This window comes from Fundulus heteroclitus, unplaced genomic scaffold (assembly GCF_011125445.2).
Source record: "Fundulus heteroclitus isolate FHET01 unplaced genomic scaffold, MU-UCD_Fhet_4.1 scaffold_239, whole genome shotgun sequence".
Taxonomy (NCBI): Eukaryota; Metazoa; Chordata; class Actinopteri; order Cyprinodontiformes; family Fundulidae; genus Fundulus; species Fundulus heteroclitus.
This window is the reverse complement of record NW_023396650.1, coordinates 168,418-239,866: the sequence shown is the minus strand read 5'-3', so window position 1 is coordinate 239,866 and position 71,449 is coordinate 168,418. Positions and strand designations below refer to the sequence as shown.

General features: G+C 40.6%; 3 protein-coding genes across 7 annotated transcripts; 1 reads left to right on the top strand and 2 right to left on the bottom strand.

Annotated features, from left to right (window-relative positions):
- Positions 1–678: 678 nt before the first annotated feature.
- LOC118559147 (fibroblast growth factor 18-like) lies at positions 679–7,101 on the top strand. 2 transcript variants are annotated; one of them, XM_036129858.1, is made up of 4 exons: positions 679–886; positions 1,025–1,202; positions 5,278–5,384; positions 5,500–7,101. In XM_036129858.1, exons 1-4 carry the CDS (start codon positions 857–859, stop codon positions 5,770–5,772), a joined length of 588 nt encoding a protein of 195 aa, XP_035985751.1. In that variant the 5' UTR covers positions 679–856; the 3' UTR covers positions 5,773–7,101. The 2 variants fall into 2 exon arrangements, with proteins under 2 accessions (XP_035985751.1, XP_035985750.1); XM_036129857.1 differs by having other exon boundaries at positions 680–886; positions 1,022–1,202.
- A 5,143-nt stretch (positions 7,102–12,244) lies between these two features.
- Positions 12,245–33,098, bottom strand: fbxw11a (F-box and WD repeat domain containing 11a). 2 transcript variants are annotated; one of them, XM_036129859.1, is made up of 14 exons: positions 32,936–33,098; positions 30,586–30,690; positions 25,121–25,189; positions 23,710–23,926; positions 23,279–23,465; positions 22,920–23,010; positions 21,381–21,518; positions 20,460–20,578; positions 16,558–16,807; positions 16,331–16,449; positions 15,315–15,425; positions 15,152–15,230; positions 14,825–14,989; positions 12,245–13,543 (listed from the first exon to the last, which is right to left on the bottom strand). In XM_036129859.1, exons 1-13 carry the CDS (start codon positions 32,972–32,974, stop codon positions 14,828–14,830), a joined length of 1,686 nt encoding a protein of 561 aa, XP_035985752.1. In that variant the 5' UTR covers positions 32,975–33,098; the 3' UTR covers positions 12,245–13,543; positions 14,825–14,827. The 2 variants fall into 2 exon arrangements, with proteins under 2 accessions (XP_035985752.1, XP_012737613.3); XM_012882159.3 differs by lacking the exon at positions 30,586–30,690 and having other exon boundaries at positions 32,936–33,096.
- A 1,367-nt stretch (positions 33,099–34,465) lies between these two features.
- etf1a (eukaryotic translation termination factor 1a) lies at positions 34,466–40,616 on the bottom strand. 3 transcript variants are annotated; one of them, XM_012882160.2, is made up of 11 exons: positions 40,472–40,616; positions 39,978–40,088; positions 38,460–38,635; positions 37,233–37,372; positions 36,939–37,077; positions 36,620–36,810; positions 36,323–36,452; positions 36,057–36,230; positions 35,897–35,961; positions 35,666–35,813; positions 34,466–35,223 (listed from the first exon to the last, which is right to left on the bottom strand). In XM_012882160.2, the coding sequence occupies exons 2-11, from the start codon at positions 40,061–40,063 to the stop codon at positions 35,141–35,143; spliced, it is 1,332 nt and encodes a 443-aa protein (XP_012737614.1). In that variant the 5' UTR covers positions 40,064–40,088; positions 40,472–40,616; the 3' UTR covers positions 34,466–35,140. The 3 variants fall into 3 exon arrangements, with proteins under 3 accessions (XP_012737614.1, XP_012737616.1, XP_012737615.1); XM_012882162.3 differs by having other exon boundaries at positions 40,476–40,605; XM_012882161.3 differs by lacking the exon at positions 40,472–40,616 and adding an exon at positions 40,264–40,350.
- Between the last annotated feature and the right edge of the window lie 30,833 nt (positions 40,617–71,449).

Sequence of the window (71,449 nt, the reverse complement as noted above, 5' to 3'; positions counted from 1 at the left end):
CACTCGGTTCTGAACTCCATCAAGGGTTCGGCCACTATTTCAGAGCTGCCCAAGGACTGCCAAAGAAGATTTTGCAATCCAATCACTCCCTTCACAAAAGCCGTAAATAACGTGTGATACATTCAAGGTCAAGGTCTACATGTCAATTAGGCAATGCAAGAAAGTGAGAAGAATTTTAATTAGAAGTGTAACCAGCTGTCTCTCCTGGACGGTATCAGAAACTTTAACCAGACGGACAACTAATGGGTTTCATGTAGACAAAACTAACATTTTCGTACCATGCCACCATAAATCATTTTCCACATGTCTTGGTAGCGCTTGTTCACACATATTCCAAGCATCTCCAAACGTAACCACAATCCGCCGCTCTTAAAAGCCACATCACAGCTGAATGAACACCTGTAGTCCAGCGCAGCTGTCTACATACACAGAGCGGCCAAATGAGCCAGCCCGTTTCCTTAGATGTCCGAACCAAAAACCTTCTCTACTCGTCTCGGCATGTTTGCCATTTCGGTTGTTGGTCCAGCCGGGTCATTTGTAGGCCAGATTTTTTTGGAAGGGCAAAAGTCACAGACGGGTCAGAAAGTGGGTTCGGACAGGAGGCTGTAGCGTTACCGTAAACACCGCTCTGGTGTTGTCTGGCTTTCGATTCCTGGACAATCTGCCGTTCCGTATGTCAAGTCGCTGTGCCTGCCTCACGCCCAGGAGTGTGACTAATCACCCGAGAAGGAAATGAGATGTCGAACAGAGAGAACAGAGGAAAAGAAAGGAATGGAAATGATGGTGTCATGCCCAGCTCTTCCAAAATTTTATATTTCTTAACTCATCTGTTTCTGCTTTTTCCAGATGTATCCAGATGTTACTGGTGATGTGCAATCCCTTGCAGGTGAGAGACGGCATGCATCAGAAGAGAGCGCGGTGTGGCGTGAATGACGTGTTGTATATTTGATTTTATGCACAGTTCTTCAAAAGGTCTTCGCAATCCTCTGCCAAACTGCGGATGTGCTTGTGGGTGTTCCAGCAGGTACTTGGCGTGGATGGAGTCAACTTCAGCGTGCACGTGGAGAACCAGACGCAGGTGCGAGACACCATGAGCCGGAGACACCACCGAGTCTACCAGCTCTACAGCCGTACCAGTGGCAAGCACGTCCAGGTGCTGGGACGCAGAATCAGCGCCAAGGGAGAGGACGGAGACAAATATGGTAAGACACACAAACACACATGTATAGGGAAAAAGCTTAGCTGCTGAAATGTGCTCAAGCCGTGTTTGCACATGCATGGAGGGCTTTGCAAAATTATTCATACCTCATACTTTTTTGTATTTTGTTTTTCCACATCAAAACCCAACATTTTTACATATTTTATTGGGATTTTATGTGCCAAAATCAACACATATTACAAAAAAAAAAAGGTTTTTCTTCTTTTTCAGAGATCTGTAGTAGATCAATAAAAAACAGACAGTATCATGAAAACCAAGAAAACACTTTTGAAAGGTTAAAGATAAAGCTGTGGACATTTTTAAAGCAGGATTAGGACATAAAATGATATCTTCATATTCAAACATCTCACAGAGCACCATTCAATGCATCAGATAGTCGTGAAAGAAAACTCTGCAGGCGGCTGCAGAAGACTTGAGACTAGGTTCAGTTTCCCACAGGACAACGACCCTAGACAGAAAGCCAGGGCTGCAGTTGAATGGCTCAGATCAAAGCATATTCATGTGTTAGAGTAAACTTGGAAGTTGCTGTTTGAAAAAGCTGTTCACACAATCTCACTGGGTTTAATGAAGTCTCTAGTTGTGCAAAGCCGGTAGACTTGACGATGTATTTGGAGCTAAAGGTACAGACTGCAGAGGCAGAATGCAGATGCATGCCACACAGTTATATTTTGAAAAATCTCTGAAAGCTATGTATCATTTCCCTCTACTTTCATTCACAGCGATGCACAAGTCTGTGTTTGTCTACTGCATGGAATCCTATCAAATACAGTGTAGTTTGTGTTTTGCAGTGTATCAAAATGTGAAAACGTTCAAGGGCTGTGAAGACTTTGGGGAGTCACTGTAAGAAGACAAAGACCTTAAAAGTTGACCAGATGCATGCATCAGTGGAGATGCACATAAAAGCGCACATACAGGCCTTCCATGGCTTTGACAAAGGGGCAGTGAAGCTTGTCTTGGGAGTACAAGACCACATTGACTGGCTGCAGACTCAATGATTCACAAGAGAGAAGACATAGAGAGAAAAGGTGTCACTAAAGAAAAAAAAAGAAGTGTGAGTTAAAGGAAGAAGCCTCACAGATAGAGCATCAGTACCGAGTGTTAGAAACTCATCTCTTTCATCGATCCGACCATTGATTTTTCATCCTTCCTGTTGTCTCCTCTGGATTTTAAACAGCAGGCTTCCTTTCCCTGCCTCCATCTATCGTCTGACCCTCTCTCCGTCCATCCCCCAACAACCTTCTCAACCTCCTGCTACATGTGTAACGATGGTTAAACCGTTCTTAAACAGCACAGACTCAATTAAGTATTGCCATATTCATATTTGTCTGCTGGCACATGCTTTTCATTGATGTCAGGTAGATTTCATGTCCCTTTCAGGCACAGCGTGTTACCACCTGAGCAGAGATGCCCCTGTTTTTATATGACTGTTTGAATTATCATGAATTTACTAAAAACAGCCCAACAATTAAACCAATCATGTCTGTGTTGGGCACAGAAGCAGAGATAATAAATCTGAAACAAGTGCATGGCAGCATAAAGATGAAGAGTACGAGCAGAAGGGAGAAGATGAGACAGTTGGGGGAAGAGAGATGAAGGAGGGGGGGGGGCAAGAGGGAGGGAGGTATTGATTTCTGCTGACCCCTTTGTTGACTAAGGTCATGTAGGAACCGTTTTAGGATTTATTTTTAAACAGGCACAAACACTCTCCAACGGGTGTGCAGTTTAGTGATGCGCCGGACGAGCTGCCTGGAAGGTTGAACGCACATCGCGCACCTGCACACACGCCTCTCTCACACAAACACACGGGGGGGCACGGGAGCACATGTGCACGCCTTGAAACAACACGATCACAGGCGCTCAGGCCGCGTGTTTTCTGGCTCCCCTTGGCTGCCTCGTTTCTCCCGGCTGTTATCTTTTTATCCTTCCCGAGGCCCATGTGCGGCCAGAGTCTTCGCATCCAGGTGTGCCATCAGCCTCCTTTAACTGCCCTCTGATATTTACACCTGCCTGGCATTTATTAGCACAGGTAACAGGAGCTATGAGTTTTCCAGGCTGCCAATCAGTGACAATGCCTTGGCTGGTACAAATTTAATATTAACTGCAAAAGTATTCACACCCTTTTCAAACTTTTTTTTTTCCCCACACAGTGACCACAAACTTTATATTTTCGTGAGATTTTTATGGCATGAATTAGTGCATGACAGCACATAATTGGAAACTGGAAAGAAAAAGAACAAAGGGTTTTCAAAACATTGCAAATGAAGATCTGAAAAGTGTGGAACGGTTCAGCCCCTTTTGCTCGGATACCTCCAAATAAAATCTAGTGTAGCCGATTGCCTTCAGAATTCACTTACCCTGCAAGCAGAGTTTACCTGCGTCTGCATGTTCGACCGTGGCTCTGTGGGTAGAACAGTGGTCGTACAACGGGGAGGTTGTGGGTTTGATTCCAGCTTCACATGTCGTTGTCTTCCTAGCAAGGCACTTAACGCCGAGTCGCCTACCAATCTGTGTATCGGTGTATGAATGTGTGCGTGTTAATGAGTGTGATTAGGTGAATGTGGCTACAGTATAAAGTGCTTTTGAGTGGACTAGAAAAGGCCTTAAGTCAATTTACCGGTGTGTAACTTAAAATCACAGGCTGCTTTCAACAAGAAATTGAAAGCAGAAAAGCAGCTATGAGACCCATGGTAACTCTGGAGGATCTGCAGTGATCCACTGCTCAGGCGAGAGAATATGTTGGCCGGATAACTATTAGTTGCGAACGCCACAAATCTGGCTTATGTGGAGGAGAGGCAAAAAGAAAGCTGTTGCTGAAGCCAGGCCATTAGAAGTTCCAGTTCATGTTTCTCAGCCTAACAGGGCAAACATGTTGAAAAAGCTACTCTTGCAAAATGAGCCCAAAGTATTTTTTTTATGGATTTATTTCTTGCCTGTGTGGAAAAACAAGATTTGTGGCAGGAAACTGCTGGTCTCCCTTAACACACAATCACAACAACAAAACACGGTGGTGGCAGCATCATGCTTTGGCGAGGCCTTTCTTGTGAAGGCACTAGGTAAAAAGGTCAGATTATGTGGAAATGGCTTTGCTGAAAGAAAGCCTTTCAGACGCTGCAGAAGCCTTTAGACTGGAGGTCCAGGACCAGCACGACAACAACCCCATACATACAGGCATGGCTGATACCGAATGGTTTAGAATGGCTTCAGACCTAAATCAGATTGAGAATCTGAGGCAGCACTTGAAGATTTATGTTCACAGATGTTCTCCCTTTTATCTGAGTTACTTTGCTAAGAATGTGGGGCACAAATGTCAATCTCTACATGCGCAAAGCTGATAGAGAGACACCCTAAACGATTTAAGGCTGAAATACAGTGAAAGGTGGTTCTACTGGCCCTGTGATAGACTGGCGACCTGTCCAGCGTGTACCCTGCCTCTCACCCATTGACAGCTGGAGAAAGGCACCAGCACCCCTCGCGACCCCATAAGGGATAGACATGTTAGAAAATGGATGGATGGATGGATGGATGGATGGATGGTGGTTCTACTGAAGATCAGAATGCAAGAAACCTTTTGGATGACCTTGAAGAAACAGGAGAAGTCTAGTTGCTTTATACTTATGCACTTAAGATGGTTTCACAATGTACTCGCCCAAGGGGGTTCAACACTCATACACAAATGTTCATACTAGTCAATTACATGGTAGTCTATTATATAAAATCCTAATAAAGTACATAAAGTTAAGGCTGTGGTTGTAATGTGGAAGAAAAAAAGTTAAAACGTTCCAGCTGTATGGAAACTGCAATCTGCAAGACTTATTAGGTTTTGAAACAATTTTACATTGAATTTGGCAGTGAAAGTATTGCTTTTTCCTGTTACCATAGACCACAGGAAGCCTTAAACAAAAAGGGCATCAAAGGTTTTGGTTTCTAAATATTTGTCCTGTTAAATACAAGAGCCTTTGATAAGTTTAAGCTATGAAAATAAAAGACGACCGTGCGGCACTTTTCCGCACACTTGCATCTCTAATGTCTGTCTGTTTCTCTGTCTGTCCCTTAATAAGCCCAGCTTGTAGTGGAGGCAGACACCTTTGGTAGCCAGGTGAGAATCCGAGGCAAAGAAACCAACTTCTACCTGTGCATGAACCGCCGCGGGAAGCTGGTGGGAAAGGTGAGACTTTTTTTCTTACTGGGAAGCGTTAATGAAACAATATCACAAAGCCTCCTGACGGCCCTCTCTTACGCCTTTGTATATAGACCTGCGGTTTTTGTGCTCTCTCTCCCAGAAGGCCAGTAACCGAAGCGCTGACTGCGTCTTTGTGGAAATGGTCCTGGAAAACCACTACACGGCTCTGATGTCGGCGCGCTACTCGGGCTGGTATGTCGGCTTCACCAAACGGGGGCGTCCTCGCAGGGGGCCCCACACGCTCCCCAACCAGCAGGACGTACACTTTATGAAACGCTTCCCACCGGGGGAACAGCCTGACCTCACCACACCCTTCCGCTTCACAACCATCAGCAAGCGGGTCAAAAGGGTCCGCGCCACCGGGACACGCTAGCAGCGGCTAACCCTGGCACCCGCTGTCTTGACGAGCAAAAGCCTCACCCTGAGCCTCCAAATGGCTAACCCAGTCATCTCTTCTGTTGCACTCGACTGAACGTCCATCCCTTTGTTGTGACAAATATTGACCAGAGAAGCGATGAATCATTAATGGGGTTCAGCTCTAAGAATCCTAATTAAACACTCCAAGCCCCCGGTTAGGCATCATTTCTCTAACTTTTTGTTCCCTTTACTGGACCAACTGGACTGTATCTCCAGTAATGCTGGAAACTCAGAAGGAGCGAAAGAGAGCCTTCAGGTCGGTCAAGAGTCCGAGGCAGGACAGCCTTGATTCCGCCATCACATAACCCCACCAAACCCGTCTGCTGTCAATCGTGGGATTTTAACTGGACCATACAGAGAGAGCATGGCTGGGAAAAGACTTGCCGAACAAGACAATGAGCGCTTAGCCGACTGACAAAGGGAACATCAGAACATGAAAAACGTCCCAGCGGACAAAGAGACAGAGCGATCCGCACGGATCCAGAGGACATACAATGGACTGCTGACATGTGATGCACTTATCTGTCTCACCACCGAACTCGCGGGGACCTGCGAGACTGTTGGACGGGACGGCAGGACGCTAACCAGAAGGATGAATGGGGAAATATTAGAGTGACTGACATTGAATATATGCATGTTGTTGAGAGGATGACAAGAAAACGTGTATCGCATGAGTGCTTGGAGATCAAGTCACAAGGGGTTCTGTGCGGTCCCTGCACGAACCGGGACGACTCAACGCAAGGGACCGAAGCTTTACGAACAGGAATGTACTAAATAGACCAAGCCGCACCAAATCCTGCCAACAAAGCACTGCAAACCAAACCAACTGCGACCAAAGACAACTGGGGACCTTCTTTATGATTCCTCCTCTTTCTATGCCCCTCCCCCCCCCGAGGACACTACATCCACAGCTTTAAGGTGCAGAAGGTGATGAGTGCTTGGCTAAGCCCAGTGGGGAGGGCGCCTTCTCCAATAGCATTGCTATAGAAACGACCCAGGGGGACGATGCTCCTGTGAGATACCGTTGATACAGAGTGCTGCTACCAGGACATTCAGTGGAACAACCCAAAGTCTCATGCATACACACAGGGAAAGAAGAATTAAAGGGAACAATTTATTGAAAGTATAAATATATATATATTATATATTAAAGAAAGACAGAAACGTAAATAAGCAATCTTACTATGATGGTTACTATAATTATTACGATAAAATTATTTCATTTATTTATTTCAGCTCTGTGTGCAGCGGTCTTTCTTGACTCAGTAAACCTTTCAGAAACATCTCAAGCGTCTCGCGACCTCTTTTAAACGGTTTCGTCACTTCCTCTTTTCATGCTAACACTTAATTTAAGTTTGCAGATTGTTTCGTTTGCCAAGTTGCAGACATTGCACACCATTGTCTAGCTTCTTTCAGTAAATTATTGTTGGTGCGGTCACTTTTCTAGCTTTTAGATATCTTTTTTTGGTAGAGTCTTTTGATGGGGGAGTGGGGGGGGGGTGACTAGCACAGTTCTTCCTTTTTCAGCCTCAAGTCACAAATTCAAAACTATAACGATAGAATGGCAACATAATGAGCAAAATGCTAGTGTGGTTAATATTTTGATCATTTTGAGCATCATCTTATACTCATTTTGAACCTTTTGCAATGTATTTCAACTTTTTTTCATGGTAATTTGGCAACGTACAGCTTTAGTGATTCTTAAAAAACAAGAATTGGGTGAAAAGGCCTGAAATCTATGGATTTAGAGGAATACATACATACACTGCTACTAGTATTTGATAAAATGCCCCTAATGCTTTTTGTAGCAGGAACTCAGGCTGATTGTTCCTCTTATGGATGAGGTTAGGCCCATTCAAGAAGCTTAAGGGTAGCCTACTTTATCCACTCTAGAACCAGTTCTGTTGCGTTAGGATCATTTTCCTTTTGGAAACTCGACTGTAGCCATGTTTCAACCAGCTGAACTCAACTGTTACCCCCAGTTTAAATAAAATTGGACCCAGGAACCAAAGGGCTGGTGCCTGTCATAAAAGTGAAGGTGCTGAAACACCGGAGTCACTGTCCAACATGTCGGCCAAAAAAGAAGTGCCTGCACCAAACTTGAAACTATCAAATATGACTAAGATTACCAGCCACTCAGATAGACGAGCAGATTGCCTTACAAGGCAAGTGTTGTAAAACAGGTGGGTCACAATGACAAGACATATGTTTGGAGGAAATGAGTCTTGTCTTCCAAACCTAGGAAGAGTTTATCCACTTCCAAGCATGGTGGTGGTTGCATCAAGCATAGGGTCCATTTCCCTGCCAGTGATGTTTGTACACAGTGCACAAAGTGGGCTGAAAACGAAAGACGACTACCACCAAATTCTTCAATATCACCTCAAATCAACAGAGATGGTTAAAAATTTGACAATTTGGTGTTCCAATAGGAAAATGATCCCAAACAAACATCTTGGAAAGTATGCATGCCTTGATTAAGCTTCTGTAAATGGCCCCGACCTCAATACTTAAATCTTTTTAAAGGCCGGGTCTCTGCATTTTAATTTATGAAGAATGGCCGAATGTTCAACCAGGATGCTATGACCTTTAGTCAGGGACATGTATCCAAATGTTATTGAAGGTACATTTGATATTTGCGCTTATGTTAGATTTGACTATAAATTTGCGTTTTTTAATCCTTTAGTTTATTGTATGGCCATTCCACTCCCTCAACCTATACAGCCCAAATGAACCATTCATAGTCCAATATATAGGGACGATTATAACAATCAGAGCATGTTAACTTCTGACTGCAGGCCTCCCAACAACAGTGTACGAAACTAAATATTTATCTCTTAATTTTCTCTGTTTTAAATAGATAAACAGCGTGCGGGGAAAGTGGTGAATCTAGGAGCAGAAAGGTTTAATGGTAATGCAGTGTTTGCAGTATTCCACTTCATTCCTGCTAATGACAATCGCTTTTGTGCTCCCGCCTAATAAATCAGGGCGAGTGGTCAATGCGGAAGCCACGAGCCTACGGTGGATTAAACCGGAGAGTCGCAGCATCTTTGCCGCTCCAACCAACAGGGGCGCTTTTATGAAATTCGACAGCAAGCTACTGTGTGACCTAAAAGCTGCTTTTCAACTGAAGCCCAAGTTCAAGCCGTTGAAAGCTACAGCGTAATAGACGTCTTCTGCCAGTAAACACACCAACTAAGACTTTAAAAAAAAGTGTGCGGAAAATATAAAGTGAACATTTACCAAACTCCCAGAGGAACCAGAGCTTGCTGAAACGCACCTTGAATTCCTTTTTCTATTTACCGTACATGATGAAAAAGAAGAGCATATAAGAAGACCTCACAGTGGTGAGAAGTTGTCTAGCTGTTTTTTTTTGTCCCTCCCTCTCATCCTCCATCCCCTTCCCTGTCCTAGCAGGAGGTCACTGAGGAGATGTCACTGCCAAATGACCCATTTGCTTCGGCAGACACAAACAGCTGACTCAGGGGGATAAAGATTGCACCAGATGATACGTATTGCAAGGCAACAGGACTCTGCGCAGCATGATGGGGGGAAGGGGGGGGGGGGGGGGGGGGTTGGTATAAGGAGGAGACGGTGAGGTGGAGAAGAAATGGGTGTGGGATCGAGAAGAGAGAGTAAGGGAGTAAAGAAAGAGGTGGGGGGGTTTGCTGGTGTAAGTTGTTCATTTCTGGAACGTTGCTTCAGTTCCACTCGGGAATGATGGAAATATTCCGCGTAGCCAAACCCAGAGTGGAAGGTGTATGGTAATCATGTCGGGGAAGGAATGCCAAATATGTGCGTGAGAACGGAGCTGTGACCCGAGAGCTGCAGGAATTATGGGCCGAAATCCCACAGACCCAGAGGAAGCACGCACGCCCATATCCCATCCAACACATACACACATCATATATTAACGGTGCTCCGCCAAGTGCAAAACGTATGACCCGCATAACTTATAGTCAGAATTTCAAACATTCGGCTGTACGGACTGGGAAACCATGCCCTAGCCTAGACCACCCCCTTTCATACAGGAGGAGATGCACTGAATGAGTGGACAAACCTACAGGGGGGGGAAAACTCAACATGCAGACTGCTGTAAAAATGTTCCGCATTTCAGATCTCGCTCTCTCAAACTGACAGCGTTTACAAGATGTGGTATGTGAGCCTCTGTAACAGGTTGTTTAGACTCCTAACCCAACTCGGCCACCCCACTGTCAAGAGCCAAAGCCTTAAAAAAAAAAACAGACTGTGCTGCGGCGGGGAAAATGAGTATATACTCCCATCTGGTGGTAACGGTCAGAAAATACTCGGAATATAATCTTTACTTGGAAAATGTTTTCTCCAAGGCCTCAAGGTTTACAGAGAAGAGAATGTTTTTCGTTAATCCCCAAGTCGAACTGGCCTGTAGATCAGGTTTCGTTTTGAGTCCGATCTGATGCAACCCTGCTTCCTACTTAAATCACCGGTGAGGTAAGAGGCCTTAAACAGAAAAACAAAAAAAACAGTCACAAATCTGTAAGTTTGTTTTTTTTTTTTTTAGCAAAACCTGCATCCCATTATCTGCCGCCTGTCCGAGATCTGGTTGCGCTGACGTTACACATCCCGGGAGGGAAAAGCAAACATCCCTCGACCCAGCGAACCCGTCCACCTCATTCTGGTAAATCCTGACGCATGCCCATGCCAGAAGGGATGTGCAACTCCTCCACTTGTTTCTGGGCCTGCCAAGTAGGCTCCTTCCAGCGGGACTTCCTTGGAAGACCTCTAGAGGGAGGCATCCAGGACCAATCTGGATCAGATGCCTGAACCACCTAGGACTACCTTTGCTGATGGAGCTCCTCACCCTCGCTCTGAGGCCAAGTCCAGCCTCCCAAAAGAGGAAGCTCATTTCAGCCCCTTGGATCTGGGATCCGCATCTTACGGTCACAGGTGAGGTTCAGAACATTGACAGACCAGTAAACAGACGTTGGCTTTTTCGGCTTCCTTGACCGCAACCGACTGAAGCAGTGCGAGGCCCCAATTAGTTATGTTCCACCCCGCCATCATTCCTGGGCGCGACTTCAAGATAGTTGAATTCCTCCAATTGAACAACCTGTGTGTAGGAACGCTTGAGAACATCATAACACACAGATGAGCATTAGAGGAACCCTCCCCGTTACGATTACACCTCAAAGTGTTGTCCATGAAAACTGCACTGCAAAAACGGAACTAAACATAAGTGCATAAATATATGAAATTAATATATTTGTCCTTGATTTGAGCTGGTAAATAAGATGATCTGCCAGTGGAATGAGTATTTTGACCCCTAAAATAATTAGATACACTGCCCTATAAATAAAACGAGTTGTTCCTATTTTAAGTGCAAAAACCTTATTCCATTGGCAAATCATCTTATTTACATGCTCAAACCAAGAACAAATACACCAATTTCAAGAAAATGTGGCTTATTTTTAGTTTCGTTTTCGCAGTGTGACGAGAGGATCAGGACCAAGGAGCAGCCCTAAAGTCAGCGCTTGCACAACGTTTAAGCCTTAGCCAATGCCCACAACTTTCAGAAGCAGACAATGAAGACTGGGTGGGGCTTTTTTTTTTTTAAAGAAGCAGTCACTACTTAAGGTCTGTCAACATGGACTAAAACACTTGACACTGGAGGATCTTCCTAGTTACACCAACTATTCAAACACAGCTCATACAAATTGTGACGGAAAATTGTAAATCTTCAACATCTGTAATTTATAAAAGATTCTTTAAACAGAAAATGATTTTTCCCGCCTTAGGAACAACACAGAATGTCACATAAAATAAATGGCAAAGATTAAATAGGGCTAAGGACAAAAATGTTCCCATTTTGGACAGAGAAGACAGATGGTTTGAGCAGGGGTGGAGGAAGCCATTTACGTAAAGCGAGAAAAAAAACAACCTTAAAACAGAGGAGGGCTCATGCTTCAACTGTCAAAAACTTACAACACAGCCATAAAGGTTTGATTCCTGCCAAGTTTCACCCCAATTCACACCTCCATGCATGTGACCACATTCCTCCAGTGAGCCAGGCAAACGATGAGCCCAACATCCCCATCATTGGTCGATATACATGCGAATCTAAGCTCTAACGAGGCCTCGTCTGCAGGTCTACAAAGCTTGGAACTCCACACTACTACAGATATTTTGAACTTGGTAAGCTTCCTGGATGAGAAGTGAAATGTCTTCAATTTCAGAGGTCCAGTTGTCTCATTTTTTAACCTTTTTTTTGGATTGATCATGACCTGGATGACTCAGAACCTTTAATGACGAAAGCTAAACCTTTGCATCAAGTTGCACGGAGAGGCAGAATAACCCAAATCCACTCATAACACACACACACGCACACACACACACGAGGACAGACACTCATTCAGGGTTACAGTCGGGCTCAGCACTCCACCACTGTCAAGTACTTTATTCACAATAAGGTCAATTTATTCTTTAAAAAATCATTTTAATATACAACACAATTTTTGACAAGACAACTCCGTTTACAGCTAAATTTTGAGCTCTTGAATTCCAGCTTCTCTCATTACCAAAGCAAGCACTTAGGATGATGGGAGAGAGAAAGATGGCGTGAAGAAGGACAGATAAACACTGGGGGGGGGGGGGGGGGGGGGGGGTGGGGGTTGGTTGGTGGGGGTAAGTAGAAAGAATGAGGAGAAAGGCAGGGGAAGGAAGAGAAAGGACTACGCTTAGTATGATTTTCTTTGTACTAAGAACCAAAATACTCAAATAAAATTAGAAAACAACAGTGATAAAAAAAAAAAAACAGTAACAAAGTAAGAATTAAAGAGGAAAAAAAAAAAAAAAAAAAGCAGAGGTGTACCGGGATGCTGTATCCAAGGCAACCTCACATGCATGTCTGACGCTTCTGTTCTGCCGTTTTCACAAGTCCACATACACATAAAACACACACACACGCTCAGAGTGTGTGTGTGAGTGTGCCCCCTTAGTCCGAGCCAATGTGCACCTCGTAGGAGGGGCTGTGAAAGGGAGGCTAAGCGGCGGGGATAGGGAGAGAGCGGGGGGGTGCAGAGAGAGAAAGAGAGAGAGAGAGTCAAGGAGGAGCAGAACTTCTTGAGAAGGCGCAGGGAAGCCTTCGCCAACACGTTTCTCCCTCTTTCAGCCCCTCGATCTCCCGTCCTTCCCTTCTTCCTTAAGAGCCGAGCAGAGTCTCTGTCTCCCGCATCACAGCTCCAGTCAACTTCTGTCCAACTGTGCCACTGTGTTTGTCTGTGTAATATATATAAATATATATCTATAAGCAAATCCACATCTGCGGAAAACCTGTTTTTGGCAGGGGTTAAAATCTGAGGAGCAGAAGCGGCTTTAAGTTTGCTTCAAGGGGACCAAAAAAAGAAAAAAAAAAGTTGTGGGTTTTTGCCAGGTCTATGTTAATACTGTCATTAGTGTACTTTACAAAACATAAATTAGTAGCAGAACGTCTTGGGAGAGTTGCGTCGGTTCTGCAGTGGGGAGTCCTCAGTGTTGGCCTGTATGCGTGTCGCTGAACTGGCAGGCGATGGGCACAAGCTTTAAGGGTCCGTCAGAACGGGCAGGAGGGGGGGGCTGAGTGGGAGATGGACAGAGAGATGACCAGGAGGAAGAGGAGGGGGAAAAAAAGACGCGCTCCTTTTTGCGACAGATGCACCCATCAGCCAATCAGCCCTGGATTTCCTCCTATAAAAAGGCGAGTTGTATGGCGCCACCTATGGGGAGGGAGCACAAATAACGGGACGCTTGTGAACACAGTCTGGAGGAATATCAGTGAAAAGTTCATTTATTTCAGTAAATCAACTCTAAACGGGATATACTTCACAACATTTTCTCATTGTTCATTCGGATGCTTATGGCTTTTACCTAATGAAGTCCAAGAACAGTTTTTAGAAACTTTTGCCAAAAATAAAAATTATTTTTGACAGAAATGTAGGTCTGCCTTATTGCCATCTCTGTGTTTTGTCAAAAGCCTGCAGGGGTGAGAGGGGGGGGGGGGGGGGTAGTAGACACCGCTGTTACGATCGACTCGCCAAAAGCAGTCACAGCCCTGCGTCGGCTGATTTCTGTACGGGCCCAACTACAGTGACACGACCGTCAACAGACCAGATCTTAGTACCAGTCAGGTGTATCTCTGACTCAGGGGTGACCCAGAATGCACCAGTCGTAACCCCATGTTCTGGAGATACAGGGGTGGAGGTTTATTAAAGCACTGATTCCAACCATTGTCCACACTAAGTGAAATTGCCATAAACTCTTGAATGGGCTATGCTAACCAATCCTCTCAAGGCTGTGGTTATCCCTGCAGTTTCTGCCCCCTTTCCTCAAAGTTTTTCCTTCCACCAAACTTTCTATGCGAGTTCACCTCTGCATACTACTTTAAAGCAAATGTAGTAAAACTGTGGAATAATTTGAGGAGGAGTTGGGAAAAAAAAGGCTCTGTTTTACTATAAAATCGATAAAAAAAAAAACCTTATAAAGAAAACAATAACCATAAATTCCTATGTACTTCAGAGTTAATAATGAGGAATTCTATATTGTTTGCAACTTATACTGCAAGTTAATTTAAAGTATCTGGCCACGACATCTACTTTGCAATAATTGAGAACAAGATTTTTTCGTCTTCCTGCTCCTTTTCCACTTGTGTACAGTGAGTAATGTAAGAGAAGGTTTGTGACTTAATGACCACATTTGCTAAATCGAGTGAATAAACTGCTTGACTGATCTGCCGAGATACAGAGCGCTGAACAGCCAACTTCTATAGAAATGACCTTTTGAGGGCGTCTATGACTATTTGCAGAACCACTGTCGCGTCAGCAGTCTTCTCAATGTAATATTCTAAGCCATAATCATCAAATTCAACATAGTACAAAATGCTATCCCTTGGTGTAATGAAGCTACAGGGAATCACAATTAAGAGTTTTTTTTTTTTTTTTTAATCGAAATTCAGGCAGTTAAACTAGCAGGGAGGCTTGACGGCGACGCTTTCAGGATACCTGCTATCTAGAAATGTACGTGTAGGTACGGGAAGGAGACCGCCCCTCTGACTGGCCGTTGGGCGAGACGTTCAGGAAATCCCAGATCAGAATGGTGTCGTCGTGAGAACTGCTGATGATCTGGAACTCGTCAAACTGCAGGCGGAAAACCCGGCCAGAGTGCTCCTACAAAGACGGGGCGTGAGAGAACCATTAGAGCAGGAGCAAACAGGAAGGACTCAATTAACCTGAGTTATAGTAAAGGTGCGTTTAAAGGCACGCGTCCTTTGGCTTCATTTATTACGCCATTATTCAAAGAAGTAACAACAAAAAAAAACAGCAACTCACCACTAGAGTGCGCAGACATAATGTGCTAGCGGGGGCCCGAGGGTCAAGCGCCGCCTGCAGGTCCCACACTTTTATTTTGCTGCAGAAACAAAGCATGTGAGGAATGTCTACCAACAATCCCCGCCTCGGCTCAAAGAAAGCGTTTAGACCGATGAAGCCTCACCCATCGTAGGCGCCGCTGACGATCCTTTTGTTGTCGAAGCGAATGCAGCGCACCAGCTCCTCGTGACCTTCCAGCACTCGCAAACACGCCCCGCACTCAATGTCCCATAACCTGCCGCAGGAAAAGACCAAGATGAGCCTTACTTCAGCTTTTTTTTATCCATTTTCATCGTTCATTTTGTTCAGCGCGTAGGCTGTGCTTGCTGTATTTGAAGTGCTTTTGCAATAAAGCGGGCTTGGCTTCAGCTGTCTTGGTCAAAGTGTTAGTTCTCTGCCTTTGATCATCTAGTTGCCTTTTCATTGCTCTTGGCGTACGTGTGGTTGATCTTTACGGGGTTCCCACAGGGTTTCTGCTTCAAACTTCAGACTGTTCCCAGACTTGAGGTTTAATCAAATTCTACAAACCCGAAAACCAACACAGCACTGAATTTGGCCTCCAATTCAGCAACGTGGTAAAGGACAATTTCACTTTTTTTTTTTTCCCCCCCGGCAAATGAATCAAGAACAGCTACATTTCAGAAATGATGAAACCTTAACTTATCAAACCCGGATCAAATTATTCTACACAAAACACTATGTTTGAAACTTTAATCCCATGAACCATACCATAAGTTTAAAAAAATAGCTCTAACTAGGCCTAAAGGGTAAAAAAAGGCTGAATTCATGACTGCAGTTGTTTACTGATTCTCTAAGTAAACCAACAGTAAAAGGATCAATCCCAAGATGTGATTTGTCAAATTAGAGATCAAGGATGACTTTTAAATATATAAATCAATAAAAAAAACTTTTATTTTCTTTTACATTTAATTTAAATCCCCCATAGATGATGCAGTAATTTGCATTTTGAGTTGTTACGAACAAGTTTGTAGTAATATCATGAAAGCCATTATTCTCAGCATTGTGTTTTGTAAATAATGCAAATCAATGTGCAGCAAAAGACTTAACATTGGCATAAAGGGAACTACGGCAAACAAAATGGGCCAATTTCAGACAGAGCTGTTAAAACGTCGCACATACCGGATTGTGTTGTCAGATGAGCCGCTGACTACCAGACGATCTCTGTACTGTAAACAGGCAATCCCCCGCTTATGACCATTTAGAGTGCGGACAAACTCACAGGTGCTGGTGCTCCACACCTACATGAGGAAAAAGGCATTTTGCATTTATGAGCAGTGGTGAAAATCTGGACTGAAACAGAACAAACCGTGTGAATAAAGCCAGTGACAAAAAAAGCGGGAGCCCACCTTGATGGTGCGGTCCCCTGAGGCGGACACGATATATTTGTCGTCGAAGTCGACGACGTTGACGGCGGCGCGGTGTCCCACGAGGACGCGCCGCAGGCTGATGTCGGTGGGCGAGGCCATGTCCCATACTGCGATGGAGCGGTCCTTGGAGCAGGTGACCATGAGACCATTCGCGAACCGCAGGTGGAGGACGGCCTCGTTGTGGTGGATCAGTGTGTTCAGTACCTCCCCCGTCGTAACTTCCCAGACCCTGCGGAGAAGAACGGAGGGGGACAGAAGGTTACGACTGGTGGTCTCAATCCTAGAAAGAAAAAAAAAAAAGTTACTTCTTTTTAAACTGATCATGTCTTAATGGTCGTCCATTTTTAGTTCTGGTTGTTTTGCATTTGATTTTTTAAAATATTTTTTAAAGCTGCCAGCCATGGGATGTTTTATGCTAACCGTGTGGAAACTTGCACCTGCCAGGTGGACATTAACGCCGTATTTGACAACCAACGGTGTAAAGTAATCTATATTTTACTGGAATCATTTCTTCTTCATGACAGAAAAAAAAAATAGTGCAGCAGCTTATTGAAAGTTGTTGTCTTTTACTTAGCATCTTTATCATTTTAGGAATTGTTAGCGTCAGAGTTTAAGCGCAAGTAGTATCAATGTAATCTTCAGGTGAAGCTTTTAGCATTACTGCCCCCTTCTGTTAGCAGCACCTCATTGCAGTCTTTTGCCCTCCAACTCTGAATGTTTAATGCATTTAAAAATCAGTGCCGACTTCTAAAAAAAGGACAGGATCAAATGGAATAGGGGGTAAAAAAAAAAATGAGTCGAGTGTGAAAAGACGTGAGAAAGAGCAAAAGAGAAGAAATTAAAGCGGTGGGAAATAAGAATAATGGGAGGAGGTCTAAGTAGAAAGAGAATAAGATGAGGCACCAGAAAAAAAAAAAAAAAAAAAAAAAAACGTAGGGAAAACGATCAGAAGAAAACATGCAAGGGGAAGACATGAAACAGAAAACCTAAACTGGAGATGTGTGTGAAAGAAGCAAGTAGTTTGGTTTCACTAAGCGGAAAAGCTCGGCTTACATAGAACTGCGGCGCGTTTGCATGTGCGGACAACACAGCTGCTTGTTCCTGAACCTGCACCGCCGGGCACTGGGAATCGAATGCAAAACACACTGGAAAAGCTGACTGCTAAAGCGCCAAACAAAGTGCCCGTCAAGCTGTTGCTAAGGAAGTGAGGTCACATTTTCCCTTAACCATCATCCAGCGAGCACGGCTGGAGCGTGAAGTAATACGAATTAATATTGAGCTTCTGTGTGCAGTAGCCAAGCATGTGTCAACATATAAACCCCCACCAAGCCGATAAATACCTGCACTAAAACATTTACAGAAACCTTTAGGAACAGCGGCGAGCCGCACTCGCAGGAACGAGCAAACCTTGATGTTCGTATTGTTCCTTCTCAATTATATACATATGTGGTTGTTTGCAGGCTATTAATTAGGAATACATCAACAGTTTCCTAATCCGCCGGTTTTCTGATAATGTAAAATAAAAAAGCTGAACATTATTGCGTTTCTTTTTGAAAATCGAACACATTTTCCATCCGACTCAGCAACGAGGCTTCAGGGAATCGCTTTCATGCACTTTTGTCGTGCAATGCACCTCTGCTAGAAAAGCAGAAAACAAAAATTTCCCATCTGTGGTTTTCCAGCTGCATTTGCTCTTTAAACGTGGTCATATTGTGCTCGCTGCAACCACAAACACCCCCGTCATTTAAACAGTTAACAGCTTACATCTGACGTTTTTGGGCACTTTTAGCTCGTTTCAGCGTTTTCCCGGAAGGCCGGTTTGTTTTGTACCAAGATGTACAAAAGAAATGACACGTTAAAAGTTAAACTAAGAACTGGTAAAAAAAAAAAAAGTGTCAAATACAGAAACAGAAAATGTCAGAACAGAAAAAAAAATGGTTTTGATCTTCTGTTTTAAGATCAGTACCATTAAACTAAAGGAATCCAATCCCAGCTTGGATAGATTAATTAAGTGAATAGTAGCAGGTGCTTTAAAAAATTAAGGCACTGCATGAAGAAGAATGTTAGGAATAGTAATTTATACCGACATTAAGATCCCACTGCTTAATGTGGTGGTTTTGCAACAAAAACATGAGGGAATGAGGGAATGAAAGACTTTGGAGGGTGTGCTGACGAGTTCTGGTGTTGCACAATTTAGAGGAGGTGAATAGTGGAAGGGATCACTTCAACATGGAATATTGTTGAATTAGGGTGACTAATCAAATCCCTGCTTTATAATGCTACTTTTTTTTTAAAGAAAAATTTTAATTTAAATTTTAAAATTTTATTCAAACAGCTTTATAAACACAATGATGTATTCAATTAAATTGATTACTAAAAAGAAACCCCACCCAGACATATTTGGAAACTGTAGAAAATTAATGTATGAGCTGGATTATGCTTACTTGAAAAATAATAATTTGGGAGAAAACTGTAACGCATTTTATAGACCCCACAGCGGTGCCGTCTAACCCCACCTTGTATCTGGACAGTTTAGGAGCCAGGTGAACACACGCGAGGCGCTCTTTGCAGACGGGGGTCCCTGCAGTCCTGCTGGAGGAGGAATGTTGCCATGCGGGGATGTAACCGCGCAGCAAACATGCTTAGGTCAGTGACAAATGTCTAACCTCAGTGGCAACGCTGGGTGGAAGACTTCTTAGAAAAGTGGGCCGTAAACAAGACACGCAGCGTCGGTCACCTTGGATGATGACTTTATATAAAAGAAATCATAGGATGCCTCTACATAATAACTACAGTTGCTCAAAAGAGGAAAAACTAAACATTTTCAGGCTTTGGCGCCAGCTTACGGTGTTTGACGTGAATTAAACAAACCAAAGTGTTTTTGTTTCTACGTACCATGAGGTCGTGGTAAGTGTTTATACACATTTCTAAAACTAAACAAAAAAAGCCAGAAGAAATCAAGTTTTACGCTTTTCAGTTTAAAAGTGCTGTGGGTTTACGAAAGGTTATGGTTCCAAAGCCCCGACAACTCTCCTCTATTCAGTTCCACTGGTTTAAAGTGCTGTCAATAAGATGCCAGAGAGAGGTGTGGGGGTGACGGGCATTTCCTCCAGCTGTATGGGGCAAAGCTGCTGCGTCCTCCCCCCTCCCTCACACGTTTCTGCTTCCTGCCAGATACTCTTACAGATTTCTCCCTCAAAAACGACAAAGTCAGGTGTTTGAAAGGTCGCTGGAGTCGAACTAGCCGAGCGTCGGCCATTGTTTTTTATTAAGGCAACGTTCTAAAGCTGGGAGCGAGTTCTTGCAAAGCGGCGGACGGTAAGCTGGCGTCCCAAACCGGCCGATACCAGATCATTAGAAAAAGAAAAGAAAATAAAGAAAATCAGCAGAAGAGGTTAATATTTTGTGCAATGAGCACATTTATTATAAACGACACCTACATTTGTCCGGTATTCATTTCTAATTCTCTCACTGCTTTAAAAAAAGATTTAATATTTTAAAGCTCCGACTGTTTTAGCTGAAACTTGCTGGTAATGGCTGCAGCAGAATGTAATCTTGATTTTTATATCTGAAGCTGAAAGAAACAGTTTTCAAGCCCTTGTCATGAAAAGGGACCCCTCCTTTAAACTGTGACTATCAACACACTCACCTGTGTTTCCTCACCTACCACATGTAGGTATGCGCATCGAAATAAACAGAAATAAATGAAGGGGAATGTGTGTTGGTGAGTCCATTATATAGACTCAAAGGAAATGTTATACTTATGAATTTTAAAGAAGCCATTACTTTAACTGTTAATACTAAAAGATAATAATTTTATATGCATTTAGGATTTTTTTGATGCGTTACGGTGACTAAAATAAAATGAAGTGTAAAAATACCTGACAGTCGAGTCAGAAGACCCAGTGACGATGACCCTCTCATCATACTGGAGACACAATACTGAGCCTGTGTGGCCGGTCAGTACCTTCAGACATTCCAGTGTTTGTTTATCCCAGATCTACAAAGCCAAAAAAAAGGAAGAGGATGAGTGTGGGAAAGGCGGATTCTGGCACGGAAGGACGCTGCGAAACAGAGAGAATATGCCATTTTGCAAACGGTGCAGACACGGGTCATGGCAAGAATGGCCCATTCTTACAGCGATGTCCGTGCACGGTGGGTGCCCCCCATTTCTCCACTGCAAGAATGCCCAACTGCTCTGGACAATACATTAGGCTTCGTTTACTGGCGGTACCAAACAAAGCTACTGGGATCAATGCATCAGCGTGACCCAGTGAGAGGGACAGAAACATGTCAGCGATGTGTTTAAACGTCTCGGATGAAGGAAACGGGTTAGGAAGCCTACAATCACTCCTCACAGCTATACCAGTCAGTATATAATCTGGTGGTGAGCTCTAGCTGCCGATACACTTTAACTTCCACCCTGAGGGACAATAAAAGGTTTATTCTGTTCTATTTCAGACCAACAGGTCTCATATTAAAAAGCAGAAACTGACAATAACAGTTTTTACCCCTTTGAACAACTTAAATGTGGTTCCATTTATGAGCTGTAACACGACTCCTATGTGTATAGTAGAGATATATACACATACACATTTTATTTACTCTTTTAATCACCAGTTTTGCTGTGATAAACAAGCATGAGTCATTCTAGACAATAAAGTTTTTCTTTAATAAACCCAGTTCTATGAACAATGACAACTGCTGCAACTAAAAAGCAAATACTGGGTTTATGTAGTGTCCTGAGATGGATAAAAACTGTACATTAAACAGATTATCGGTCATCAATAAAACTAATGTACCTTGATGGAGTTGTCCCTAAGGCCACTGATGATCTTCTCGTCATCGTACTGGAGACAATAAACACCTTTACTGTTTTCCGAGCGACACTGAATCCTTTGCAAGTTGTGTCTGCCGCATCGCCAATTCGCCTCAATTGTCTGCCAAGGAGAAGGAAACAAGGAAGGAAATCCTTTAAACATCCACGAAACAGAACTGATTTTACAATATAGGCATTTACATCCCTGCTTTTTCTGAGATTTTTTCCTCCACGTCTTGTTGTGTTAGAATTTCTAATGTAAAGATATACATATGTTCTTCTTTGAATGACCTATTCAGCTGCACTTTCATTTTTTAAGCATACCATTTGATTAACTAATAACTACACACTTTTTATGTAGTAAATCTTACCTGACTGTACAGTGCATTACTCTTATATTTCTTACTTATTTGTGTGTATTTGCATTTTTCACTCCTGGGACACCTGAATTTCCCCGCTGTGGGACAATAAAGGTTATTTCTATTCTATTCTACAGAAAAGGTGCTAAATAATCTCAAGCTGTTTGACCTAAAGGAAATCCAGCAACTTGAAAAGGTTTTCTGCATTTAACATTCCCACCAGCTGAAAATGAAACATTTTATTAATCCATTGATTTAAGCATCAGCGAAGTCCCTTAGAGAACGTGCAATATGAAGAGAAGCAGATAAATAAAATGGTGAGAGCCGGCCGGCAGCACTTTCTGACAAAAGTAAAACGTGTTCAACACTACAAAATTTCCGACATTAACTTTTTCAGATGTGCGCAACTATAAATCTGCTGATTTATGCTGCTCATGGTGTAAAACGTGGCCTTTTGTTGCTGTGACTCACGGTGCAAGCTCTGACATCAACATGAAAATAGCAAGAAACGTGAACTGCTCTGGTTTCAAAAGACAAAAAAAAAAAAAAGGGGGGGGGGCTCATATATCTTCTACCGGCAACGGTGGAGGCTTACTGGACTATATTTTATTTCCAGTAGGCCTGTAGGTTATAGAGGGACAGGGTACGCCGACCTTCAGGCTATAAGCTAATCCAGCCGCCACAGAGACAGCTTCCTCCCTCCAGACAGCCTGGGCTTCCTGATCCAAACCATGAATACTTGCACCAATCCAACCATGTCTTCATCTTTTGTTGAAAATGTATATATTCATATTTTAAAAGAAAAATCTTCCTGTTTACCCTTCTATATATTGTACCTAAAATGTTTTCACTGAGAGCAAAGTTGAACCGAAGTGAAACTTCTTGTTGAAACGAGGCGTTTAAACCTGGTTCTGAAAAAGGTCCGCAAAAAGGGTTTGTGTCTAAAAACCTTAACTCCAATAAAGTCTTCATGCAGCAATCACTAATGAACTAAACTTTATACATTTAAAGATAATTTTAGATGCATCTATTATTTTCCTCTCTGGACACCACTGATCACTAACAGCCATTTTTAAATGTTAACATTTTTAACTGAAGTTGAACCGATAATCTTTTAAATATAATTATTTAACAAAAAACAAAAAAAATAAAAAGTCTCTTACCTCTATGTCTTGAATGATCTTTGGATAAAGGGAGTGATAGTAGGAGTTAGGCGGGATTTCTGATGTGCGGTTCTTGAACAAATATTTCTCCCTGGGGTGAGAAAAAAAAGAAAAGATAAGGTGATATAAGAAAGGGTACTACCGTTTGTTTAGTGGGATTATTTCACCTTTAAAAAAAACTGAAGACATGAACATATATAATATTACAGTAGCCTTGACAGGTTCTTCTCCTTTTTTAACTAGACTGAAGCTACAACAAGACTACCAGTTGACATCCTTTCTCGCACTGACAACGGTTTTGTTATAACGAGGGAAAGAAAAAAAAAACTTCATTTTTTAGTGTATGGCTTCATTCTCACCACTGGTGTCTTTCAGACAGGCCTTTCCAGAGCGGGTCGGTCCGGACCATTCGTTCGATGAGCTTCTTCCACAGCATGCCCTCGGAGATCACCCTCTGCCACTCTTTACAAACGAGCTCCGCCGCGCAGAGCGAGCGCGCGTCCAGAAAAGACAGGATGTTCTCTGCGATGTGATCCAAGCCTTGGGCTGAAGAGAGGGAAACACAGAGGTGAGAGGGAATCCGGCAAATGTTGCTCGCCTGGGCCTGCGTCTCTTTCCAAAACCTATTTTGTAGTTTGGCAGCGCAAACTCCCCATCTTCCCGTCATTTCCTTGTTTACAGACAGCCGTGAAATGCTTTCATTCGATTTAACACTCAAAGGTTACAGCACGACCAACTCTACGTTTTCCCCCCAAAGCTGGCGCCGTGCGGCGGAAACGTGCAGCTGTACCTGGCAACGCAGTGATGAAATCCCTCTGCAGCATGGGTTTGAGGTAGGAGTTGATGTGGCCGTGCTGGTAGTGGCACATACGGGATATCAGCCGCTCGACAAACTCCACTTGGTCGGCCTCTGACCACTGGTCGAACAAGGCGATGCAGTGTTCCTTCTCCTTCTCGTAGTTCCCTTCTGATGGACGCTTGCGAGAACCCATCACAGGACCATTGAGCTGAATGATGACGCAAAAAAATAAATAAAAATCAACCGATTAGTGAACTGATCCCCGTTTGCTCTGCTTAGCCCTGCAAAAACGGAACTAAAGATAAGCAACATTTTCTTAAAATGAGTGCATCTGTCCTTGATTTGAGCAGTAAATAAGATGATCTGCCAATAGAATAAGATTTTTTTACACTTAAAATAGGAACAACTCATCTCCATCGTCTTATTTCAAGTGCAGGATGTTTAATTATCTTATTTTAGGGGTCAAAATACTCATTCCATTGGCAGATAATATAATTTACCTGCTCAAATCAAGGACAAAAACCCACATTTTAAAGAACATTTTACTAATTTTTAGGTCCATTTTTGTAGTGTGCTGTCATAAGAGGTGCAATACGTGTCGTTTATGTAGAGAAAATGCATTCCGACAGACGTTAATAGTTGTCTTTTTTTCACATTTTTGGCTCTACAACTATGCTTAAATGAAGTGTAATTACCAGTGGAACACAGTAAACCCAACTCATCCATAAATAATGAGACCTTGAAGCCAAACGGGCCCCTTTGTCCTGGACTCAATTTTCTCTGCATCCGCTGAAGCAAGGCTCCTCCGTTCTGTTGCTTTAATCCAAGCATTGTATAGGCTTATTACAATTGTCAGTTTATTTCAAGCCCCACAAGAATTACAAAAGATAACCGATGTAAGTTAACTAGAGGTTCATTTCCACATCAGGAAAGGAACCTGGTAAATTTTTTTAAAAACCCCCTCTGGTCCAATTATACGTACCAGAGTAAAAAACACATCAATGGGGCTGAAACAACAAAGAGAAAATACGTCCCAGAGAAAGTAGGTTCAGGAAACCTGCCCGCAATAATTTATTCACACAACTTAAATTCAGGCTACCGAATTATTTAAGCAAGTTAACTTTGTAAACTGAGGTCAAAGCTTAACTTACCACCCACTCTTGGGTTATTACTACACAAATGTTTACCAGAACAAGCTTCTGGATGCATTTCATACTGTTAGAGGTCAAAAACTGAAGAGTTAAATCTAAAAAAGTAAATCCCTTCGGAAACCCAGGGAAGGTTTAATAAAAAGTCCTCTTTGACTGTAATGTTGCCATTTTCCTGAAATACAAAGGCTAAATTTGATTCTTTCCAATAATAATTTTACCAAACTACAACCGCTTTAAAACTACAGACACACCTTGAGCACTGTAGTCTTCTTTGGCGACAGGTCGTCCACTAAGGTCTGCGACTCCATCCCCGACGTGGTCTGTACGGAAAAAGGCAAAAAACAAAAACAAGAGGGCAAAGCTTAGTGGGAGTCTTTTATTGTAGTCTGGTAAAGGAACTTTAGGAGCCAAGGAAGGCAGCAGTGTGGACAGAGCTTTGACTAATTGTCACAAACACAGCCAAGGACGGACGGGTGACCGTCGAGATTTCTGAGGCGTGCACGCACAAACAGCTGTGTGCGCGCACACACACACACACACACACACACAGACACACTTATGGGGTGGAATAAACAGAGCATCTAAAACAAAAGGAATCTGTTTGCTTGCCTGTGACCTGAGCTAAGTAGTCTGGACAGGAAATTAAAGAGCAAAATCTTGGGTATGCCACTGGCACTGGGCTCAGGCAAAGAGAAAGCAGGACAAAAAAAAAAAAAAAAGATGCTAACAATTTCTGACAAGGATTTTGACTCAAATGTATCATTACCATTGCTTTTATGAACTCTGTTATACAAGTCTACCGATACAAGGTTTATTAGCAAATCCTGAACTGATGAAGTCAATTGGGAATGGTTTTATTACATGTTTATGCCTTTTTAAGGTTACGGTACGTGTTTTTTAAAATTACACTGACTTCACTGGTTTCTATGTTACAATAGCAATGTAAAAAATAAATAAATCACTTTCACAACATATACCTGACAAAAGAAAAGTCCGGTCATATTGTAAAGTATAATCATTATTAAAATAGATTAATATATTTTTCACAATAAACATTTACTAGCAACTGTACTGAACAAAAAAGATATTTACAATAAATCCTATTTTGAAACATCAATATGGCGTTTAATCTATTGCATTGTGGAACTACCAGAAGGAAAAAAAGCGATAAACAGCATAGATTTTATATCAAAACCTACTTCTTAACAGCACAGATAAACGTTTTGGTAGTTGTCCCTCCCTAACTCTTCACCGGTCGCTGCATCCACATTTTAGAGGCGCCCAAATCAGCCAGCTTTTGGTGTAAAGTTCTACTTTTGAACAATCAAAGGTGCATCTGTGGGAGTAATCTGTTCAACAAACACCTGCCAAGATCACTTTAGCTCTATGAGTGAAGCTACGCCTAAACGATATACAGTTGGACCGTCACACCCTCATTTGAATAAATGGGACACACAGACGCTTAAATTGAAATGAATTGTTAGTATTGTTCACAAAAACAGCTTTGTTGACAAAGGAAAAAACAATGAGGTAGTAAAAACATGGCAGTTAGTCTGGTCTATAAAGACTGGAAGAGTTAAACAATGCGCCATTTTGTGGCGATGCACCGAGAATAATCGATTCTTCCCCGAAATTATGCGATTTTTGGTTTGATCGGCCCCGTCCATTGACCAGCGGGGCGGAAACTAAAGAAAAACCTTCCATTTTGCGGCTCAATAAACACAATGTACAAAAGCACTACACGTATGGAGGACCAAGTCTTCCATATCTAAAAATAAATACAGAAATAAATAAATGCTCAATAAATAAATAAGAATACAATTAATTGCCACCAAATTAATAAATGTAGGTAGAAATTAAATTATACAGTGAGACATAAATGTATATATCTCTTTTAATTAGCTTATTTATTTATTTGCCTTTGTAATAATTACCTTATTTATTTATTGTGCGTTATAATCTTCAACTTTATTTATTAATTACTTATATTTTTTAAGTATTTATTTATGTGCATGTTATAATATTTTTGTCTGTTTTATTCTTCCTTTGTATTTTTTTACCCTATATATTTCTGTGATGCTATTTATTTCTGCCTGTCCTTTTTACATTTCTGCCTGTCCTTTTTACATTTCTGTATGCATTTCTGCCTCATTATGCAAATGAGGAGGGCTGTGTCTTAAGGGCTCAACTTCTTCCCATTGGTTGGTTAGCATTTTACTGCGTTGGTCAATCTACATGGCTTTCCCCCGCACTAAAGCTTAAGTAATGTCAAATTTAGCAGTCAGACGTTCAGTGTCCGACCTCTTAAGGAAAGCTGCTAATAGACTGGAAGAATTAGAACGCTGTACATTTGGGATCTGAATGTTTTTTTTATGGTTTCAGATTCGGTTTTTCCAGATCAATAACTCATCGGCGGATGATTTCTTCTACAAAACAGACACCTTTCTGCAACCACAGCAAAGCAGACAGTGAGCTACAACCGTAGTTTCCTCAAAACGAGTCTCCCATCGCGCCGGGTGAATTACATTGGACCCTATGCAGAGCTTGCTTGATAAGAAAATACTGTAGTTGATTATAAAAGTCCCGTTGACTCCACGGAGTCAACAGGATCTAGCTCATGGTTGATCCGGTTGAGGGGCTCCGATTTCGGCCAGTGTCTCTCAGCTGCTCCCTCCTCCCACACGCGGTGGTGCAGTTAGGGACCGTCAAAAAACTTTTGAACCAAGCACTCTTGAGAAACAAAAGTCAATAAATTCCGTATCTTGTGACCACCTATGACAAAACTAATATAAAATCAAGCCACTAAAAAACATCTGTAAGGAAAAGTCCCAATTTTTGTCTTGAAAATTGAAAATAGCTTAAAAATGAATAAAAACAAATGTGCCTTACAGATTTTATCTATTGACATCAATTTATATTAGTTTATCTTAGCTGGTCACAAGATAATACATTTATTGGTTTTTATTTCTCAAGAGAGGTTGGTTCAAAAGTTTTTTGACAGTCTCTAACTGCACCTCCGTGTGTGGGAGGAGGGAGCAGCTGAGAGACACTGGCCGAAATCGGAGTCCCTCAACCGGATTAACCATGAGCTAGATCCCGCTGACTCCGTGGAGCTTGAATGTCCAATATCCAAATTCAAACCAACTTCACTGCGGTGCTGGATCATGCTTAAAGACGCAGCATGAACCCCACGTGTTGCAGCTGAGGGGAAATGTTGGCTCGGCTTGATGAAACTCCGCCTCCTTCACAAATTAGACCAACATGGATAGAATAATGATAATATGTAGTGTGAATCTGATGATTCATATTGTGCCTTTTATAATCAACTACAGTATTTTCTTATCAAGCGAGCTCTGCATAGGGTCCAATGTAATTCACCCAGCGCGATGGGAGACTCGTTTTGAGGAAACTAGGGTTGTAGCTCACTGTCTGCCTTGCTGTGGTTGCAGAAAGGTGTCTGTTTTGTAGAATAAATCATCCGCCGATGAGTTATTGATCTGGAAAAGCCGAATCTGACACCATAAAAAAACATTCAGATCCCAAATGTACAGCGTTCTAATTCTTCCGGTCTATTAGCAGCTTTCCTTAAGAGGTTGGACACTGAACGTCTGACTGATGAGTTTGACATTACTTAAGCTTTAGTGCGGGGAAAAGCCATGTAGATTTGACCGATGCAGTAAAATGCTAACCAACCAATGGGAAGAAGTTGAGCACTTAAGACACAGCCCTCCTCATTTGCATAATGAGGCAGAAATGCATACAGAAATGTAAAAAGGACAGGCAGAAATGTAAAAAGGGCAGGCAGAAATAAATAGCATCACAGAAATATATAGGGTAAAAAAATACAAAGGAAGAATAAAACAGACAAAAATATTATAACATGCACATAAATAAATACTTAAAAAATATAAGTAATTAATAAATAAAGTTGAAGATTATAACGCACAATAAATAAATAAGGTAATTATTACAAAGGCAAATAAATAAATAAGCTAATTAAAAGAGATATATACATTTATGTCTCACTGTATAATTTAATTTTTACCTACATTTATTAATTTGGTGGCAATTAATTGTATTCTTATTTATTTATTGAGCATTTATTTATTTCTGTATTTATTTTTAGATATGGAAGACTTGGTCCTCCATACTACACGGGTCGTGTTGACACAAACGCTCCAATGTTAAATGACGTACTGAGGGCAGAGTGGAGAAAGACAGACGGTGCAAGAAGCCATTTAAACAGAAGCCGGTTTATTCAGGCAGCAAGAGAGAAACAAAGAGCAGGAGGTTGTACAACGTAAAACAAAAAGGTTTCGTCCTCATAAAATTTTCACACTCTTGCTCGTCTCAAATATCTCAGAACTAAAAAGGTAGTTGCCAATAAAAGATACTAGATTGTTTAAGATCTCAAATGGGTGATCATTTTGTCCTGTCTTGTGATTATCCCGTGTTTTGTAATGTCCAGGGTTATGTATTTAAGTGTCTCGCTTTTAGATTTTGTTTCATGTCCTGTATGTTTTACTGAGGCGATCTGGTTTTATGAGCTTGTCTGATTCCTGTGAATTGAGTTTTTTTTAAAAGCGCTATACAAATAAAATGCATTATTTATAAAACTAGAAAAAACATGTTGACTGGCCTCTCACACATACAGTGTAACATTGACTTTAGTCCCAATACAAATAATGACCATTCACAGCTGGAAGCAGAGGAAACTAAAACAATGAAAGACGTTTTATATCTTCTTATGTTACAGTTCTTAAAGTAAAAGGAAGATTGGCCAAAATCAGTACCGGCAAGTCGAAGGATTTACAAAGCTGACGGTTAGAAACCGGTCTCAAAATTCAGTTCGGTGCATCTCTAGAACTGGTTTTTAGTAATCTGGCGTATAAAAGCTGAACCTGTACTTATTTCTTTGGAAAACTCATAAGCTCTGGACGTCTGAGCACAATGTTGGAGGTTTTCCCATGCATCCTTAGTCCATTTGCCGATTTATAGCGCTGCTGCAAGAAACTGGAGTTTGAGCAAAACCATGAGATCAGAATCGCGGCTTATGTGAATACAACCACAAAAACTGAAGATACTAGTATCGGTACCAAAGCAGACAGGAAACACAGCTGGAATGGCCTTTGCTGGCATTCATGATCATGCAGAGCAGAATAAGATAAGGAAGAAGAAAAAAAAAAAAAAAAAAAAAACTGTCCAGGTTATGCCAGGCAGACAGGCAAGCAAGCATTCAGCCTCTCAGAGCTTTAAGGAGCACCCCCACCTCGACCCTCACACCTCCAGGCAGGAGAGAAATTATTACTCCTCAATGCAAGGTTATTCTCTGGTAACCATGGCTTGTTTTTCTTTTTGGTCTTTTCAATTCGCAATAAAGTAGTTGAACAATAGATTTTTAAAGAATAATCAACTCGTTGTATAACAAGCAACTTTTTTTTTCTTGGCAAAATCTAGCAGCGCCGGTTTAAAGAGGAACCAGAGAAGAACACAAAAGCTGAGCAGTGGGGGGGGGGGGGGGGGTAGAAGATGAGATGGTTGGATGGTAATGTGGACAGTGAGTTGGTGCGGTCTGTCTGCACCGGGGTGGCATGAGCAGTCGTGTGGAGTGGTCAAAGTAAAAAATGAAAAAAAAAAAAAAGGATTAAGAGATGGTGAGGGAGGAAGGGAGAAAATGGGGTGGGGAGAAGCAGAATTAAGAGGAGAGAGGCAGAACCTGGTTGTGAGCCCGGGTGGAGGGGATGCTCTGCAGGCACCTGAGTGCACACAAACTCTCAGCCACCGAGGAGCAGCCCAGCCAGAGAGAGCGAGGCACAGAGCACTGTGTGAAAGAGAGAGAGGAAGGGAGGAAGGGAAGAGGAGAACGAAGTGGACAGGGTGAGGGAGGAAGAGAAAAAGAAGAGCAGGAAACCAGAGATGGATAAAGAAACAAAAAGCAAAAAAAAAAAAAAAAAAAGAGGAAGGATGGTGAGGGGAGTTGGTTGGAGGAAGGCAAACAATTTGAGTGAATGGATAAGTCAATGGATGCACAGATGGGTGAAGTGGCAGAGTTGGTGGTGAAAAGGACGAGTGAAGTATGTTGTTTTTTTTTGTGCAAGAATATAAAATTAATGGGTCAAATAAATAGGGTTTGGTTGGAAATCGAGAGAGGGCGAGTGTTTAACCACCAAAGGTGAAGAGAGAAAAAAAGGGGAAGAGGTGGGGGGGGGGGGATAGTGAGGGGAAAAACCAGTATTAGAGCTACACACACATTTGGCACAGTGAGCGTAGGAACACGCACTCATTCACACACACACACACAAGATACAGACCGATAAACACACACACACACACACACACACACACACCAAAGCATTAATAGACGTGAATAAGGTGGAGATAGGTAGAGGAGAGGGAGGGGCAACGGGATTAATTGTGGAATATTTTCATTCTTATGTTGACGGATGCCCCGCCCACTGTTCTGCCATCCCCACTCTCATGAGTGGTTAGTGGATAACACTGGGACAAAATAAATAAAAAAAATAAATAGAATCAAACCAATCACAAAGACAAAAAACAAAAACAAGACAGGTTTGAAATAGCCGATAGGCCTTTAAATATTCTGTCCACTGAACCTAATCAGTTTTCTTTTCAGTTTCAGGTGTAAAACGTTTGATACCCAATTTAAGAAAATAAGGAAGTGACGAGTCAGAGTCTATAAACAACAGCTACTCTTAATAATCGAAACAAGCAATTTTCTTGAAAAGTTGAAAACTTTTGTTTCTCAATCTGCCTGTAGTTTTATACATCATCAAATTGTTACTGGGCTTTTTTGAAATATCACCTTTAAGTGTAGTGAGCACCGAAACTATACTCAATACTTTTACCAGCCAATATTACATATACAAAGTTTGAAAAAAATATATAAAATCACTTCCTCTGAACCATAGAAAGCTTCTGTGTCTTCTCTGTGGGGGAGCATTAAACAAACAGTCCTCTAACAAGCAGTATTTCGAATATGAAATGTAGATCCAAGTAAATAACGATTTTTATGCTTAGGCTCGATTAAAATTAAAAAGTATTCGTGAATTATACAAAGTGATGCCCATTTCCGCGACTACGTCCACTGTAATGTTAATCTTAGCTAACATTTGGTGAGCTAACGTCGGGCTAGCCACCTAGCTAACAGAGAAAGCTAATAGATAAAAAAAAAAAAAATACATTAACTGTAGACTGTAACTCACAGTTTTCAAAAGGAAACTAATATTAAGATTACTCCTTATGTAAATGTGAGCTACTGGAATAAACGACGGCGTCTCGGTAGGGAGATGCCTGGGAAGAACGCAGTGTATATTTAGCCTGCTAGCTGCGATGCTAAGCGCTAACGCTGGCCGAGACTGCCACCGCTGTGTGAATGAAAAGGCAGTACACTTCCTTCTACGCACTTCTGAAATATAAACAGACGAGCAGCATTTCCTTACGAGATTCGTAACCTGTAGTTGTTGTGTTTCCGTTTTTTTTTTTTTTTTAAATATGTCAGACAGGTTGCCAAATATGCTTCACAGTATGACGTCTGACCATAAACAATATAGTTACAGCTAGGCGTGAATTGACGTGGTTCTTCGCCTGCTAGCCAGTGTTAGCCGGGTAGCTAGATAAGTATCAGACAGGGCCCTGTTAAAGTGGCGCAGCGTCACCGCAGTGAACACTACACCAAGAATCCTCACCCCGTCTTCCGCCGACGACCGGTCACAAACCATTTCATTTCGTCGTTTATTTTTTTATTTTTTTTAAAACAGCCTCTACTCAAAACAACACGTATTTTATATTTTTCAAATATTCGCTCGAGGCTCTTGTTTAGGACCATCGGTGTGTTTAACATTCGTGGCGAAACGTACTAGCGTTATGTTCAGGCCCTCCCTCTCATGATTTCTCGACCCCCTCCTTTCTCCTCCACCTCTCCCGACAAGCCGCTTCGGTTCTCTCCCGGCCGTCGAATCGAGCCTCGGCGCCTTCGCCAAACAAAAAGCCTGACACCGATCCCTCGCCCCGGGCGCGCGGCGTGGTAACACTGAAATTGACCTTACCATCAGTTCCACCGTTTTGTCTTCCATCTCCGGCTCCATGTTGACGATCCCCCCCGAAACTCGCTGTGAAAATGGAAACCCAGCCCTGCGTCGGCGGCCCGCAAATTCAGAGACGTCATTCACTTCGCGCAAACTACAGCTTCGGTAGGGCAGTGTCAAAAGGGTGGGTGGAGGGAATGGGTACGCCCATGTAAAAAAAGAAAAAAAAAAAACGAGCCCGCTGATTGGAGGGATTTTGACTGGGGAGGCGTGGCCTGATCGGTTAGGCTTTTATTGATTGGCTTGCTGCGCTACTAAGGCTTTCCCCGGTGACTCCCCCAAACAAAAAGGCAAATGGATGAAGATGCTGTTGCTATCCTGAAGAGAGACCCACTAAGGCAAAATCAATCATCCGCATAGCGTTGCTATGAAATGATGCAGGATGTGGAAAAAGAGCTGTATGCGAGCACAGGTGCTGTGATTTCGGTCAAAATGTACAGCACGTACAGGGCTGAATTGCTTGGGAAGGTTTTGTTTCATATAAAACCCATCAGTTTGAGGCACGCTGCAATGGCAAACATGGATAAACTGAAACAAGCTTATAGCAAATCTGAAGACCTGGGTCTAAATATACAGCATCCCAGCCCAGGCTGTGTTCGACACACTGATCCAGATTCTAAATACATCAGGTTTGTTAATGTAACAGCTTTATTTATTGATCTTTACCTTACCTCATCTTTAATGAAGTTCTCCTGCATAGGATGTGGTCTCTAATAACCATAATGTAGCAAAAGTGTTAAATGTTCTACACTTTTTTTGTGGGTTGGGGGGGTTCATGTTGGCTCTGAATTTTTAATGCAATGTTTTGAGAGACATGTTTCTTCAGCAAATAAAAAAAAAATAAAATAAAAATCACATGGATGAAGAAAAGCTCAATAATCTGACAGCAATTTACGATCAAAATGCACTCCCGAGTATTCTACAATATGGGGGTTTAATACATTCACATTTGACGATAGCCAATAGCCTCAGAGTATTCCCAACTAATTATTGATAGCTCGTTTATCATTACTTGCTAAATAAAGGAGCTTTTTTCCCCCACAGAGCAACTTACAGTTCAATTTAAACTTTTTATCTGTAGGATTGTATCGATGGGTTTAGATTGAGTCAATTTATAGTCCAAAAGTATACACATTTTCATAATGTATTAAACCTAATAAGGACACTTGTGAAGTAAATTTGCATCTACAGATTTGACCAAACAATTAAAAAAAAAAAAAAGAAAAAAAAAAAAAGCGTATTGATGAGATTTGAGGTTACAGCTTTAGGCAAGTTTAAACAAACGCAGCCAGTATGCAGTTGACTGATCAAATTTCCAGACCCTCAATGTGAGTCTTTTAAAATTTCGCTAACACAGAAACTCTATATTTCATTTCATTCAGACCACAAGGGAAATAAGGAAAAAAAAGAAAAGAAAAAAAAACAGAGGGGAGCAGTGGTTTCTTCAATTCATACACAGAACAGGATCAAGACCAGAGCACAAGGAGGTCGAAGTGGTTTTCAGCAGTTCAAATTTAATACTTTGTCCCCCTTTCTCTACAGAAACCCAGGTAAAAAAAATCCCCCACTCTCATAAAATACAACAGCAGCAGTTACCAGTAAAAAAATGAAATGCAAAAAAAAAAAAAAAAAGAGAGAGAAAGCAAAGAGGGGAGGGAGGGAGAGAGTAGGGAGATGAAGAGGCATGAAAGGAAAATATATATTTTCTTTATCTGAGGAGCCAGTCCAAAGTCCATCATCAGACCACGTTAGGGGACAAGAAGGAATCTCAGAACTTGCTGTTGTGTTTGTTCAAAATGAAGGGGAGGAGGGGCAAAAAAAACAACAAAAAAAAAACAAATATGAATCAAAGTGAGTCAAGTCCAATCCAACTAGGGGAAGGAACCAGCACTCTAAGGCAGGGATTTATTTCAGGAAGGGCTTTCTCCCTCTCTGGATGAAAGAAACTCACTCCTCTTCGGCCTCTGTGATGCATTTTTGTCGTGTACAGATGTATTTTGCAAGTTTGTGTATGCAACAGTTAAATCGGAAGGTGTGTCTGTCATATATATGGTCAACACAGTTGCCCCTCTCACTTGCTGCAAGAGAGGTGGCATTTTTTCTTTCCTTATTTCTTCATTCATTCCTTTCTTTTCTTTTTTTCTCCCATTATCAGTCCAAGACTACCTAGTAGTCATCCAAATCAAAGATCTCGTCGTCCTCTCCTTGGTACTCCATGCCCTGGAAATCCACCCTGTACCGCAAGATACCTGTGAGATACAAGTCATTGAGTGACTGTCAGACATCACGTTTGCCAATTTTATAATTCAACAAATTAGCATATCTAAAGCATTTTTTTTCATATAAAAAACTAATATTACCCTATACCGTCTAATTTTCCTAAGTTTCTGCATTTACATGTATATTTTACAGTGCAAACTTTGTCACCCGATCTATAATATTTAGTGCCCAATCCGAACATCTTTACATGACTGACTTCTGAGTTTATTAGTTCCACATCAGAACGTCAGGAGCAGAGCATTGCTCTTCAAAATATATTAAAAATAAACTTCCATCTTATTTGATCATATGTGTAAAATTCCAGCGTAACGAAGGGCAAAGATACGCTGTGACCTTTAAAGCGAAGCTCGTTTTTCAACCAGTGTGCTACTCCGTTCTCTTTGGTTCTACTGTAAACGTCGGCAAACTGACCCCCAATGCCTCCGAAGCCCTTGACAAACTGGGACCCTTCCTGACTCTTGTCCGTTACGATTTCCAGCGTCGCTCCAAACTTCTTGTAGTTGTTTGCGAACCACTCCAGCAGCGGCATGCTCTCGATCAGCTCGTGTTCCTGCCCCGTCTGACAGAACGATAATTATGAGTTGGGTATGGCTGCCTCATGCGTAATAGCTTCTACGGCAATCAGAAAAGCGGAGCGCTCACCTCCTTGTCTGTGAAGTGTGACTTGTCTTTCTCTTGCTCAGGCGTCAAGTACAAAACCTTCTCGTCTAATGAATGGAAGCGCAAAGGTCAGAACTTGATTAGAACGATAATCCCGCGGACTGACTGGGGTTTAAGTTACATTAAAAGGCATTCTGTGTACCGTTCTCTGCCCCGTTGCTCTCTGCCCCGTGCACACGGAGAACGTAACGCATGGTGTCTAAGTTCTCATAAACAATGAGGATCTCCACCGCTCCCATTTCCAGGGCTTTCAGCGTGTCCTCCACTCCAAAGCAGTACTTCCCCGTATCCTGACTGATCTCATCAAAGTACCGCCCTGTAGAGAGAAAAATTAATAAAAACATCAGAACTCTCATCTGGAAAACCCGTCTTCATCTAAATGAGGACGTACAACGGTAGAGATCATACCTATGAGCTTCTTCTCCTGGATGAACTTGACATTTGAAAGGACTTCTGCCGAGAGCTCGATAGCTTGGTTAAAACCGTTTTCTCCTCCATAGGAGATGTCAACCAGCTTCAAAACCTTAGCCTGTAACCTCTGTGGGAAGATACATACAAATCTGTTAAACATCCAAATTAATTTAAGTGGATTTCAGGTATAAATACCTGAAATCTTAACCTACAAAAAAAAAAACATATATATATGGCTCTTTAGCTCTTAAAACTGTAAAAGTACTGCATTTGTATAGAACAACACAAACTTACAGGGTCAAACATGTCAGACTGGCTAAGCTCAGTCTTAAAATCAGCAGAGCCAGCTAAGACCATTCCCGCCACATTAACTTTGTCGTTGGACACAAAGAGCTGGACAGCGGTCTCGGCCACTTTCCTCACGTAGTTATGTCTCTTTTCCATTCTTAGACGAGCAAAACGCAGAGCAGACTGTCCTCCTCTGCCTGGAAGAAGATATAAAAAAAAAATACATTTTTAAATCCTGTTAAAGCAAAACTAGCAACATTAAGTCAGAACAGGCTAATTATCAAATAATCCTGTTTAGAAATATATATCTATCTTATTGCCGTACCGTGCTTCTTGGGTAGGTCCACAGTGAACTTGTGCAGCACCTCTCGGGTGTTGCCCTGCAGCGTGCCAAACAGCGCCCCGCTGCCGTCGATCACGATAAAACCAAACTTACTGTCGTCAGAGAGCAGGGCTGTCAATGCCTAGGTAAGAAACCAGTGAAGGGGGGGAAAAGAAAAGAAAAAAGTAAGACAGTGTAAGACAAACCTATAACCACGGCAACACACACAAAAAAACTCAAACATTTCCAAAAGAAATACGAACAAAAAGGATTTTAGAAAAAAAAAAAAAATCTCACCTCGGTGTGGAATTTGTTGTCGCAGAGGTACAAAGAGGTGTTGATTGGTTTAAAAGGCTCAAAGTCGATGTTGACTTTTTTCTCCTTGCCTTCCTCTGTCACAATGGTGCCACAATACACAACTAAACCATTTGGTGGCACTGGTAAAAGAAGGCGAACATACGGGTTAGACAAATATTCAAGTTTCAAAACCAATACATTGTGTCTTTATAGGAAAAGGCTAGAGATTGTCTACTGTACAACACAGTAATTAGAAGATGCTACTAAAACGAAAAGTTTTCAGTGGCAAAACAATTTCCGTTTTTCTTTCTCTTTCTACAGGTGAGTGAAAATATTTGTTTTATTCTAATTTTCTGTAAAGGGTGGTTTGTAGAGACTTCTTTTTTGAAAAAGTATATCATAAGAGTTATTGATTGTGTAATAGTTATGATAACCTCCACTTATGCTTGCATATATCAACCACTGCAAGTATGACTGGGAATGGTACGTTTGGACATTCACACCATCGTATCACTACTTTGTTTCATGACCTCTTTAATTAATGTTGTTTTACCATATTAAAACAGGATTAAATGCAATAGCAGTGTACCGTTAGACAGTCTAGTAGCACTATTGTTAGTGGGTAAGGCTAACTTTTAAAGTAGTATTTATTTTTTGAGGCTCTTACTTTCTGCAGCGATAGATTTACAGCAGAAAAGACAGCTGAGTTTTTGACTACTTGTCACTTTTATCGTTATCACAATAAATACAAGGACTGCACAAGATTAGTAAATCTAGCGATGGTGATAATAATGGTAATTTTGGGGATCACGCTATCAGGTGCGATTTATGCCTTTTTTTTTCTTCCTTCCTCTCTCATTTCTGATTCTTGTGACCTTTGGCGTTTTGGACAATGATATTTGCATGCATCTGGTGCTGTGACACCATCTGACCAAACTTTTATAGTTCATAGTTATATAACTATATAGTTATAGTTCATTACATACAGAATATATTAGCCTACCATTATTGCACTCCAAACAGTCTAGTGCAATATGAAGATCGCACACTCTAGTGTTGCGGTGACAATAGATTTGCTAAATATTGCGCAGCTCTAATGAACACCACAAAACCTTCTGACTAAATTCAAATTTTGCTCAACTCTATTGGTCAATAGGAATTTGCTACGCCCAGCTCGATATGCAATCCCCGAAAAACATCCAATGGTGATTTGGTTTGAACACGTACCCTTGTTGTAGAGTTTTAGTCTTTGCTGCACAGAGGTGATAGCTCCGAGTACGGAGAGTCTGTTGACTCGACTCTTGATGTTGGAAGCAGTGCCAAACTCATCAGCCAACATCTTGGCTACTCTGGAAATCTGGTCCTTTGGAGGAATGATCAGGGAGATCATGCTGGTGCCGTTGCTAAGCAAAACACGAGGATCAACAGTTAATGTTTGCAAAAAAAATACAATAATGATCTAATACACAAATTTGATTAGAAACACTTCTTCATGATGACCTATACAGGTAAAGATGGCAAATACATAAAACTATTCACGACACAGACACGATGATTTCAGTAAATCAAAACCGCTTTCATTTAAGCCAACTCTATTATGACCTTTTTAGTACACACACAACTAGGTTCTTCCTATCTAATTAGTGTACAGACACAGTGTTCCCTGTGAAACGACACAGACAAAAGTTTGTAAAAGGCGATGGCTCGACAAGGGTGGTCTTTCACCTACACACAGCGGAACAACTGCCCTTGACACCAAGGCCTGCCCGAGTGTATCTTTCCACCACTTGTTATGGAGACAAAAGCACACTGGCACAGCCCGCCGCCGCACACAAACAGCACAGAGGCAGGTAGCAAGGGCAGGATGAATGTAGGGCAAATAGTCAACAACTGTGCGGTGACATGGCGGGGGGGCCCCGGTGCACAGGACCGCAGATTCGGAGCAACGCTGGACGACGAGCTGTCACGGAACAAGCCACATTGCCCGTGGATCTATCTGGGCGCGCGTTTCACACACGACACCCGATCAGTTCGGATCAGCAGAACGATCGTGCCACCTAATGCAACTCCCGAGTAGTTTTTTTTTTTTTTCCACCTAGCCACGCTAAGCGGGTCAACCATTAAAGTAACCATGAGGTGACCAACACGAAAGACCCTCAAGAGATTTCCTTTTTAAAACCTGTCACATGAGCCATGTCTGAACCAGCAGGGCAAAGCAGCCACCGAGGTGTAAAAGTGCAACACACGGAAGCCAAACTGTACGCTATTTCACCCCCTACTTCGCTCTAAACTGCGCTTTTTTTTATATTATTAAAAGCCACCCATAGCGGCCCCTTTCCAGGGATGACGTCTGTTAGCGCGCTGTGCTACCAGAAAAATGCTAGCATCGCTGCTCCTCAGCTAACTAACCTTTAAAGGAAGCAGGCGCACACACACACACACAAACACAAAAAAAACTTCGCAATAACAGGCTGCAATAACCAACGAAGAGTAAAAACATCCCAGACGCGGGAGCGCAAGGTTTCAAACCCTCTGACAAATTAAACCCGGCAGTCGTTGCCGCTTAGCGGTCGGCTAACAAAGTAGCAGCTAATGTAGCTATGCTAACCACTCCCAAATCCGGCCTCACTTGCTCGATGTCCAGCTGTTGCGACCCTCCACATTCACACCGTCGCTCGTAGCCATAAACCGAAGCGCCGCGACCGCAGGTGCCACACCGGCGCCGAGCCTAATCCAGTCACTTACCCGCGGGCAGCTTCCAAACTTTTGATCAGCTTCTTGATTTTCCATATCTCCACGTTTCTGTCCGCCGCGCTGGGGTCGTCCGCCATCTTTCTGCTGTAATAGCTTCAGCACCTGAAAAGACGTTGAAATAAAAGGAAAACATGCAGTGAGCCTCCCGGGTAACAGACTGGCTAGTACACGCGATCTCGTTGGGCGGACGTGTCTGCCGAACGTAACGAGACCGGGTGCCGCTCCGAGCTGCGAGCGCCGTTATAGCACATGACCACCACAGGCAGTTGGGACTGACCGTGAGGAAAGGGCTCCGCTTGGTCTACCGCTGATAGCACAGAGCGCGGAGAATGTCGGGCCTGCAGTTAGCCAGGCCCTAGCGTCCACCCTGTTCTTATCTAATACGACCTACTTTCTTTGCGTTCCCCTGGAAACCATATGGATGCCATATGCCCGCTTTTTTAGGTATGGAGTCAATGAATTGAAAAAGAGTGCCGGTGTATTACCTGCCTCGGACAACGCCGCTCCACTCCGCTCTCGTTCCGCTGCGTTACGTCGAGTCGGTGGTGAGAGGAATGACGTTGCGTTCCTAACCGGTTTCTCTGCGCGTGGTACTTTCGACAGGGAGCTCACATGTGGGAGGTGGTTAGGTTCATGGCGTTCACTTCCTAGAAACCACATAGAAACCAATGAGATGTCGTAAATGACGCGTCAGTCAAAACCAAACCGAAATGCGATTGGACAAAAATTAAGGACGTCCCCTAAAATGGACGGTGACCTGCGACTATGCCTGGTGGGACTTGTAGTAATTCTAGACACGAGATTCAAGCAGGTAAGCAAAATCTATTGATATGATGATTAACTTAAGTAAGACAGAAATTACAAGTATCATTAAACAAGGAATGAAGGAAAGGTGGCAAAAACAATGGGAAGAAGAAAGGAGAGGAAGATGGCTGTATAGGATTCAACGGAAAGTCGGATAAATGAGGATAGCAGAAAGAAAACAGAAGAGAGAAAACGGTTATTTCACGACTTAGATTTGGACACACAGGATTAAATAAAACACTATTCAAAATAGGGAAACATATGTCGGGAAAATGTGAATATTGTGGACAAGATGAAACAGTAGAACATGTAGTGATGTATGAAATATGAAGAAGAAAGAAGAAATTTGATTAGAGATCTTAATAAGGAGAAAGTTAAATTTGATATATTAGATATTCTGCAGAAAAAGTCAAAAATAAATGTTATCAATATTTAAATATTTAATAATAACAGGAATAATTAGGAGGATTTAGTATTTGTAAATTGATATTGTAGATATAGATATATAGATACATACCCAACCCCGGATAAGCGGAAGAAGACGGACGGATGGACGGAGATACATAAATATAGACCAGTTCACGCGTGACGTCACGCACGACGTCAGCGCTACATCTGGGTCCCGCGGGGGAGAACAGTACTGTTCTCGTCTACTACATGACAAAACGAGTGATTTAGAGCGTACTTTTAGTTTGTTTATTTTTGGAATCTAAACAATGCCTACGACTTGTTGTGCTCCTGGTTGCACACAGAGGCATTCCAAATCGTCGGATGCACGTTTCTGTCGTTTACTGAAGGACGAAGAAAGAAGAAATGAAAAGAGCGCAGGCAGGCAACCCCGCAATGGACTGGGGGAGCCATCATACCACGACAGAATTTGCAATCTACACTTCATCTCCGGTAAATACAACTTAATTCTGCACTAGTCATTGTTCTACTTAAATAGTGGCGGAGGGGAGGTGGCGATCGCTACACGGGGCCGGGAGAAGCGGTGTCGATGCAGCAGCAGCAGCACGCCGCATCATTTTAGTTTTCTTCGTGCAATCAGTGTGCAATAATGTTCACCAGACAGCGGCTGCATTACGCCCCTGTTCACGCACGCTAGTACGTCTGTGTTTACGCTGCAATGTCGCCAACACCTCCACCCATTTTAACAAGACAAAAACACCAAAATAATCCGTAGTGAACAATGTTTTTTTTTTTTTAACCTACCGGGCGGGTCTTCCTCTCTGCTGAGGCGCCGTCTGTGTCCGACTCCGTTTTCTGCTGTTACACAAACATGTCTGAACATCCATCCATCCATTTTCTGACCCGCTTAATCCCTCATGGCGTCGCGGGCGTTGCTGGAGCCTTTTTCCTGATATAAAATAATTGCAGCCGTCCAGTGGTTTCAGGGCTTTCATGCTCTCTCGTCTGTACTGGCCTGCGTGTTTATAAGGCAGCTGTATACGTCGCCGTACGGAACACTTGGCCAGCATTTCACAGACTCACTCCATCCCTTCAGGCTTTTGCTGTATGGATCTGGCAATCTGATACCATCAACCATCAACTTACTCTTGAAACGATCTTGTGATACGTTATCTAAAGAAGAAAAATACGTGGAGAACTCGTCGGTTTCTCTGTTTGCGTTCGCCATTGTGTTCGCCTTTTGCCTACCAGTCCGGCGCGCATGCGCAAAAAACCCGCATCAAAACGATAACAATGAACTGGTCTATAAGAATCTTTGGGAAAATGGCTATTTTGACCCACACTCCTCACCAGTTGGTGGAGGTAATGCACACCGGAAAGCTGTTTGCCAACTGCTAATTAACTCAAGAAGAAGAAGAAGAAGGTAAGCAAAATCTTAAATAAACAAAATGGTGAAAATGCACCCACTGGATGTATGTAAGTTGTTCATTTACATATAAACGAATATAAATGACTCAAAAATCTTGGCTTCATGATAACAGAACATAACTGACATGGAAATTTAAGGCTCGTTCACATTGCAGGTCTACGCTCAATTCCGATATTTTTTGTTGAAATCGTTTTCCTCTATTTTTTCTTTTAGATGGCCGTTCACACTACTGTTAAATGCGACCACCATCATACTTCTGTCTGAATGGTTCAAGACCTCAGAAGGAGAACTAATGCAGCAACGCACTGTTGATGGAAGTATTGGTGAATTAGAAGTAATAGAAGTGAAGTGTTCAATAAAGTTTTATTTTCATTACTAAAAAGCTGTTGAGCAATGGGAGCCGACAGTATTAAGACCATATCATGTCAAGCTGAAGTAAGGTAAGAAGAAAGCAGCATGGCTATTAACAATGGTCTTTTGTGGAGAGCGGACTGCTGCTATCGTGTGTGGATGTGTAGTTGGAGCCAGGAGAGTGACTTGAAAGATGGATAACATGCGACAAGACCGTTCAGACTCTGGATGCTTTGAAAAAAAAAATCTGATACATATCCAAATTAGTACCACATATGGAAGTGGCACAAATCCGATTCTTAAGGGGGGTAAAAGATCGGAATCGGGCCATTCACATTGCCATGAAAAAGGCGTATATGGGTCGCATGTCGGCAAAAAGATTGGATTTGGGTCGCATTCCCCTGCAGTGTGAACATAGCCTAAGTAACCAAATAAAAAAAGTCTCAGAAATTTGACTGCCAATGTAAAAATCAACAGATTGTTTCATTATAGTAGCATGAATCAATGTTATTAAAGATAGTGGTTTAGTTAAAACCAAATATGCTTGTTTCCTTCCTTTACCCAGTTGCAGACAAAGCTCCGCATGTCAGAGCCCAGAACAATACCACTTTTGAGATTTTTTAAAACCAACTGAGTATATTTCATTTTCTTTATTGTTTGTCCTTGGCTGAGCATTAACATCACATGTTTATGTGATGTAACAACCTAAAACACATATTTCTTTCTCCTTTACCCCATGGCAGGTTTTGCTTGTGTCACAGTTAAGTACTGTATTTCAGATCTTCAAACGAATATTATTATCAGAAAAAGAGAACCTAAGTAAATAAAATATACAGTTTTCAAATTGTGGTTTCATCTGTTAGAGTAAGAAGTTATCCAAAATAACTTTGGCAAATGTGAAAAAGTAATTACCCCCTAAACCTCGTAATTGGTTGTGCTACCCTTGATGGCAACGGCTGCAAATAAGCATTTGTGATAACTGGCAATTAGTTTTGCATTGCTGTAGAGGAACTTGGGCCCCGTTTTCAGAATTGCTGTGTTGGAAGTATTTCAAGCATGAACAGACTGTTTAAGGTCACATGCCACAACATCTCAAATGGATTTAAATCCAAATGAATTGTTTAGATTAGTCCCAAACCTTCTTTTTCATTTAAGCATATAGGGTCAATTCACAACATGTCATCTTAAGGCACTTTATAAAGTAAAATTCAATCAAATCATACAGATTGATCAAAAAGTTTCCTATCTAAGTAAACCCAGCAGATTGCATCAAGTTTTGACAAGCATCATTCACTCCTTATGAAAAAAAATGTAGAGCCACAGTGGACAGTCGTCGCATTGTCGAATGCTTTGCAGCAATCCATCATACTGAGCACGCATGAAGCGACAGTGGAGAGGAAAACTCCCCTTTCACAGGGAGGAAAATCTCCAGCAAAACCAGGCTCAGTGTGAACAGTCATCTGTCTCGACCGACTGGGGGTTAGAGAAGACAGAGCGGAGACACAAAAAGCACAGAAGCACACATTGATCCGAGAATCCTTTTATATGGTAATGGAAGATGATCCGCCTTCCCTGGATTGTGTCACAGCTAACGGAACCCCAGACCAGGTGTAGCTACTATGAAGAGGAAAAAGACAGATATATAACAGCTAATATAACAACAAGAAATGCAAATTGGAAAACAGTAGGAGAACTCAGCAGAGTAAGAACAATAGACCCTGATGTCCTCCAGCAGCCTAAGCCTATAGCAGAGATACAGAAATAGCTCAGGGTAACCTAAGACACTCAAACTATAAGCTTTGTCAAAAAGGAAAGCTTTAAGCCTAGTCTTAAAAGTAGACAGGGTGTCTGCCACACAGACCAAAACTGAGAGTTATATATATATATATATATATATATATATATATATATATATATATATATATATATATATATATAAAATAAAATTGGCCCAAGGACTGAACTAGCACAGGTGCTACTCCACAAGTGACCCTAAAGTTTCAAGAAGATTTATTATTAACATGAACAAACAGGAATCTGTCAGACAGATAAGATTTAAACCAGCCTAATGCTTTTCCTTTAATCCCTACAGTATGTTTAAGTCTGTCTAGGAGAATATTGTGATCAACTGTATCAAATGCAGCACTGAGATCTAACAGGACAAGTACTGACACAAGTCCATTATCTGAGGCCATGAGAATATCGTTAATGACCTCCAACAGATCTGTTTTTCAGTGCTATGATAAGCTCTGAAGCCAGACTGAAACACTTTAAATAGGTCATTACTTTGTAAGTGTTCACATAGATTATTAGTAACTACTTTCCCAAGAACTTTAGATATGAAAAGAAGATTCGATATAGGTCTGCAAGTCATCTGATCAAGAGAGGGTTTCTTAAGTAAAGGTTTAATAACAGCTATTTTAAAAGCCTGTGGTACATATCCATTTAGTAATGATAGATTAATAACTTAGAAAATGGGGGCATTAGTCAAAGGGGATACTTCCTTAAATAACTTGGTTGGGATTTGGTTCTAACATACAAGTTGAAGGTTTAGATGAAGCTATAATTTTAGATAACTCAGAAAACTCTACTGCGTCTAGACTGTCCAAACACTGATCAGGTTTTAAAGATTCCTCCAATACTGCCTCACTTACTGAGGACGGGGTTATGATGTCTGGGAGGATGCCAATTATTTTATTTTCAATAGAATTAATTCCATTTATGAAGAATCCCATAAAGTCAGTACTACTAAGAGCTGTTACCAAGAAACGGGAAAACAATTTTTTTTGTGATACGTATTACATAGCAGTTGACTGAATATGTCTGAAACAGACAAAGTATTGCACCAAGTTGGTTCCAAATGGCCTAAAAAATTTTTAAGAACAAAATGTAGAAGAAGAAAATTGCATTTTTAGGATTGTTTTTTATTTTCCTTTTTTCATTTTTTGATTAACTGCTAGGATTAATCATTCATTTTGACATTCATTGTGTAATGTACTCATTGTGTACTCCTTTGTACTCATTTTCATGTCCAGTTTTGATATCTTACATCTGTTGCGCTAATCAAAATTCCTGTAGCTATGCTTGTATGTTCATTTACATTCCAAAAGTGACAAGTAAAAGATTATTGATAATAAGTCTCTGAAGTTTGACTTTTTATACCAATACTTATAGGCAACCAGACATCAGATTTTCTACTGCATTAAACACATGTTTATGCTCAGTTTTGCACTGATATGAACCTTTAATATATTTGCATTGTACTAAATGGTTTGTTTTCAATGGACATTTATGTGGGTGAAACAGCCAATCCCAATTTTTTCAATATTAACATCATGTTAATATTGGGTTCCTCAAGTACGAGAGGAACCCAAAATTCAAACCGAAACACAGAAAAGCGTTCAAAAGTTTGCAGGTGACTATTGGTAGGAACAGGTGAATGACCAGATGGTAATGATGATTGAAGATGGATGTGACACCTGAACAAGTGATGATTGCAGAAGCAAACTTGACCATACGATGCACGCAGGAATGGGACTGACAAGGCGATGTAGGTACAGACTGACTTGACCAGAAGATGCAAGATGCATCTAACTTGACCAGGTGTTGCAGACACAACCAGACTTGACCAGAAGATGCAGGCAGCAGCTGACTTGACCAGGTGTTGCAGGCGGAAAAAGGCTTTAGAAGCCGCCGAAGTCTTCCCAGCATGGTCAGAGCTAGACAGAAATCCCAGAAGAAACCTTCACTAGCCGGTGCACACAAGCACTAGTTAAACAAACTAGTGAGGGCAGGGCGAGAACAGGTCTAAAGGACCAACAGGCAGAGTGATGAGAATACACTGATAAGATAAGACAAGAAGTTCTGGCAGGGAGTAGTGGAATGAGGTGGGTATATGTAGATGGAGTGATAGGTGAGCTGAGTAAATGGAGGATGGAGTGCTCCATTTACTTCTCACGTATAATGACCAGCCACAAACAGTCCAGAAACAAAAACCCAAGTCATGACAGTAGTTTTATATCCGGTACTTTTATACTTTTACTTGAGTGAAAGGTTTCAGTTGATACTTCTAGAGAAGTATTTTTAAACCCTAGTATCTATACTTCTACTTGAGTAATAGATGTGAATACTTTTGATATTTCTGGTCTGAAATAATCATCAGAGCATCTTGGACCACACACCAACACATTCAGGGAAAAGTAAAAAATAAAAATTATTCCACATAGAGGGGAACAAAAATGCTTGTTTTATGTCATATCAGCAGTACTGGCTGATTCTGATTTTGTGGTTGATGATGCAAACCTAGATTGCCGGCTAAAAAATGACTACTGTAAGGTTAAGGCTTGTGTTGTATTACAGCGTAACCATGGTGTGGTTAGTTGCATCACAGCAATAAAGTGCCGAGTCAGGTATTGTCAAACAAAAAAATTATAAGCTGCTCTGTCTAGTAATAGCATAACAAGTACAGTTCACATTTGTTGTTCAGATTGCAACCACGTATTTGTCAGAAACAGATGGTAAACGTTTATGCTGTATTTTATACACAGCATGTAGTTTAAAAAAAAATAAAAAGCAAACACAATTCATTTTATTGATGTTGGATTTTCTTGCTTCCACTAATTGCACAACTATAACCTTACAAAATGAATCGAATTTTGGTTTAAATATTGAACTTTTCATCTCCAACAGTTGATTCAAACGTAGTGAAGGCTGGTTTCCTAAACACAAAGCAGTGTTCAATCTAAGAGTAGTTATCAGTTCAGTTCTTCTTCATCAGGCCCTACTGTGAGGCAGCCTGTAGTTTGTTTCCCAGAGTAGTGATTGAAAATTAGGCCCTTTACAGATTTACACCACTAGATGACAGCATTGGTTAGTGAGAAAATGTATGTCTAGCTTAACTTCCCTGTCATTAGCTATTGCAGAAAAAAATAAATCTTCCTGAACCTTCTGTCTCTCTGCAACACTCTATGAAACATTTAGAGCCGCAGTTTTTTCTTATTTGCGCTTCTAAGTTTGGCACGCTGTTTGTTAAGCATTATTAGGTGGCCATATGCTGTATATTAGTCAGTGTCGTTAGCATATTGGAATTGTTTCCATCAGAACAAACATCTGTTTGAGCATGGGGCCACAGGCTCAAGGAAGATCCCTGCAGTATTACTAATCCCTGATGAATAGGAGGAGTAAAGTGAGGTGCAGCAGAGCTTGGGAATTTTTTTTTTTTTGGCACTGTCAGGAAGACTACATCATAGGGAAAATGGGATAAAGCGGTTTGTGCAGCCCGCCGCCTCTGAAAATCTCTAGCACTTTTATCAGTGCCAATTCATCACCATCTGTCGGCCATCAGAGTTGGAACGGTCTGTCGGCTGGAAATGGATGGTGCTCGCTGTGCTGTGAATGGGCCCTGCCCTGAGCAGCGTGGCTATTCCTCATTGCTGCTGGTTGTCACACACGAGCACAGGAATGAGCAGAGAAAGTTGACACGAAGCTGATTCTTTCCCTTGAGTGTGTGAGTGTATACAGTGTATGCAGAAGTATTCACCCCTCTCGGCAATTTTCACGTTTTGTTGCATCACAACCTGAAATGAAAATGGACTGTGAGAGTTTGCATCATTTGAAAAACCACCAGGTGAATACCTCTGCAAGGCACTGTCAACCCAGTGGTGGGTAGAGTTGTCAAAAATGTTACTCAAGAAAGAGTAGCATTACTGCAACATATTTCAATTCAAATTAAAGTAAATAGCCATTCAAAAATTACTAGAGTAAAAAAAAGTACTGAGTGACATGATTTAACATTTACAAAATTATGTACTTTGACTGACAAAATTCTAAAGATATGAGAAAATGTTGGTATTTTAAAAAGATACAAAAAACAACTCACAATAAAAAATCAGGTAGAAGAACCAACTTTCCAAATGCATTTTTTCTACATACAGCTTTATAGAGGATAATCTATATACATATATGCCAAGGGCAAAATACTTCCAGTGACAACATTGTCATGATCCTAGTGTGTTTATGTGTATGTGAGGTTGTGTTTGTGTGAGACCTTCCCCAGAATAGAGGATCTTCGCTGGAGGGCATGGCAAACCTGCAGTGGAATACACATCTGTCCTTCAATCTCCTCATTAGACTGCTAGGAATATTGGGTGCTGTAGGATGACCAGTCTTTGCCCACACACGATAATGCACTAAATTATTGTTTGCCAACCACCATTAAAACTCAAGAAGAAGAAGACCAGTCTTGGGCTCAATCTAAATATCCTTATAGAGTAAGGACTCTTTAGATAAAACATAAGTACATCAAGCACTGAGTAAATGCTTAGAAGAAATCAATGTATGTATGTGGTAAGAATTTCTTCAATTAAATAAAAACAAAACTGAAGTAATAATTTTTGTACCAATAGACGAGGGCTAAAAAGTTAGAGTACAGCTTCAGCTGCTTTGGTTAGTAACCACTGATCAGGCCCGAAATCTGGGTGTAGTGATGTCCTGAACTTCCAAAAGCATCTAAACACAATAACAAAGTTGGCCTTCAATCACCTGAAGAATATTTCCAGGATTAAAGGACTAATGTCTCTGCAGGATCTGGAAAAACTCATCGATGTATTTATTTTTACACAAATCACCCGCAACGGTGTTTTCACAGGTCTGCCAAAAAAGTCAATCAGACACCAGCAGTTGATCCAGAACGCTGCTGCCCACATCCTCACTAAGACCAAGAAAGTAGAGCACGTCACCCCAGTTCTAAAGTCCCTACACTGGCTCCCTGTATCTCAGAGAATATACTTTAAAATACTTGTGTTAGTCTATAAATCTCTGAATGGCTTAGCACCAAAATACATCACAGACTTGTTATCAGTGTATCAACCCAGCCTACTCTGCATACCTAGAACCAGAACCAAACACAGACAAGCAGCATTTAGTTTTTATGCTCCACTTATCCGGAACAAACTTCTAGAGAACTGTAAAAGTGCTGAAATCCCGAGTTCCATTAAATCAAGGTTAAAAATCTATTTGTTTAGAGTTAAATTTAAATATTAATGTTTAAGTTTGTTGTTCAACTTATCTTATACTGTATCTGACCTGCTGCTACCATAACAGTGTAATGTTTTCCCTCTTTCTCTGCAATGCTTTTCCCCTGTTTTTTCATTTGTTTATGTACAGGGCTTTGAATCGTATTGTTACTGAAAAGAGCTTTAAAAATAAATTTGCCTTGCCTTCTCACAACCGTCATCACGCCATTCAAAAAGTATTGTTTCAATAGACTGTTTTTGCTGAGACAGTGACAGGCAGGGCCAGCATGACAAGCAATTTTCAGCGTACAAAAGCAGAGGTGGCATTAAAAAGTGACAAATGCAAATTTGCAAAATACTCAATCAAGTTTCTTGGACAAATCATTGGCAGTACAAGTGTCAAGTCAGACTCAGAAAAAGTAAAAAAAAAACAAAAAAAACTGTCAGCAACATGTAATCTCCTACTGATGTGAGTGGAAAGAGGCAATTTTTGAGAATGGTTTGGAAAAAATATCTTCCCCACCTAGCAGTGAAAACAGAGCCCTACACCCTAAAGCACAAACAGTGTCAGCTGATGGATGCATCTTCCCATTGTTTGGGAGTAGTGCTATCTCAGAAACAGGAGTTGGCTCAACCAAGACTGGGACATTTGTTTCAAGAGTGCTAACCCCCACAGAACAAAGGCTTGCTCAAATACAGAAAGAGGCAGTAGTCAAAACCTGGGCATGCGAGTGATTTTCAGATTTTTCGGCAATAAGTTTCATGTTGAGAAAGATCACAAGCCTTTGGTTCCACTTTTATGCTAAAATAACGTTGGATGAACTGCTGCCACGAGTACAGAGACTGAATGAGATTAATGGGGTACTCCTTCACCATTATATGTCCCAGGAAAACACATTACAACTTAAGATGTGCTGTCTTGAGCATCAGGGAGGACTGTTTTTTGGTAGAACATTGTGAGATTAAACTGACTTGCATGCACATTAGGTCTCATGTCTTCCAGCAACAGAGAAGAGATTTCAAGAGAGAGTGGCAAAACAAAAATGAAATGCTAAAACAAGTCAAATATTACCTAAAATTTGACTGGTCAGACAAACACAAAATACCAGGTCCATATTTCCAATACCATCTACATGCAGGGGACCTGGTAGCTGGAAATGGACTTCTGCTAAAATTACACTCATGGCAACCTAGTTTGCTACACGGCCATGGGAGTTAACTAGTGCAGATCTTTTCAACTAGAGTAACAGCAAGGATTTGGTTGCTGTGAACTATTTTTCAGGATACACATAAATAGCTTCAGCAGCGGTAGTGACTGAACACTTTAAGTCCAAGTTCACAAGCTATGGCATACCAGCGGACCTGAGATCGTACAGTGGCCATCAGTTCTCCATTATACACTTCTCAAGGTTTGCATCAGAGTGGTGCTTTCTCTACATCCCCTCCAGCATGAAACCTTGACAGAGCAATGGTGAGGCTGAGAGAGCAAGTAGGACAGTAAACAGCCTTCTACAAAAAGGAGATCCAAATCTTGCTGTCTTTGCATATTGCACCACACCACTTGCCAATGGATTAAGCCCTACAGAACTCCTGATGGGGAGGAAACCTTATACTACTACCATGCTCTCTTACAATCAAACATCACTACACTGCAGGAGAGAAAACAAGGAAAGCGATAAACGGTAGAAATTGGTATTTATGTCAAAGAGTCACAAACAAAACAAAGCATGACATGGCATAGATAAGTACATGTCTGGTGCTTTTTTAGTTAAAACATCCTTGTTCTTGATTTAGCCAAGTAGCTGAAGAAGGGTAGAGTGGCCAGAAACTTTATCTGAGAGTAAAAGTTGTGTTACTTCAAAATCATATTACTCAAGTAAAAGTAAAATGTGGTAAAACTACGCTTTAAAGTACAAGCTGTTCAAGTAAATGTAACTGAGTAATTGTAGTTGTTGGCTACCTCTATATCTACACTATGTTTTACAAACAAAAATCTGAAAAGAACTAAAGGCAGCAACTTTTTTCTAGAAATGTAAGCATCGGTAAGAAATATCCAAGTCCCTTTTTGAATAAACTGCTCTTCCGCTTCTCAAGGGGATCGTGTAAAATAATCTCCCAAAAAGCATGACATTTGAGCAGGCGGAGGCAGGCTTGTGGTCTTTTTCACACCTCTGTTCTCTGATTGCCCATCTCTCCTGGGCCCTGTCTCTCCTCTTCCCTCAGGTGTTGAGGGTGAGGGGGGCAGCTTTCCCTGTGTTGGACCCTCTTGGACACCTTTTCTCTGGGGGTCCCTTCGGGCATCTGGGGTTTTGGTTCCCCTGGTGTCTGCCTCGGTACTCTGGGGGTCTGGTCTTTGGCTCCTCACAACCACTAATGAGCATTTTTCTCATGGATAAACCTTACATAAACAAGCGCACTCTCTCAAACACCTACAGGTTATTGGATTTAGGTACTTACAGATTCACTTCTATACAGAAAATCCCTGTTATTATCTTCAGCTGACACTTTATACATTTCATATCTAAGCGTTGTACCTGTAATACCTAATCAGTTTGTTTTGCTGTTCTCTCTTTGCAGTTGAAGAAACAGACTCAGAGAATGTTATGTTGCTCTCCTGTTCCTGCCTTCTTTGTGATTACTTTGTCTGTGAAGGACGCTCAATAAATACTATTTGCTTACTTACTTACTCTTCTCAAAAACTAGTAAGACAGTTTGCTTCTTTGCTTTTTGCGATTCTCAGCCATTTTCAAAGTATACGGCGACAGCAGCAGAGCTACAACGGACGGCTAACACCAAAGCTGGATACATAAACAGTAGAAGTGCGCATGCACAGTCAGCATGTGGAAACTAGCAAGGACATGCATGCACATTGGCATAAGGAACAACCAATAGATAAGGCGATACCCCCAAACTCGAGGGACAGAGGGGGCATGGACAGTACCATTTCTCTGACCAATCCATGCCATTTGGTCCCAATGGTCAGAGTTTTTACAGGCCTGCAGCTGTCAAAGAGGTTTAATTTCGTTGTTCCCTTTTCTGAATACATAATGAATTCTCTACTCTCAGGATGTAAGGGCCATTTCACCCAGTATAACAAAAATTGTTTCTGAACTGGATAACCAAATATATAGCTTTAAGTGTTTCTGTATCTCTTAAGTAAGTCTTAAGAGATGAGTCTTTGAAATATTTTTTTGCAGAATGCAACAAAGTGGGTTAAATATTTAAACTGAAATAAGTAACACAAAGAACATAATGTTGGGTGATTGTTTATTGTGCCCATGTAGGGTCTTTTTTCAACTAAAATGAATACTTAACTGTTTGTAAAGAAATTGGCGTTTCTCACTATGTACTGTTTGTAACAAGAGCTTCACAACTGTTGCATTTTTGTGTATCGTGACATTCTATCTATAACGAAGAAGGAAGCCCTGTGTGAGTGTCAGTGGTGTCTATATGCTAAATGAGAGTGTGAGCGTTGCTGCGTCGGCAGAGTGACCCAGAACAGATGCAACCAGGTTCATTGAGGCCCTATTTCCATTTTGCGGCCATCTGCTTAAGCCGATTTGAGGGAAGAAAGGAATAAGTGTAGGTGTGAGGAGGGATTCACGGGGGTATTCAAGGACACGGTCTTGCAGGTCATCATTAGAAGTGGATACGCCACAAACACCCAAAGGAAGGATGCAATGCTATTTCTTCAAACAAAATGTTTGAAAAACAAGGAGGGACGGTGAAACTTCCTGAAACATCTGTTTATTTAACCCCAGCACCTTTTCTTCCATTAGAAAAAAACAGTCAGCCACCCTGTATGTACAGTACTGCTAAATAACATATAGACCAAAGCACACTCTGCAGAGGGATAAAGCATCGCCTATTCTCTGCTGACTAGCTAATCTGTGACTCAGCCTGTGTTTGTCTCTCAGGCTTTCATTCTTAGTCCTTCCAACAAAAACAGAGGATCAGAGTCATCAGCACTTCAATAGCATGCTGATGACTTAAACCAATCTTCTTAGGTTGTTTTGCATGGATGCGGGGATGTGCAAATGTTGATGTCTGGCTGCCATCTGCATTGTCAATTTCTACTTTGGAGACAAAAGCAGAGATATGGAGAAGGGATGCATTTTTTTGTGTAAGTATTTGCAAATCTCAGAGTTGACATTCTTGTCACATCCCTGGCTCCCTTACTGCTCCCCACAGAGGGAGAAGGAGATTTAAGGATCTGCGCTGTAATATTAAGTGGATTAATCAGGAATTGAGAGGCGAGGTTGTCATAAATATAAATGAGTTCTTTACAGGCATAGGGTGAAGCATGCATCAAGTTCGCACAGTGTAGGCTATTAGAAGTTTATTGGAGCAGTGGATTAACACCAATAACCTCAATTTGGAGGCCAGGACACGATGTCAATCTTAATGATGCATTGGAAAGGGGTTAAACCCAAAGGTAATATGGACCAGCTGGCTCTCATACACCACTGACTGACCCAGGGCATAAAACAATTGTCTTTCACGCCTCAGGGAGCAGAGAGTTTAATGTGTTTTGCAATTTAATTTGAACTTTAAAAGTCTTAATTTTTTTCTCTGGTTGCGTAAGGAAGATAAATCCATATTTTAGGATAGGCTGAACAGCTCAGGCAAACAGTGTCATACCAGACTTTGTCAAGTACGTGTGATTATGAAAACTGCTTGACATGATGACGCAAACCCAGAGCTTGTCCCAAAGAAATTCATACGGGAGAAAAAAATAAAGAGTTTCCATTTTACTAGCGCGGCTAGTATGGATTCTACAAGGCATAAGCGCCGAGGCAATAAAAGCAGCTCTGTTTATGGACTGGCGTTTATCAGGCCATATTAGAACCATTTTTGAAATGAGTGTCCTCACTTTGAAGTAAAAACAAAAGCCAAAGTAACAAACGTCCCTAAGTTCAAAGTAACGATTTGTTTTATTTTTTTATTTGACAAGACCAATTATTCATCAGCAGAACATTGTCCAGACCATTTCAGTCCCTGATTTCACTTAATACCTATTACTGCTATCTGGCTAACTGATGGTCACACACGGCCCACATTCTGTAAAAGAAAACCTGCTTATATGATCAAGTAACTTTATTTTGTTGCTACAAGCATTTATGACCATCTATCTCCTCTCTTCGCAAAGGGAAAAAGGTCCGAGCAATCATTTTGACTGCTCTGTGGCTCTGCAGCCTGTGTGGTCTAACATCTTTATTGCATAAGGTGGGACCAAACAGCTGCCCCCCCCCCTCCCCCACCCCCCTCAGATCACAGTTGAACTTTTGCAAATCCTTGGCTCTCTGCTTGGAGAGTTCAGAACAACGGACACACGAACATTTACCATGACGCACTGTTTTATAAGTACGCAAACCTAAGTGTCACAGAGCTTCATCTTTAAGAGCAGACTGATCATCTGTTGTCTGTTATACTCTATCCCACTTCCTGGCATTTCCTAGAGTTAAGTGATTTATGTGGCAGTTTTAACCTTGTGGCTTCTGGATGTCATTAAATGTTCACTGAGTTTTATTTGAAACATCTGTTGCCACATACAAACAACTGGAGGAGAGAGCTGCTACGACCCTTAGCACAATGATAAATTACTTTATTTCCAAGTTTTATCTTAAAAAAGCCTACTTGTTATGGGATCATTTACAGTACTTGTTTTGGAAATTGCCTGTCCTTCATAAATGTAGTTATTTCCTAATCAAGTATTTTTTTATCCCCATACCACCAGGGCCCTATTTCAGAAAGCTGGCTAAGTAGATATCCAGAGTAATTTCTGGTGTAAATTCCTGCATACCCTGGCTTTTCCAATTTTCAGAAATTTCAGAAGCCTATAAGTCAAATTATGACAACAAATTGCTCCGTGAAACAACCCTGCTCGGCGGCATGGTTGTTAGGGCTAACTCTTGAGTTATTCTAAGTTCTTTGGCTGAGATCTGCATAAGGAAGTGAATGAAAATGTTAGCCTGTACATCGCTCTTCTAACACAAGTGGACACAAGTGGACACTCTCAGTTCTGAACAACTTCGTTTTAATGCCAATGGCAGCTTTTTAATAAGTAGGTGACACAGCAAATCTTTCAGAGGAAACAGTAGGTCACATTGTCAGGGATGTTACTGTTGCACTCAGTTATAGTCGAGTTTAATGTTGTTACATAGTCAGAGACCCACAAGATTAATAAAAGAACTACACAGAATGAAAGCAATTCTTTATTCTGCATCAAATTTTGAGACTTTCAGCTCAAATTTTCCATTCATATATTTTAGGCTTAATTAGATGCATGGCACTCACGTTCCTTCATTTACATGTTGTAGAGGATTTTTACCCACCAACACCGTTATGGCCACAGCACATTTCTTTACTTAAATAACGGCAACTTTACTTTGACTTAAAATATAAATATAGCCAATATCCTATATGATATAGTTAATATAATGTGAGGTTGGCACAAAATATACACGTACAAGAAAATCAGCGTCAGCTCATTTTTTAGAAGGAAGGGTGAACCCAAATTCTGAACATAAGATGAATGAAGATATCAGTTATTTCAATTACTCACACAATTGCAGATCTTGATTATAGCCAATTAACGCTTTAGTTGATTAAGGTTAAACACAAGAATAACTGCATTTTCATACTTCATCTTGATTTGCTGCCACCTTCCTTTTTATGCCTGTTGGGTAGCACCTAGACATGTGATCAAGGGAATTTTTTTCAGGGGATTTAGGGTGTTTAATATGTGTATTGTATTCTGAGAATACAACTTTGATTCTACATCAAATTACTGTCATATCACTCATGCATTGACTTTTTCAGCAGTTCTCTTCTGCAAACATGTTTTTTTTTTTTTTTGTCCACCAGCTACAGCATTGTTTCTTTTTGTTAGTTATAGTTTAATATTCTCCATACCTTTGTTAAAATTGCACTCGCGGGAAATGCACACTTCAAGGCTTCTTATTTCCTGACATTGCCACGGTGAATCCCGTTATCTGCGTTCCATTGATTAGGGCTTATTTCATGCTTGTGCTCAACTCAGGGTTGATTGGACGCTGTGTTTAGTTACCTGAGTGATATCACCAGGTCTACTCTGAGTAGTTCTACCTCCCGCTGTCATACTCAGCGTTTTTGATTTCAGAACAAGGATGAATTGACTTTTTGTTTATGTCAATTCTTATATATTGGTAAACACTTCAGTATTTTCATTTTCTCACTATTGTGTTAATTTCATTCACAAACTAACTTGACTGTTTCTATTCCTTTTTTGTAGTTAGTCATTATGTTTAGTTCCTTTATTTGCACTGAAATTGCTTGATCAGCCATACATACAGCCTTTTGACCTGAGTCCAGTTTTGCTTTATTGTTTTTCCAAATTATTTTGCGGCTGAAACGTACCATTTGATTAATTACTGTGCCTACTTCTCCAACTTGGTCCATAATAACAAGCAAGATGTTAGTTAGAGCTTCCCATGAAAATATAGTTTTTACTCAAGCTTAATGATAGATGCAGTAATCCATGCCATCACTCAGGCAGTGCAACTTTAAATCAGTCTGAAATCATTTTACTGAAGCCACTACCATGACAACCTGACAGATAGACTGATATTGGATGGAAGACTGGAGGAGGGAATGAAACAGAGGAGAAAGATGGTGGAAAATTGATTTTCTTTGAGCTGCATTAATCAAATTGACAACAGCAAGGGCATTATCTGTTCAATAGATTTAATATGGTGAATGAAATGAAGACAAAGGCGTGCCTAGTGAGGCAAAGTTACTTTGAAGGATGAGGATAAGGGGAACGATCACAAGTCAGTGCCATGTAGGAACATGAATGCATCTTACTGTTAGATTATTTGCTCCAAATACCCATAAAATCATTATGAATATTTATCAGCTAACAGAAAATTGCTTAAGCTGTTTGTAACTGCATATTCTTTGCTGTAATAAATATAGATGCATCCGAAATATAACAGTGTGTAGCTTTTATGTAACTTACAATAACTAAAACAGAAACACATATCGGGCAAAAATATAAGGACATGGACACTGGTTGGAACACGGTTGCTAAACTTTGTTGTTATAGCATTAGGTGTCTTTTTAAATTGACTTAGTTATGTGTCAAGGATCATGCTTTGGGTATAGGATCTTGTTTTTAGATGATAATTTAACTGAGTAAAGCTCAAAAGCCCCTTTTCCATTAAAAATCCAAGGATTTAAGAATGTGAGATTTTTGATAACCTGGGTTAAAGAAATCCTGGGCAATTTATTTGGTAACTGTTTCCACTGCTCTGAAAGGTGGACAGTTGATTTAAATAGGCCTAATGATGTATTAGGAAGTTGTGAAGAAAACTGCACTTCCCCTCCAGTCCAGCCGGTGGCAGTGCTAAGAAACATTAAACCTTACATAAGAATCTTGTACTAAGCAGTCTTCTGCCAGTGGAAGTTTGAAAAATACCTTCTGGGAGTCAGACGTTCTCTCCTAGTATTGAGGGTCTCAACCACACGGCCAGCTGAATGCTGGTTGGCTAGGTGAGCTGGCTGTAAGTGTAGGGGGAATGGACATCTCCGGAAAACGTAGGAGTGCTTTTGCAATTAACCATTATATTTGAGTTTAACACAGATACATTCTCCCATAATAACATTATAAACATCTTTAACACATGTCTGTGACAATGGAGTTCCTCAAAGATTAAATAAACAAAAACAAAGAAAAAATGGAGCAAAAGTTTGGTCTCCTATTTTATGGCTTCAAAGCTCTGTGCTTTATACTGTCATGGTTGCCAGGCGACAGAAGTCTACTTTATAAAATATTTATATTTAAGGTTTCTTATTACCGCCACCCGCTAGACTGGAGGTTTAGTAAACTTTTCTTAACTTCCCCGTAAGTCATTGGCTGATTTAAATACATTTTCCATGGCCTTTTATTGCAGTGCGTAAATGACCTGATATTTCTTTTACCTGGCCATAACAAAATTCCAGGAATTTAAATTCTTGGATTTCAGGTTTGAAAAAAATGGCTAAACTATTGTCTGAAAACATAAACATTTATTTTCAGTCACAGAAAGTGTAACATATCTAATTATAATCAAAGTTTTTGCTGCTCACTTTCACCATTTCCTGTTTTTTGAACAATCCGCTTTGACCCCGCCCCTCTACAATCTGTGGGTAATCTGGATGTACTAACCCTAGACCAGGCAGGGCCTTTCATCCAGGAAAGTGTGGACTCAGGAAATTGAAAATGTCTGAATTTGTGGTTTCTCCTGTATTGAGCAGGGTTACTATTATGACAACACATTATCAGTAGGGTAAAACTAACCTGTCTTACGATGGTAAAGTTCTGTCAAAACACACAAATGACTTTCAAAATTCGAATGTCCTTGCAAATGAAAAGGAGCTAGTTATGTTTCCATTGAATTGTTGTCTGACCAAGCTGTGCTCAGTCAATACCAGCATTAATACACACCTTTTTAACAGTAAATATCTTCTACAAGAAAGTTATGAGCAAAGTGTATTTTTCTTACTTCTTTTGTTTTAAGTACAGCATTATATACTGCAATGTGAGATCCCTTAAATTTGTTTGTTACTTTTACATAGCCAGGCAGGGCAAATGGGAAAAAATCAGTACAGAAATGAAAAAATTAAGTGTAAAACCTAAAGGTAAGAACTATTTAGTAGTTCTTAGACTTAGACTTAGACTGAGACTTAGAGTCAACTTTATTTATCCCTTGGGATTGATCCTTCAGGGAAATTATGGTTGCACTAACTTATACAGAATACAAAGGGCAGATTTAGAGCCATTAAAGATAGAATACAACAGACAATAAAATACAATATAAAAAGAGTGTATATAGTGCAAAAGAGCATAAAAAAGACGTAATGTCCTGGAATATGATAAATAAATAAACAAAAGAATACCCAAACTACACAGTAGTTGGCATGTGTTATTGCACAGTGAGAGATAGAAAATATTGCACATGAGTGACTATAGGTACTGTTTTGCACAAGATGTCCAAAGGAGGAGAAAAAAACATAAGGGTATACCTTCTGTCACTTTTTAATCGATGGGTGATTTATGACCCTAATCATTTCCGGTCCCCCTTTGATTTCCGGTCCCCTCCCCATTTCCGGTCCCCCCTCCCCATTTCCGGTCCCCCTCCCCCACTCCTGGAATCCACTCCCCTCCCCCATTTCCGGTCCCCTCCCCCACTCCAGGAATCCATACCCCTCCCCCATTTCCTGCCCCCTCCCCCACTTCCGGAATCCATACCCCTCCCCCATTTCCGGTCCCCTCCCCCACTCTAGGAATTTGAAACTGACACAGATTCAACAAATAGGATCTTCTCACCAACATGGCAATCAAAGACGGGGGTTACAGGTCGATGGTTTCTTCCGCGCAACTCCGAGACAGGTTCAATATAAAACAACTCCGGTTATTTTTCTGCTTAACGCATGGCGTGACAAGATGATAGCAGACCGGATGTCAACACTGTTCTGCAACTTTTGCAACTGGAGAGACGTTTTGGGGGATCAAGAAAGTGGTTGCTTTTTAGACCCGCCCTCCTCACAACACCCGATACCTCCCCCCTTCAACGTTAACCACACCCCTTCTCAGTATAAAAAAACAACCGGGCAGACCGATCGGAACATCCATGCAGCTTCAGTGACCAGACTTTTAGCATCTGAAACCATGAACAACTACGCGGTTGAAAGAACTACTCCAACATCACCGCAGCATGGCTCTCCGGACAGCGACAAATTCTTTCCGGGCCCGTACCACCCGCCTTCACCCTCGCCAACCCCTGAATCATCTCACGAAAGCGACAGCGAGAGTCTCCTCGCATCGCTGCAGAGGCATACCGTCTACTGGTCCAGGCCCCCTGGAGGTGTGAAACTACGGCCCGAGTACTTTGTTTTACGGGATGAGAATTCCACGCTTCCAACCACACTTCCAGCCAGGCTTCCAGCCATGCCGTCTCTGTCAGAGACCCAGGAGGAAGATTCACAAGTGCTGAATCTTCCACCCTCCCCGGACCCTTCTCAGTCTGAGTACTCACAGCTCCAGGACTCAGAACTTCCCTCTGGCCAAGGAGAACCAGCCTTCCCGGACCCTTCTCAACCCGAGGATACGCAGCTTCCATCCGGGGAACCAGACGCTGACACCGGCGCTGTTGAATACGACGGGTGGATTCGCTACGGCTTCATCAAAGATGTGAAAACTGTGGTGTATCATCTTTTGAGCACCGCCATCGAAAAGTACATGCATGATAAGTGGAACAGATGTAGCACGGGCCGTCCTAGTTTGAGTGACCCTGAACGTTGGGAGCATTTTGAGGACGGGTTCTTTGAAAGAAATTACCATCGTATAATGCCTGTGCTTTGTAACGAGCGTTTTACCGATGCCATTCAACAGTTTCTAGCCGCTCGCAACATCCATCAAGACAACGACACAGTCAGCGCGGTTGCACAGGCCTATCTGTATGAATTGACGCTGGTCAAGCAGGTGTATGACCCCCTCAATGTTGCATTTGCTCACGCAGTTGAAGAAAGCTCCGAATATAGAGATCAGCTTCTAGCCGCCTTTGATTACTGGCGAGGGTCTTGAAACCAATGCATAAATGTTTTCTCATATCTTTCTTTAATATATATTATATGAGTCTTTTCTACAATTAGCTTGTGATATATGAAAATGGGGTTGTTTACAATGAGTTTGTGATATATTAAAGTAGTGTTTTTTACAATGACTTTGTGATATATTAAAGTAGTATTTCCTACAATTAGCTTGTGATATATGAAATGATTGTTGTTTACAATGAGTTTGTGATATAATAAACAAATGTAATTTCTTTCCTCACTCCTTATGTTAATAAATAAAATTATGTTAATAAATTATGTTAATAAAACCCAACTACATTCTTTCTACACGTTTCTTTCAACTAGAAAAAAAAAAATCTGTTACAGCTATGGCGTGGGAAGTAAAATGGCACCACTCGTCATTCTTGTAAATGTAACAGTGTTTTGAAACTCCAAATGGCTAGGAGCACCATGTATTTGTTATATGTTAAGCAGCAAACTTGCAGGCTGTACCCTGTCTTTCTGAGTTACCACCCTTAGATTGGTGGTGTCTAAACTTTTTCACCCCACCAGTCAAAACGATCAAGTGGAAATTACTCACGGGCTGGTGAACAAGAAAACTAAGTTGTAAGTAATCTGTGTCCATCTACCTCTAGTTTTGAGTTTCAAGCTAAATTTGTGCCATTCTTGAATTGAGGTAGAAGAGAAATTCTTTTTAAATGGCCCCTGGAAATAGTTTAGGCACTCCTGCTTTGGGCCGTTGCCTACTAGGCAATCCCGTGGAGGCGTTGTGTACAACTAAGATAACATCCGCAGGTATTATAATCACAACACATGTCCTCAGCCGCGCTTCTCCCCTTGTGCCTGTTCTCCGTCTCACTCAGTGGAGTTACAAAAGAGAAGCCGGCATGCACCTATGTAAAACCCAGTAAAATACATTAATAACAGCTTTTATCTGCAGCTCATTTTTCCATTGTCTGCCTAGAGAGCTTATCTCTAAAAATTCAAAAAATCCCCGAGCCTATCGTTCCACTTCCCGCGTTATTCTACAAAGAGCAGAATAACTTAAGGGAATATTGTTTTGCACAACATGATATCTAGTGAAAACTTCAGTTTTAAAAGAAGAAATAACTTAATATAAGCAGGTCTGGAAATCAGTTAAGAGCCTGGTGCAAAGTCTTAAAAGCAGCATCTCTACAAGTATGACAGCTATCCTGTCCCACAAGCACATAAGGGTATCAGATATTAATTGAAACACAACTTCTCTTTTACCAGAGATATTAAAAGTGGGGTGGAGAACATGACAGGACATCTGTGTTTTTAATGTTGATTTCAGAAGTCTTCCTGTTGCAAAACATTACCGTTGTTAATTATGAATATAGGCTAAATATATTTTCCTTTCATTACTTAAAGTCTGAAAACATTACATATCTTTTTTTTTTCTAATACCGACTACTTTTTATGCAAATATGATAATTGTGTTAGTAGTTTATAAGATAAAACCAATCAAGCAAATATTTCTAAGTAGTGTATAAACATGTTGAAGAAGTTTTGCAATGGTATATTTCTTTTCTAAAATGAAAATTGGTAGAAACTGTCATGGTTTAGTTTTTTTGGTCCGGCATTTTTCCTGTTTTTTTTTTTTTTTTTTTTAGCTCCTCCTCTCACTCAGCTCACCCTCCAGGTTCGTGCGGGTAATTATATTTCTGATAAATTTTTAGTTGAAAACGGCACCCCTCAGGGAAGTTAGTCCAGTACTATTTTCTATTATGATAAACCTGACATAGGAAAATCACTTTTTGCAGATGACGGGGCAATTTGGAAAAGAGGAAGGAATATGTTGTAAAGAAAGTTCAGGATGCTATTGATTGTAGTGGAAGATTGGTCTTTGAAATGGGGATTTAAGTTATCTGTTGAGAAATCTCAATGTTTTTCACGAGAAAGAAAGTCAAATTTGTCTGAAATTGTATAAACAAAGATTAGAAAGGGTAAACATTTTTAAAGTCTTGGGGTTTGATAGTTTGCTTACGTGGAAACTATTCAATACTAAGAAAGTATTGAATATTATGAGGTGTTTAACAGGAGGTGTATGGGGAGCTGATCGTATAGTGTTGAAAAATTTATATATTGCATTAGTTAGATCAGTTCTAGATTACGTTTTTTTTTGTTTTGATTCGGTTCATCTTTAAAAAGGTTGGACATTATTGAGGCTCAAGCGATGAGCATAAGTTGTGGAGCAGTAAAATCAAGGTTGGAGAAATGCCATTAGGTCTTAGAAGGAAACAGTTGAGGGCAAATTATTGGGCTCATTTACAAAGTCTAAAAGAAACACATCTAACAATAAAAATACTAATTGAAAGTTGGGAAAGTAGTAAAATTAAAATGGAGGTATTTAGTAAGGGAATTATTCAGATAATTGAGGAGTTAGGAATCGATAATTGGGCCGTTAGTCTCACTACCTTAATGCCGGCTATACCATCATGGTTACTACCTCAACCTAGTGTTGATCTTTCTTTATTAAAAAAGATTAGTTCAAGCAATAACGTGTTAAGTATACAGGCTTATGTGAACACTTTGATACATGAGAGATATGGGTATTATGTACATGTATTCACGGATGGGTAAAAAAATCCAGAGAATGGGAAAAACAAGCTGTGCTTTTGACATTCATGAATTAAAAGTTAAGGTGTAAACTGATTATTTGTCGGTTTATGCAGCATATTACTGGGATCAGCATTCCAGAAACTGTGGAACATGTGCTGTTTGAGTGTATTAAATACTCAAATCAAAGAATGGATCTAAGAAATGGACTGGAACAAGAAGGAATCAAACAACTGAACATTACAAATATCTTCTCAAATAAATCCGGAAAGATGGTGCTTAAGATCATGTCATCTTATCTACAACAAACTGGACTAAAACTAACAATTTAAGGAAAAGTAACTAAAGATCAAGTAGGTGGCGATAATGCACTATTTGATGGCAAGACGCCAGTAAAAAAAGAAGAAGCTCACCCTCCACTCCCTCAGCAATCTGTCACACCTGTTGGGCACTAATTAGTCAGAACTCCAAGTAAAAGTATAGGTACCTCTCCAAAATATGACTTTGGTAAAAGTCCAAGTCACTGACTGAAATGTTACTTGAGTAAAAGTATCTGAAATGTCTTACGTATGAATATTACTGTAAAATAGATGTACTCAAGTAATGTAATAAAAAGTAAAACAAAGGAAATGCAGTTTGAATGACATTTTTAGACTTTAGTAAACTTTAAAAGTCAAATTCACTTGAAATAATATAAACAGCCAAGTGCAAGAGAAATTACACAGAAAACACAACCTTTTTTCAAGTAAGGTCAGTGCTATATACTTTACAATTGTACACAACCAAGTGCAGGTAAAATTTAGACCAGGGGGTGTATACTAAGAACATAGTTAATTGATAAACCAGTTCCAGCCAACCTACAGGAAGTGGTAAACTTGTTAATAGATACACCTGCAGGTTACCATTGAGTTAAGAAAACTCTCTGCTATTAGATGCTTTACCTATAACACAAAGTTAATTTAACCTGCTTTACCACTGAACCAGCTTCTTATCCTGTTGTTGGTGATGAACAAGCCCAGGCAAGTCCCGACTTTGTGGCAGTCAATCAGTAGGTGGGGTCAAAACACTTGTGAGTCTTCCTGTGATTCCGAACGGGAATCACCGGCGAGTCTCTCTTTTTGTACCGAGTAACTAAACCAAACATTGAAAATGTATTAGAGTAAAAGTATGCAATTAAGTTCAGAAATATAGTGAAGTAAAAGTTATCAAAAAAATGTATACCCGAGAAAAGTATAAAGTTCTCCAAAACTTAAGTACAGTAGTGAAGTATTTTTACTTTGTTACTATACAACACTGCTGGTTTGTTCCCTGTTTTAGCCGCTGGGTTTCCTGCTGCCCCTGTACTACAGCAACCCTTCGTCTCATCTACATTTCTCTTCTATTTCTGATTTCCTCATCCACCAATCATCTCTCTTTTTGTGTGTACATTCATCCAAAGTTAAATTTATAACAGAAACAAGTTTGGCTTTAGTACGGTGAAAATATTTTAATTTTATGTTGTCAGTGCCTAATGGATAAAATAACGAGTAAGGTGGGACAAGAGAAGGTGAAAAAATATCCCTGCCATTTTTAACACCAGAAGTAATCATATATTAGTCATCGAAAACTAAACTCCGTCGCTTTAACAAAAGCATTTCTAAGATTTACCACAGCATAATTTGTTGTTTTAATCTTACTGCTGACTGGATTTTTCCTTTTTATGCAATGTAACTACAAATACATGCACTACAAAGGGGGGTTGTGGCCTAGTGGTTAGAGCAGCGCGCTTGCAGTCAGCGAAGGATGCAAGTACTCGGTTCAATTCCCACTGCCTGCACTCTGGGTCCCTGAGCAAGACCCTTAACCCCAGATTGCTCCCCGGGCGCCGCACATGGCAGCCCACTGCTCCCCAAGGGTAACAGGTTAAAAGCAGAGAACAAATTTTGTTTTAATGTATGTTTCAATGACAATAAAGATGATCTTACTATTATTTACAAATACGCACAGTTTGCTAGGTTAACAAATGACTGTTAAACCACAATGTTGTTGTTTGTTTACCTGGGCATAGCCACCTATGGAGCTGGTCTGCCACTACCATCTCTGGCATAGAAAGTTCAGTTTGTCTGCGTTCTTTCTGTGTCTCTGCTCTGTCTTCTCTAACCCCCAGTCAGTCGAGGCAGATGGCTGTTTACGCTGAGCCTGGTTCTGCTGGAGGTTTTTCTTCCTGTTAAAGGGGAGTTTTCCTCTCCACTGTAGCAAAATCTTAAATCCCTTTGAGATGCTATTGCATCACATTAAATAGAACATTCATGCTCGAAAACCTGCCAATGTGGCTGAATTAAACAATTCTGCCAAGAAAAGCTGGCCATAATTATTACAAAATGATGTAAAAAAACTCATTGCCCGTTATCACAAACGCTTAATGGCAGGAAACGGAGGAACAACCCTTTGTCAGGTTCAGAAGGCAATTTCTTTTTCACATAGGCTCAAGCTGGTATGTATAGCTTTTTTTAAATAAGTGAAATCATCATCTCAAGAAGGCAGACTGTCACACATTTGAGTTTATCCTACGTTAACTAAGACCAACAAGCACATCACAAAGGTTTAAAGTTAAATAAAAGAAACTTGACAGTTATGAGCAGTAGTCTATGCTGTATCTTTATATATCCCTCAATACATGAAGTCATTTGACAACAGCATTTTGTATTTACTCTGGTTATCATTGTCTAATATTCAACTTTGTTTAACAACAGACAGTTAAGTGTGGAAAAAAAGAAAAGAAAGGGGGGTTATCGGGGCAAATATTTTTCACAGGACTGACTCTAAAAGTCCGTTAGAATATAAAAAGTGCGACAGCCAACTCCGGTATACTTCAACCAACAATATCTGAAGACGTTTCTACTGTTTAGGCTGCTAAGAATGTACTTCTGGTAACTCTGAACCCTGAGACTTCACAGAGTACAACAATGTATGTACCAGCGTTTATAGGGTAAAATTCAATTAGGTTTAGATAACAACATCAGATGCTTCTTTAACCCCAACTGAAGTAGAATAATTTAGTTACTTGGAAAAACCAAGAACACCAAACATGCTTCACACTTTGAGAAGTAGACAATGTTGTGATAGTATAGCCTGGAGCATGAATACTTTTACTGAATAAATGAACAGATGGACTGGGACTGCACTATTCACACATCTTGTTAGTTTCTGAAAGAAAAAAAAAAAACTACCAAAGAGTTTATCCTCATTATGCATCATTATATGTTTTTGTGATCGATTTGAAACTTTAAAGACAAATTTGTATCAGTTTTGTTGATTTTTCTTACCAGGAAAAAAACTTATGAATGTAAAAATATAAATTTTTTGAGACTCAGTAGAATTAGACTTTCTCCTGAAGCTCCCTTTTTCATTTAGACAAAAAAAATTGAAGGAAAACAATGGTGAGGGCCAAAGATGGCACCTAGAATATGGATGGACGCAGAAGTGGTTTTAAATTCTTTCTGGAGACTATTGTCTTGTTGTGGCTAAAAGTTTACAACACTGCTGTCTCAACATGGTGAGGGTCTCTATAACATTTAGAGTCTGCCTATGTGAATTAATTACAATGGACTAAAAGATCATGTATGAGGTCTGACTCTAGTGAGAAGTCCCGGCTCACATTCTCTGCTCCATTTAATCTGTGCCCTCCAGAGGTCAGAACCGACCATGTAGACAATTCGTCCCACCAAAACCTGCTCTGGCTTTACTTTGTGCACTGGTGTGCCGTCCTTTTGAAAACGGAAAGGTGTCATCCCTAAATTGGTCCCAAAAAGTTTGGAGCATGAAATTATCCAAAGATTTCTTGGTTTGCTGCAGCATTATGAGTTCCATAAAGGAGCAATTAGCGATTCCTCACCAGAAGGCGAAGCTGCCTCCTCTGCTCTGCCCCACAGGATAATTGGAGGTACTAGTAGACTGTATATAAAACATTAAAATGTTCATATCCTGATGGTCATGCAGTTGTTCTGTAAAGGAAATAATGGCGTTAAAGCAAACATAACTTATTCTTCAGACCACCCAAGGAAAGGAGGAGGTGTAGCTTTATTTGTTAGATCCTGCCAGTCTAGATTCTCGTTTCTAAATCTCTTCCTAAGCAGTTTGAACTTTCAGCTTTGAAGATTGACTTGTGCGGCGGATAGCTTTTAGCTGTTGTTGCTTGTTACAGACCTCCTTCAGCGATTGTTGACAGTTTCTTCTAATTTTCCTAATGTTTGTCTGATTAAAATGTTCAAGAAGAGAGAGTGGTTTACTGTTTCCCTGTTAGAGGGTTTTAAGACACACCGTCTTGCTTTTAATGTTTCTCAAATTATTGACGGTGCTACTAAACCTAATTTCCATCTTTTCATCCTCAATGCAATTTTTGTAAATGATCTAAGTGATCATTGTCCAGTTGGTGCAGTTTGAAACACTAAAATCCTCCATTTTTTCTTCGTGGTATATTTCATTACAATTGGAAGTTCATTTATCTGTTTGATGACATTTTTCCCGGGACTATTTGTTTGATATTTTTAACAATTATATAGACAAATGTGCTCTGTTTCATCAGCTGAGAGTTAAGGGTTGAGTCATTTCCTGGTTCAACACTGAATTAACAGGTCTCCTGGAAAGGAGAAATCAGCTCCGGGAAGTCACAAAGGAAAATGATTCTGAAGTTGATGGGTTACATTTCAATCAATTAAAAAATCTGCTGGCTGCTACCTTAACAAAAGTAAAACAACATTATTGTGAAATGCGTAAATAACCTAAAGAAATTATACCAAGCTGTTTAGACTCTCATTGCTCAGGGTTTCCCCTGTCATTAACTAAATAATATAATTTACTTCAGTGCAAGGTAGCATCCTGTCTAAGTGACCTAGATTACTGTGATGTTTCTTATAATGCACCTGCCACCTCTCTGCATTAGATGCTGTCTATCATGGAGAATTACGGTTCATACCAACATCTCTCACACCTCACTGTACTTTATATTCCTTTAAATTTTAACCGGCCATCATCATCAACCCATAAACTCATGCATTGGTACATTTTCATCTTTAAAGCTGTCTGATCCTGTGTTATTTATCCCGTTATATGTCATTTAGTCCAGCAAAAGACTTAGTTCCCAGGACTCTTTCACTTTTAGTGCTCCATTAGTACAAACAGGACTTGGAAAAGAGGCATTTTCTTACTCTGTCCCATCAACTTGGAGCACTCTACAACAGGATATGAAAATATCCATGTTGATTCCTCTGGGAGAATTTAAGCTTATATTCAGAAATATAAAAGAAATCTTGCCATGAAACTTGTTCTTGTTTTTAGGTTATATTTTGTCTTATTTAATATGTGTTTGTTTCTTATTGTGTTTGTAAATATGTTTTTGTTTTGTTTTACCAAAACCGGTCTCCTGTAAATTATATCTTCCCAGATAGCAAAAGATGTTAATTCAATGTGGAATTAGGGTCAAAAAGATTAACTTTTGGTTAAGGTCGACGATTGATGGGGGATCAACCAATCATCCAGTTCTAGCCAATGTTGAAAAGATGTCATTGAATGTTGTTTTGAAGACAAATTTTAATGATCGAAAAGCCAACGTCGCTGTGTGTTGCACCCCTTCCTCCTCCTGAGAGCATTTTGTCATTGAGCCAGGGTTTGTCACATTTTAAATTAAATAACATATGTTGAGGACAGTGAGTTGTAATTTTTTTCTGTACATTTTACTTGTCTGGAAATGTTTGTGCATAATGTGAAATCATGTCAAAGAGCAAACAAAACATTTACAAAACGAAAAATACCTTAAACACGCTCCAATTATTTAAAGATTTGCATTACCAGAATGAACGGCGAGTTGATCCAAGCCCACACCACAATGTGGAAAATGTGTATGGAATCGCAGAATTAGACGTGTAAAAATGGAATATGGTAAAACTTTTTAGATTTTGCCCGTGAAATACAAAAACATTCACAGAGGAAGGGCAGAAAGCCTATCTAAGCTTACTCAAAGCTGCATGCTACTGCATGCTGCTGCATGCTGCAGTAACACTAATATCCATGACGTCTAAAGCAAAACGTTTTATTCATAAAGAGGACAATAAACCTTTCTGCAGGTCATGCAGACATATAACATATTGGGACAGCAAAGACTACGCTATAGAATTAAGAAATGGGGCATTTTAGTAATTTGTGCCTTTTAGTTTAACAGAGCACTAAAACTTTAGGTTTGAAAAACAAGGTGTACTAAACTTTACAAACTGTGTTTCAAAGATAAATCCAACTGTAAAAGCTTTTGAAACTGCACCAGTTTTATCTTTGTCTTGTTTTAGAATTTATGGACATATCGATAATAAGACCCAACTTGTGTTCAGCCAAGTTCCGGGGTTAACTCAAATGCCAAAAATGTTGTAAAAATTCAGAAATAATATTTGATTCTGTTAAAAAAGAAAACTGTGTTTTAGTATGTGAAGTGTTATATGAATCAACAGTGAGGTAAAATGAGAAGCCCCTGATATCTGCAGCAGATAACTAAGTTAAACTTCATGGAAGTTTGACATAATCAACATCTTGTATTATGTCTTTTAAATTGTGACATTTACAGCAGACCTTGTTAAAACATTTAGCTTTTTGATGATGATAGCTTGTGTTAAGTTTTCATATTTAATGCAGTTTCTTCATTAAACCATTTTTCAGCCATTCCTCATAAATTACTTTCTTCCATATAACCTTTAGTTCTTTTTTTTAACCCATGTGAGGCAGAACTGAAAAGTGCTTTACAAATAAAGTTTATTTAGCTGATACTGCAGGCCGGTGACTAACTTGTAATAACAGAAATCCACTTCAAAAAGAGCCACCCTTTTAATGTATAGTTTATTGAGAAATAGGATATTTGTGCAAATTTGAATGAAGAACAAGAAACAGCAGTAAGCACCAAAAAGTTCAATCATTTTTCATTTTTACCACGGTTAATTTTATACTGAGCCTTGAAATTATCTAAAAAGGGGAGACAGACATTTCACACATAAATGTCTTTGTCCTTTTCACAGTGTGCTGAATAGGATACTTTTCCTTATTGCACATCTCCTTGTAGCCTTCTGTCTGGGTTAGACCGCTTGCTGTTTTTTGGGGGCAAAAACACAAGAATAAAATCATTGTTTTTTAAAGAAAAATTATTATTCCGATAAACACTAGTAAATATTTTACCGTCGATTAGGTTGTAGAGGAGGCAGTATTCATGGGAAGGGTTCCATTCTTGGATTTTGTGGTAGAAATAGCCTTTGAAAACAAACAGTATG

Bases quoted from the DNA above. Each gene is read 5' to 3' on its own strand.
- LOC118559147 (XM_036129857.1), top strand. From the start codon at position 857: ATGTTACTGGTGATGTGCAATCCCTTGCAG. The intron at 1,203-5,277 runs GTAAGACACACA...TCCCTTAATAAG, and splicing joins AGAGGACGGAGACAAATATG to CCCAGCTTGTAGTGGAGGCA. The intron at 5,385-5,499 runs GTGAGACTTTTT...TCTCTCTCCCAG, and splicing joins GCGGGAAGCTGGTGGGAAAG to AAGGCCAGTAACCGAAGCGC.
- fbxw11a (XM_036129859.1), bottom strand. From the start codon at position 32,974: ATGGAGCCGGAGATGGAAGACAAAACGGTGGAACTGATG. The intron at 20,579-21,380 runs GTACATTAGTTT...TTGGCTTTGTAG, and splicing joins TTAGGGACAACTCCATCAAG to ATCTGGGATAAACAAACACT. The intron at 14,990-15,151 runs GTGAGTTGCTGT...CCGTCTTTGTAG, and splicing joins TATGTCTGCGCACTCTAGTG to GAGCACTCTGGCCGGGTTTT.
- etf1a (XM_012882160.2), bottom strand. From the start codon at position 40,063: ATGGCGGACGACCCCAGCGCGGCGGACAGAAACGTGGAGATATGGAAA. The intron at 37,078-37,232 runs GTGAGATTTTTT...TTTCTTACCTAG, and splicing joins ACAACAAATTCCACACCGAG to GCATTGACAGCCCTGCTCTC. The intron at 35,224-35,665 runs GTCAGTTTGCCG...TGTATCTCACAG, and splicing joins GGGCTTCGGAGGCATTGGGG to GTATCTTGCGGTACAGGGTG.